The 50,579-nt window shown below is 38.0% G+C and overlaps 2 protein-coding genes across 2 annotated transcripts; both read left to right on the plus strand.

Moving 5' to 3' along the window:
* The first annotated feature begins 252 nt into the window (after positions 1-252).
* Positions 253-5,029, plus strand: btbd17a (BTB (POZ) domain containing 17a). The gene is made up of 4 exons (XM_032573498.1): positions 253-648; positions 1,011-1,013; positions 1,423-1,714; positions 3,538-5,029. The coding sequence occupies exons 1-4, from the start codon at positions 570-572 to the stop codon at positions 4,610-4,612; spliced, it is 1,449 nt and encodes a 482-aa protein (XP_032429389.1). The 5' UTR covers positions 253-569; the 3' UTR covers positions 4,613-5,029.
* A 1,494-nt stretch (positions 5,030-6,523) lies between these two features.
* map2k6 (mitogen-activated protein kinase kinase 6) lies at positions 6,524-38,491 on the plus strand. Its single transcript, XM_032574746.1, has 12 exons — positions 6,524-6,906; positions 24,568-24,631; positions 25,563-25,611; positions 26,054-26,167; positions 27,117-27,236; positions 28,035-28,151; positions 28,246-28,297; positions 29,329-29,456; positions 29,688-29,765; positions 30,136-30,275; positions 31,940-31,985; positions 34,407-38,491. Exons 1-12 carry the CDS (start codon positions 6,747-6,749, stop codon positions 34,482-34,484), a joined length of 1,146 nt encoding a protein of 381 aa, XP_032430637.1. The 5' UTR covers positions 6,524-6,746; the 3' UTR covers positions 34,485-38,491.
* Positions 38,492-50,579: the final 12,088 nt, after the last annotated feature.

Here is a 50,579-nt window from a genome sequence, read left to right on the forward strand (position 1 = left end):
TGTTTTGACCAAACTAGGTCATCAATGGGACAATGATTCCAAAACTAGCAGCAAATGTGCAACAAAATGGGTAAAAAACAAAAAGAATCACGGTTTCAATGACCCAGTCAAAGTCCAGACCTTAACTTCGCTTTGCAGGATCTTACGAGAACAGAATGGAAATGATTGTCTGCAAATATCAATGAACTGAAGCAACGTTGAAGCAACAAGATTGGGCCAAAATCTTTGTCTAATGTAAGACAGAAACTGACTTCCTCAGTCATTGCTGTTAAAGAGGATTTCTTCAAGCTGTTGAATTTTATTTAAAATTAGTTAAACTTTCCTGCTCTCCCTTTTAGAGAATTAAATCTCCTTGGGAGCCATCAACCTCATCAGATCAAACGATCAATGTCATTCAACCAGTATTGATGAGGAGTATTGAAAAGTTAGTCATAGTGGTGATCATAGCATCATTTCTAGCATGTTTCCACCCACTAATCAATTATTGTAGCAATGTCGGTGCAGTTCTTCACACAGCCAGGCTCCAGGAATCAGAAGTCCAACTGCGGTGAGGACAAGCAAGACAGAAGATGGCTCAACGGGCTGATCTCATCCGTGCTGGAATGTTGCTTCTGACCATGTGGCTGCAGGTGGAGGTGGCTGTCGCAGGTAAGCCACAACTAAAAAATACCATCAGCAGAGTTTGACTGGGAAAAAACTGGGTAATATTACAAGTGGGAATTTCATGGGATGTAAGAAATAAAATGAAAAGGCGATAGAGGTGGGGGGAAATGAGGAATTTTACCTGTTTCTTCGACTGAAAGTAGAGTAATTGGATTTTGGGTCTTTACAATCCAACACAAGAGATCCTATAATGGCAATCATATTAAATACATTTAGAAAAAGATGTTAGGGAAATCATCTACAAGGAGACCTGAAAAAGTAGGTCTGATTTCTGTGATTTTTTTTTTTTCACTCTATTTATAAAAGAATTTCTGCAGTCTGTGAGTTGACTCATCGGAACCTCACAGCCGGTGGGTGAGTTCGCAATACGTTGTGTTTGCATGACGCTTGGGGAAGGAAGTGTCAAACATGTATGAAAATCAGAAAGAGGAAACTGAGTTTTTCTTGACAAAAATCTATTCTGAAGTCCCAGCAGCTACAGAAAAAGCCCAGTCCAACAGAGGAAAGGCTGCAGGAGGTGGTGCACTGAGACAAAGATTTAATTAAACATGACCCACAATCCTTCATTATCCACACAGCAAGTGCAGCTGGGCTGATCAATGCCATGGATTTTCATGATACTGTCCCACTATCTGCCCCAGTAAATAGTCACAGACAACTTGTTGGCAAGCTCTGAATGTGAGCTGTATTCTGAGTGTGACATGCACTAACTTCTCCAGTTCCTCCATTTCTTTTTTGGTCTTCCCTCTCTGGAAACAGGTCTGCTGAAAGTTGACTTCGCCCAGGAAGGAGGCAGTGATGGCAACACCATCAGCCACTCCCAAACCCTGTTGCAGCGGCTGGAGGCCCTGCTGAATCAGGGGAACGGAAGTGATGTTTCTCTCCGTGTGGAGACGCCGAATGCTGACGAGGTGAAGGTGATCCAGGCTCACTCCCTGGTGCTCTCCCTGCAGAGCTCGGTGTTTGAGGAGATGCTGCTGAGCCGCAACAGCAGCACTATGGTGCTGAGAGAGAGTTCCGACTGTGCCGCTGTGTTTGACAAGTTCATCAGGTGAGGCTGGAGCTGTGAATCCCCACCACATCCCACCATTAAAATCAGACTGAGCTATCTTGCCACCTAGAGGGTTGTTCCATGCCCTACACCTAAGACAAATCAAAACCTGTGGTCAGTCAAGCAAAAAATTGACCGGTGAGGGAAACTGTTGAGCTCGCCATTGAAAACCTCTGTGTTGCAGGTAGAAGGAGACCGGACAAAGACACTCAATACAGAAAAACAACTCTCTATTTCATGAGCTAATGAGGTTCTTGAACACCTTAATCTTTGTTTTTTTCTGGACTGAAAAAGAAAACAACTTTAGAAAACCAAGCCCTTCTATTTGTGTTTGCGTCTCTTATCCACATGCAAACATCACTTAAGATGAACATAGCATATTTCTCTGACCTGCTGTTTTGGTATTTTAATGGAAACTGAGATTCTGGGAAACATTAGAATACCACTTCGCTCATACTCAGCATTACTTGGTGTATACCATACCAACAGAAATTGAGATGTTTTTGACAGTTCTTTTCATAAACCTGACAATATTTGTTCCTGGTATTGGTTAAGGTTGGATAAAGACATGATAATCACTGTCAAAAAACAAACAACAACAACAAAATAAAGGTTGTTAAACTTGCACATTTTCAGAACTTATAGTACATTTCACGTTACTATTTTTCAGATCTTACAGGTTACTATTAGTAACCAGGTTGTATAATAATGTGATCTTCAAGCTACTTTCCGAGAATTCACGGGTTACTTTCTGGAACCTACGTCTTGTCGTCTAGAATTTAAGGTGCATTATCCTGTTTAGCAAGTTACTGTCATGGAATGCAAAGGCCACAAAGGCTACTCCCAGGAACTAACAGTGTATTTGTATCCCATGATTTAAACTGCAATAACTTTTACTTTAAAAATATATATATTTTTACTTACTTGTTAGAACTGTTACTATATTGTGACAGCATAGTATGAGACAGATTGCCATCTGTAGAAATGTATCGCTTCCATCAAAAACAACCAATCAATGCCAGGAGGAAGTCTTAGTGCTGTCAATCAGGCTTTTTTACTTTTCTAAATGGTAAATTCCATTACAGGAAAACTGCTAACTAGCCTTAGCATTCATGTCAGACTCTGTTATTGGAAAGGACTTGTAGCATAGCAGAGAGCAAGGAGGAGGGTGTGAGCAGCACATACACAGTATTTTCAAAAACATATACATTACTTTCCTGGAATGTGCAAGCTACTTTCCAAAACCTCTTAAGTTGCTTTTTGGTACTTGATTGTTACACTGTGGTGATGTATTATGCATAATGTCCCATACATTAATAAAAGTTTCCAAGACAGAGCCAAATGTTTCTGTTACTCAGTCAAAAAAATAGCTCCAGACGTTTTAGGTATCCTCTACATTTTGTTCTCTGTAAAATCAGACAACAGTGTAAAGCTGCTAGATTTCTTTCCTATATTGAAAACTACATGATTACTGACAATTTTACACTGTAAGACACAATTCTAGCTTCTTAGATAGCTTTGGAGTTGACTTCCTATAATGATTAAGTAAGCAAACGTAAGCTGTTCAAAAGGTTCAAAGGGTTTAAATATGTACTAAGAAAATATTTTAATTAATAGAATTGGAATACCTTAAATAGAAATATCATTAGCAGGTCTTTGCATCTTCAGCTCACAGTTCTGTTGAATGTTTTTCTGAACAGACTATTCATTACCTGTCCTGCAATAAAGTTTGAAAAAAAACATTCAAATATGTGAGTAAGATTTGGTTGTTTTGTGGGTAACATTTGAAGATGTAAATCTGTTATCCCCTTTTCTTTGTGCAGATATCTGTATTGTGGAGAGATTTCTCTTCGTCTTGACCAGGCCACACCTCTGCACAAGTTGGCCACCAAGTACCAAGTGCAGAGCCTCCAGCAGGGTGTCACCAACTACATGACCCAAAATTTGGCCAGAGACTCACCTTCTGGTCATGTGGCAGGATGGTATGAATATGCCCTGCAGGCAGGGGATGTTGTTCTGAGGGATAGCTGTCTGCAGTACCTGGCTTGGAACCTGTCATCTGTGCTGCAGAGCGGGGAGTGGGTGTCTATCAGCAGTCAGCTGCTTATGACCCTGCTTCAGCGTTCTGATCTCATCCTGCAGAGTGAGATGGAGCTCTTTGCAGCTCTAGAGGCCTGGATTATCCAGAATGAGCCCGATGGTTTGACAGCAGAGAACACATTAAGAGCTGTGCGTTATGCTATGATGCCTCCTAGGGAGCTCTTCCGTCTGCAGACCCAGTCAACAGTCCTGGCTCGTTATCAGGAGTCAGTCCGTGACCTGCTGTACATGTCCTACCAGTTTCACTCTGCCTCACCACTGCAAATGGCAAAATACTTTGACGTAAATTGTAGCCTCTTTGTCCCAAGAAACTATTTGTCTGCAGTGTGGGGTTCACCTTGGATAATCAACAATCCGACCCGGGACGACCGCAGCACCAGCTTCCAAACTCAACTAGGGCCCAGCAGCCATGATGCCAGCAAACGAGTTACCTGGAATGCCCTGTTCTCACCACGCTGGTTACCTCTCAGCATGAGGCCCATGTACACGGAAAGCGGCGCCATGCAGCCGACACGTGTGGAAGGAGGGCGCCCTCGCATCATCATCACGCCAGCAACATCCAGTGCAGATTTTGCAGGAGTGAACTTCCAAAAGACGGTTCTTGTGATGGCTCAGCAGCACGGTAAGCTAGTCGTGAAGCATGTCTACAACTTCCACCAGAGCACCGAGGAAAACGGTGACTTCTTGGCCGAAGCCAATCTGTATAGGCGCACCTCTGAATACCTCATCGACAGCTCCCTCTTTCTCCATGTCGTGGTGAAACCACTTTACCAAACCCTCATAACCACCAAGAACTGAGTACAAACCCTCACTCATATCTGAATCCTAATAGCTTGGTCTCTTGTTTGTCTTTTCACATAAAATTACTGTTTTCACTTGGCAACTAAGATTCTCAGTGTTCCGTCTTGTGGCAAGGTTCATGAGGGAAATCATGAACACATGTCGTAGCTTGGTGCTATTCTCAGTTCTTGTACTGTCAAAACAAATCACATTGACAAATCCATCCAAACTGCTTGAAAGCCTTAAAAAACAACGTATGTGGATTAAAAACTAAAAAAACAAAATGCATTTTTTTATGATTTTGTTGTAAATTATTGACAGTGTATTTGACAATAAGAAGAACGAAGAACATTCAGCAGTTTTCTTTTCCTCTAAATATTATTTTTTCAGGTGCTATTTTCAGTAAATTTATGAGCCCAAAGGAAAAAGTATTTGCTTTTTTATGTTAATGGGTCATAACTAGGTTGTATCAGAAAATACATTTCTGATCAATAAATCATTAAATAATTGCTCTCTGGGTACCAAATCCCTATCCTAACAACTAGATTGTGACTTTTCAATCTTTATTTCTTTATTTCTTTCCTGTGGATGTCCCAACACTTGATCACTTAGTTTATTAAATTTATTGTTGCTTATATATGATTCATGTTACCTACTAATAAAGACTTTTACAGTTTTGTGTGTCTTTGTGATTCGCAAAAATACAGTGCTTTGCAAAAGTATTCGTACCTGACCAAATAAACTAGTGAATTACTGTGAAGTGGAAGAAAAATGAATCATAATTTGTACTAACAAATGAAAATCTAAAATATTAAGCAGTGTGTTTTTAAAAAAACAAAAAACATAACATCAGATTATAACAACATGATGAAGGAAATAAGGTTAAAGCAATATCTTGGTAGAATATTTTTTGTTCTGGTCGATAAAAACGAATGAGCAAAGCATTTTATTTGTTTTGATCTTTTTCATGTTAGGATAATGAAAATTCACCGGCAAACACCTTCATTGATAAATGCAAAACATTTGGCCTCCACAGCTCAACAGGCCCTTTTCACATGACGTCACACAACTTCCATTTGGATTCCATACCTTACTTCCGGAGGATGAAGTTTTTTTAGTCTCTAAAACATCTGTCACAAATATGATTTGCAAACAAATTTTCTTTGATCGAAACCGGACAAAGGCTACAAATTCTTCACGGAACGGCACCTGTTTGACTAGGAAGGTACGTATTTTTGTCTTGTCGTTAATTGCTATTATGTTAGCTAGCTAACAGTTTATTTTTTAGCTAACGAATACATTTGTTAAATAAATTTGTTAGCTAGCATTTCTGTTTTGAAAATAAAACGTTTTTAGGCTCTAATCTTGATTAGCTTCTATAGACCCGGGTTGTCACCAGTCACGTAAAATACACGCCAACAAAACAAGTGTTTCACCCATGACATCAATGCCCATGAATGGTAAGAGGGGAGACATGGAGCATTAATATTTATGAAAGAATTTCTTTCTTTCTAATACTTGTTCACGTCTAAGTTTGTCAAAAATATATGGTAATATTCTGATAATAATGATATAAGTTTAATACAGTGAATAATATCAATTTGCTAGTTTCAAAATGATTTATTTTATAAATAAACTATATTACTCTTTTTTTGTTTTACATGGGAACAGTCGTATGCGAACCTAAAAAAATATAAAACCACCTTTTTTTTTTTTGTCTTTTTAGGTGATTTTTTTTTTGCCCCCCACCCCCCGGCCCTCTTTTTTATTCAATCTGTTTAATTTAAAATTAAATAATCCGTTTTTGTTTTCCAAGCAGATTAGACGTGTAAAGTGAACTACAATTGAGAAAACGTGATTGTTGTGTGAAACGCAGCCAGTGAAAGCTTCGCGCCGTGTAAATCCCGCGACTCAGTTTCCCACAATCCTCTGCGGTCCAAGCAGGAAGAACGTTGTCTCGCAGGGGCTCACTCTGATCCAAGTTAGGAGCTTTCAGCTGCCAGCCTTGGCCCATCATGTAAGTGCTGCGGAGAATTCTTTGCAGCGCATTTGCAAAATTACCCGCTTTCCCGACGCCTGCGCGGGCTGTGCATCCGAACCCGCGCCCCGTGCACGGACACGCACTGCTCGGACCCAAGAAGGCTCCAGGTGCATGAAGATCGAGGCTTGTATTTTGCATCTTTGTTGCAAAGCAAGCCGCCGAAGCTCCAGTACGAGGGCGATGGAGGGAGGGAGCGAGAAAGAAGGCAAAGTCTTTTGTGCTTCCCCTCCCCCTCATCAAAGCAGAGGGGAAATGCCTCAGCCAAAGGGAGGTAAGAAAATGAAGCCGATCTGTGCAAAACTAGCCTCATGCAATCACAGCTGCAAGGTTTGCAACGTGCATGGCTGCAGCCCGAGCAGGGTCGGTGCATTTTAAAGTTACAAGGCTTAGGAGGGTCAGTTGCATTTCCTGTTTGAGATCTTCCCCTTTGCACAGTTCCTGGTAAGACGATGCTGTGTGTTCTCATACTGACGCTAATAGCAGCGCACAGGCTGGGGATGTTGGGCAGAGTCACGAGAAAAGACAAGGACACTTGAACTCTTTATAATCAACTCTGCACGAGTTGATGCACCCTGCTCCAGGTAATTCCTAAGTGCCATGTCACGTCCAGGGCCAAAAAGTGTGCAGCTTTGGTGCAGGAGAGCGGCAAACTCTGCAGCTGTCAGTGCTCAGATCTGTCTCTGCTTCTTAGAGACAAAATAATAATAATAATAATTTAAAAAAAAATCTATAAATAGAAATGAGCTTCAAGGAGGTGGAGAGCTGAAGAGCTGCATAGTCGTTTAAAAGTCTGCAGGGAAAGAGCGTCAGCTGCTGCTTTTGTCCAGAAACTGGATATGAGTGAAACACCTGGATGTCCACTGATGTGCAGCATGCTCAGCACACTTTGACCCCGAGCTCAGGCAGCATGCAGTAACGCCTGAGCCCTGCAGCCGCCCAGCTCCTCAGGATCTACGGTGCAGGCAGTTTGCATGTAGCTCTTGGGGGGTGAAGGGGGAGGAAGGACAGCTGCAGTAAATGCAGCTCAGGTCTTCTTTTTTTCCTCTTCCTCCCCTCTCTGTGTTTCCCAGAAGTCCAAAGTGAGGCTGGTTTATTGCACAACATGCAGAGCACACACAGATCACACACTCCAACTGCAACAGGCTGGGTGGGGGGGAGGAGGGGGTGGTTGTACAGGTAGAAGGGAGAAAGTCCCGGATGGTCAGGGCCTGTTTATAGGCTACAGTCAAGTGTCCACCCACCTACACAGGGGAACTGTCTTGTTGCATCCGGCTCATCCTGTGATGAATAATGCACACGTTTTATTTATGTTCTTTACATGAATGAGTCGGTCAGGGGCTTTCCTGAGAGCAGAAGTGGGTTTCAGTTGCCACTCGCTGACGTCGCTTGGTGCACGAGGCCGCTGTCATGCAGCCGCCTAATCTTTCACTTCAGATTTTTCTTTTATTTCAGATTTCGTTTGTAGGTTTCTGAAACAACAAAATGGTGCTTGCATTGAATGAAAATTGCTTCCACTGGTCACCTTTAGGCCAAACGGCTGCAGATGTGACATTAACTGTCCCCAGCGACGAACAGAGTTGGGCTGAGCAAAATACGCTGAAAGATCTGTTGTCTGCAGCTCCTCCAGTGTGAGGAATTTCTTCCTTTTCTCGGTTTGAGTAACTTTAAATGCTTCATACTCGACAAATGGTGGATTTTCTTGCAGCTTCATAGCTTTAATTTCAGTGGAAGCAGTTTGACTGAGCTATTACTGCTTTGCAGGTTGTCATCAGATTCTAATTCAAGCTAAATGTAAAGTCCTGATCAGACATTCAGAAAAAATATCAGAATTAGCTGGATTAAGAAAAAAAATATTTTTTATTTTTTGCTATGTTAAAGCAGCTGCTCATTATTTAATCAAGCTGGTAATCAGGAGGAGCAATATGGACATTAGTTTTGGAAATACAAATGTTTTGCCTCACAAAGATGATAGGTAAAACTACAAACTGTTGCACCACAAAAAATCCTTAGATAGCATTATTATTTTAGAGGCATTCATACCTTAGTTTGCTAGATCCTTTGTTCAGTGTTCTTTTAAAAAGCTGTGAACTATAAGATAAAGAGAATCCTGCATCAAAACAGAATTATTTTTGTTACTAGGATGCTAATTTAAAGATGCTTACATAAATAATAGTTAAGATTTTTACATTGATTTGTATTTAAAATAACATTTGACCAATAAGTAGTTTTTGACTTATTAAATATACCCTCATTGAAAAAAATAAATAAAAATGAACTATTTTGCTACTTTTCTTGACCCTTGACAAGCTTAAAATCAAGGTGAACTGGAGCTCTGGTTTGAATTAAAGCACCAAAATTAGTATTTTATAAAGGTACAAAAATCACTAACGGTGCTGTCATAACCGCTTGCGGTGCATTATCAAAGAATGCAAAAAAAATTACAACTGAGTGACATTATGGACCTATTCTAGTCCAGATCAGTATCCAAAACCAAAAAAAATCTTGGGTGTATTCCACCCATCCCACACACTACAGTTAAATCTTCTCCCTTTGTAGGAGTTTTTTTATTTTTATTATTATTTTATTTTTATTTTATTTTTATCTTTTATTTTGCTGTTGTGGGAATGTGTGATGACTGCCACTACTTGTTACAAATGAATTGCCCTTTGGGGAATTGATAAATTGGAGTAAAAAAATAAAATCTATATAGTGTTGGATATTTTGGTTGAAATAGAGCTGATTTATAGTCCTTATGCCAAAACAGCAGTAACATGTCTCCATACCACACTACAGAAGTCATCATTTTGCTTCATGATTTGTAGAACCTACAGGTAATAAAACCCAATGACTATTCATCCAGTTAAAGATTAATGTTTTGTAGCTGAAGGCCTTAACTGTTATAAAACGTGGGGAATTTGAGTGTGGAAAATGTGAAGAAAGCCTAAAGACTGAGCTGAATTAGAGATGCTAACAGTTGAGTCTCTCTGGGATAGTTTGTGGTATTCCTACAGTAGTTTTGCTCCACCTTTACATGCCGCCGTTCAGTTCTGCTTTCGTAATCTCCTATTTTTGAGACACTGAATTCTCAAGAATCAGGGGATTGTCTTTGTGCATTCAAGACTTTGTGAGCACAGAAAGCCTTGTTTTGTAGCCAACATGTGTTTTAGTACCTCATAAGAAAAAATTGCTCATCAAACTAAAGTCTCCCTGGCTGAATGGCTGATTTGTGCTCAGCAGATTCATGAGTCACCAGATGGCTCACCTGTGTGAGAAGCTCTATGGCTTTTTTCAGTCATTTTAGACTTAATGAAGGGGTAGTAGCATTTCTTTTAAACTTCCTCCTTATGCTTGTGCTCATCACTCATGGAGACTAATTTTAGGATTCAGTGGTATCATTTGACCGCTTCATCTCATCTGTCATAGAAGGCAAATAAAGCTACAGGTTTGTTAAGAAGATATTGATAAATTGTGCAGCTTGAGTACTATACTTAAAAATAATATCTCTGAAAGATGGAGGGCATATACCTGTAGGTTTCATACAATCTTTACCGGGGATTGCTGTGCCTTTGCACATCCCTTAATTTTTTTTTGCATGTTGTCACATTGCAACTACAGATTTCGATGTATTTTACTGGCACTTAATGTTTTGGAGCAGTATAAAATAATGCCTAATTGTAAAGTGGAAGGAAACTCATTCAGGGTTTTCAAAAGTTTTTATGATCTAAAACACAAAAATGTTTTAGCCATTCTGAAATGCTTTGTAAATTTACTTTTCTGCCCCAGTTACAGCTTCAGATCTCATTAAGAGACACATTTTTTTGTGTAAAGTATAAATTTTCTACTCCCAACAGAATCTTAGTTCATTTTGGGTCTCAACTTTTACTGAACCATTCAAACACATGAATATGCTTTGATCGAAACTAGGGTTCCGTAACCTGCTGCACCAGAGCCTCACTTAGCTCTTTAATCTCTCCAAAGAGCCTCTTAATGACTTTGTCCAACACTGATACAGAGCTGACTAGTGTTTTTAAATGGGCAAGTAATAAAAAGGCTGATTACCACAGGTCTTCTATGTATTTTTGCTGAAAGGTCTGCACAAAACAACATTAATAATACAAGAAATAGTTTTTCTCCATTTAGTATGCTTTTTCCCAATCAAGAAAATGTTTTTAACTCTTTCTTTGTAAGAGACTTGTAAAGTTATATCTTTAAAACCTAATCACAGAAACAAAATTACGGCTTGCTACCCACAGAACAGATTTATAAATGGCAGGTATAAAACTTGATAAATAATTTTACATACAGTTCAAAACTATTCACACCCCTGGTGGTTTCAGTTTCAGCATTTATTTTCATTCATTTTGAAAATAAAAGTCAGTTAGTAAAATGAAATAATTGTGCCAGCTCTATGAATAATTTTGACTTTATTTGTATGTTTTCCAGATTTCAGTTTCACTTCTTACCTGCCACTTCACAATTATGCATTGATTAGTGATGTTCTATTAAATGAAAGAAGTTTAAGTGTGTCCTTTTGGTGCATCTGTGATGTATTTCTCATGTCTTCACTTAAAAACGAGACTCATTCAAGCTTTGGGTGCCATCTGTTTTTGTTTTTAACTACAGAAATGTGGCTCTGAATCGGATTGGGTCTCATGTGGAATGAATGCACTGCAAAACCGAATATTCTCCCTGGCACAATTATGTTGTGTGATAACTTTCTTTCTGGACTGATTTAACAAAACTCATCAGGACATGAAACATCAAAACTCCGCTTGCATCACCTTTAGATCTACCTGTTAAATATCAGGTAAAAACTGCGTGTGCTGCATTGCCTCTTTACCAGTTTAGTTTTACCTCAAGCTCTGTGCATAACAGCTGCCTCCTCCTGCAGCCCCAGTCTTGCACAATCACTGTGTTTGTCTGGCTATTTCAGCTGTTTTCACCAAATTTGCTGTTTTGATGGCTGTTGACGATGACTGTTGTTTAGTTGAGTGTAGTTCAAATGATCAACCGCATCCAGACAAGAAATAATTGCTTCTTATTGTAACAGTGGATTGCAGGGAACAAAAAGGTATTCCTGTGACTGTGTGTACAAGGCTGAAAGGGAGAGAGAGGCATAAATTCAGGTGTTGTCGAGGTTGGCAGCAGGTTTCAGATTCTTGTTGCTGAGATGAGACAGAGAGTGAGGAGCAGGGGAGGTGGAGTGTTGCACCTTAGTAGGCCAAAAGACTGGAAGTTGCAAATTAAGTGACGAATGTAGCTGCTGCTTGTCTTTATCTGTGCTGCTAAATTGAGACCGGAATAAATGATGCTTCTTTGTGTTAGTTTTCTTTCTTCCAACTTAAAGCTGAACAATTTTTTTGAGCATAAGTTTTTCTGCTATATGATTCACACGTTTAAAAAAAACGAAAACAAACAAAAAAAGTAGTAATGCAGGTTCCTAACTTCCGTCCATCAAGCCATCCGCTTCCCCTCCCACTGCCCGATCTTCCCTGACCCTCTCCAACACCTAGACATCCTTATATGCAGAAACTCTCTCCAGCTCCTCCTGGTGGATCTTAATGTGTTGCCAGGCAAGAAGTGATGCATAGTTCCTCCAATAAGTTTGTGCAGCTGCCATGCGATCTCTTCCCAGTATGCACCTACCGATATACATGGAAAACCTCCACCTGGGTCGATCCAGGAAGTGTTCTGATGAGATCTTTGAATGATTTCAGCAGACTTTTGTTTCATGGGGAAAAGATGCTGTGCTATTCCAAACAAGATGACAGTTAGATATAAACGAGGCTCTATAGCAGGGGTGGGCAATCCTGGTCCTCGAGGGCCGGTGTCCTGCAACTCTTAGATGTCTCCCTGGTCCAACACACTTGAATCCAACAGCTGAATCACCTCAACGAGTGCAGTCAAGTTCTCCAGAGTCCTGCTAATGACCTCATTATTTGACTCAGGTGTGTGGAAGTAGAGATACATCTAAAAGTTGCAGGAGACCGGCCCTCGAGGCCTGGAGTTGCCCACCCCTGCTCTATAGCCTGGTTACTCTGTGAAAGAAGCTAATTTCAGCTGCTTTCATCCAGCTGAAATTTCATCTTTATTTTTAGATCTTTATCTCCTCTACATCTATTTTGTACATTGTGAATTAAGTACATCTAGAGTCTTTCTCTTTTGGCTAAGAACCTTCTTCTCCTTGACAGAATGATCATTTCTGCAGATACACCTTGATCCATCTAGTCCTCTCCTAATTAATTGTGCTGTCCTACATATGTGTGAGGAAAACACATACATTCTTGAGCTCCTCTGCCTTGGACTGAAATTTGCAATCAGCAGTTCTTCACTCTAAAGTATCTTTTTACCTCCAATTAGCACCTCAATAAAAGCCAAAAATCAGTTACACAATAAAAAAGAAACACTGTCTTGTTTTCCCAAGGAATCAGTAGCTGGTTTAGGAAGACAAACCTTCAAAAGCAGGCTATAAAAGAATGTTAGTATAAGTTTATAATGTGTTTTGTATGTTAAAAGTTAAAAACAGTAGAGATACGATTCAAAAAGCTGAGGACACACTATCCCAGTCTTGACATATTTAGAAAAGAGGCAAATTATTTTTATCTTACACATGGTATTATGTCAAATTGACTCTTTTAAGCTTTACATCTTGTTATAATCTTATTCTCTCATCAAAAACATATTTGGAGTGTTGTTTTGATTCTTTCATGCATGTTTAAGAAATCCTTGAATTTCTGTCAGAACTTTGGGGCGGTGCAAATAAACATTAGGATTATATGACAGGTGGTATTTTTCTATTTGGAAATGTTTTCATTGAGATATGTCAATTAAGTCCCAATACAGTTTATGGCTAGTATGGTTTACTTCATTAAGACCCTTCACTACATACTGTATTTCAGGCTTATATATTCGAGTATATGTATGTGTTTTATTTGTTATGTTTATAATTAGCTAGGTGATATTTTTGCATTATGCTCCATGCTTTTGTGGGTTTGTGAATACTTAAATATAAAGCTGTAAAAAAAAAAAAGTCTGCTCCCAGCTGATGTCATCTTCCACCCTCTCTTTTTTATTTATCTGTCAGCAGAAAGCATTTGCAGTTGGGTTGGAGATAAAATCCTACTTCCTGGCTGCGTCCAGATCTGCTTAAAAAAAAAAAAAAAATCAAACATGCTTATTTGACTGCAGCTGGGTTTGAGTCGGATCGTTTTTCCTTTCTGCACTTGCAGAATCAAGTCTTCTTCCAAACTCAGAATAACAGATTTTTGTGCTGACTCGTCCTTCCGACTGAGTATAGATTGGTGCAACCTTCCCCAAATGGGAATCTGGGGTAAATTCTGGAAAAAAGAAAAGTGTTGCATGGCCCCAGCTTAAGGTGTTAAATTATAATCAACTGTGAGACGTTTGTGTTTTCTCCATAAAGGAAAGACGGTGTTCTAGTGTTATGGAAAAAGATGTAACCTAAACCAGCCACAAACGTGAACCTCTGTTGATTTCAAAGCAGCCGTCTGAATGAGTGAGTAAACCATAATTTCAGGCTGCAGTGAAGTGACTCAGTCTGTAAAGTGTTTTTCATGCGAAGGCCGGACTGTTGATCATCATGGAAATGAAGACACTCTGTGTTCCTCACGCTTGCATAAAGTAATCAATGAAATGAGCTTTAGTATTTCTAATAAAATGTGAGTTGAATAAAAATAGTTGGTTTTTAAATGCACTCAGTTGTGACTTCAAAAAGCAATATCTGACTGACCTTTGGTCGGGTCAAGATTGTTCTTTTACCAGTAGTTTAGTTGTATTTAACTGAAACATACAACATCTGCAGGAAAATAAGTCATATTTCTAATTCAATGTATCACAACATTAGTTTCCAGCTACTACATCTGATAGGAAGCTAACCACATTAGTTTGCTTTTAACTTTATGGTGTTAAGTTCACATCTAAATGCATCTGAATGTGTGGTGCAGTACATGGTCTGTTTATGAAGCCACAGTACTTTTGGACAAAGAGGGCTTTCAAGTAAACACACTCTTATAAACTTTCACACACAGAAATGCAAATGTGGGGCTTGTGAAGATTCACTTTCTCAACTGATTCAATTTATCTTCCATCAAAAAACACTTTTGCATGGAGATTATTGGTGCTGATGCAGAATAAAGGGCTCATTTAGTTGAAAATGTATCTACGTTTTGATTCTAGCAGAGAACCGAAACATTTTAGGTTCCTTCTTGTTGTATTTTACTCACACATTTAGTCTTTCTAAAACAGCCAGTTTGGATTTGAAATCAAATCCCAGCAACTCCTTCAGATGTTCTTCCTGGTAATCAGCAGAACCTTCTGTGTTAGTCATTTTGATCTGACTGCAAAGGAACTGTAGCATGAGCCAATGACGACATGATTCCCAAAAGAGCATCCAGCAGCTGTAACCTAAAGGAGCTGCCATCTTTGGAAGTGTAGAGTATCTCACAAACTGCCAGAGTCGGAGGGGGCAAGCGGCCGAGGGCGCTGGCTGGAGTTATTTTCAAATCCTGCTCTGCCAATAGCCTCCCTCCCCTCTCTGTTCCTGTCTTTTTCCCCGTCCCTTCTTGAGTCCATGTTTGCGATTTACTGCCTCCCTCCCTCTGTGATTGATCCATCTTCCTCCTGCTCTGTGGAATTCCATTGAGAAGCTTTGGGATTGTTTGAATTCCAGCTGGGGTGCATGTGTGGGTTAGCAGCTGGCACTGTGCGTTCCCAGTCATCTGGGCTCATTATCCAGCCAGGACATTGTCTGCCCTCACAGTCCCAGGCTTTTTGCCTGCACTCTGCCTCTATTTCTGCAGCACAAAACCCAGTGCAAGCCTTCATTGTCAGTGCCAGCTTCCGTCTTCAGCAGGCCAAGAAGCCGACACACATGCATGACAAGGCCGATTGCATGCATGCATGCTTGACGGGCGTGGCAGAGACGAGGAGCATTGCCTCTCTTAGCTGTTACCCTCTCGCTGTCACTTCTTGAGAAACAATAGGTGCGTTCTTTGCAGGAAAGCCGGCTTCTCACCTTCCTCGTCTGTGCTGGTTTCGTTGGGAACAAGGAGTGTCCCAGCACAGACATCTCCTGTGGCCTCCCTCCGGCATTTCCCTGCATACTTGAGCTCATGTGCTGGAAATTACTTGGAATTATTTGTACTGCTGCTTTTAACTAACCCACACTCTCTGCCATGGTTTACTACTTTGATACCGAGTGCAGTAGAATGACCACGAACAAGGAAAGAATTGTGCATACCAACTATGCGTTACAATCTGAAGAAAGGATGAATGGGGACCTTTTTAATTTGAAATGTAAAAAATGGGAAATACTCTGTGTAAATGTTAAATATTCCTAACACTACCACATACCAGACATTTAATTTTTGTTTATACAAGGTAACCTTTGGGATTATTGAAATCAAACTTAATTCAATTTGATTTTAAGAAATCAAATTGAATTTATTTATTCAAGTGCGGTTAAATAAATCCTACTTTATTCAACCTGTAGAATACAAAATTTGACATATCCTTAACGATTCCTTTCTAAACATTGAACTTTAGCAAGTCTTTGATACCAACTCAGTCGGCTTTTACTTTCAGCTCTTTGATTGGTGCATGAATAATGTATGCACAATTTTATCCCAAATCAGTTTTTTTCAGTTATCCATTATATCTGTTGTTCTGTTATTTGCCTAACTCACGTAACTTTCACATTTGTATGCATTTTAACTTTCTTATTCTAAGATGATTCATTATCGGTAAGGGACTTTTAATTCTCTGCAAAGCCAAAGGTTGTACCTACTGAGCATTTAATCAGTTTGATTAATCAATTGCCTATTGAATGTCCTGCTCTGTGGGGTTTCCCTGTGCTGACTGCCTGATTGTTGAGATTGCTTTTTAAGGCTTGCTGTTTTTGTTCAGATGTTAAATTATTGGAATATGGCTAAAAAATTTGTATTTACAGTTACATACTGTAGAGTACATATGGTTTTCATCTAATTGACATATCCTTAAGGTGATTTGTGGCATATTGTATTGTGGTTTGTCACAGGAGTTTATTTCATGTTGTATAATTGTGATTTTGAATTTTGTTTTTTGAAGGGCTTATGATATTTTCTAAACACCCTCAACCCTCTTTTGTCAAGAAAAATAAAAACAAAATGTATATTTCTATATATCTAAGTGATACTTGTTTCCTGTAGCAACACTCTTCAGTGTGGGTGCTGTTACTGAGTGAAGAAGAATTGCTATTTTCAGGATCAGTGAAATATTTACAAAGAAAGACATACAGTAAAACTAAGAAGCTTAAATTAATTACACAGAATTATTCCAGCCTGTTCTTTTCACCTTTTAATGTTCTGTCCAGCACTGAGACATTGTGTATTTTGAAATTTTGCCTGTGATTTAGACACTTTAGAGTTCAGGATCTGTATTCTTCTGACAATGGACATAGATAATAATGATGGCAGATCTAACCTAGAAGTTGAACTGACGAATTTGAACTGACTAAGACAGTTTGTACTTATTTTGGTTTGGTTTTAATATAATACTGAAAGCAGGTAAAATCTTTTTTTTTGTTTTACATAATATTATAGATTATCATGTCTGTGAATAACATGTTCTATGTTCTCTAGCATAGCTATCTGCGTTGCTTCTGCTTAGACTTTGGTGGTGTGATCCTTTACTGCCATCATGCTAGCTTTACCCACTGTTACATTTTCTTTTTGGGGAATTTTGCTTTTCTAAACTTATTTTGGGAAGCTTAAGGTTTTGATGATGGTATGGTTTTGGCTTGAATCACTTACATTTTTGCATTTGGTAACAGTAGAAACCAAGATTGCAATTATTTTTGATTGATTTAGGAAAAATCTTCATTTAATATGATTACTCATGGAGAATGGAAAACATATACATTACACCTGTAAACAAGCATTGAATTATAATATTAAATGTATTGTTTATTATGAACATTTACACTGAAATACACATAAACTTGATTAAATCCTATCATAAACTGCACAATCCTATCATTACATAATTTTTACTAGATCGTAAATGAACATGGACTATACTGCAGTATAACGTTGTTGTGCAAAAGGGTGTGATGTTGACAGAGTGGAGCTGTCGTTTATCCGGGCACTAGAGAACTGGAACAGTCATTACATTAACCTTACTCAACAGTAGGCGTTACCACAAAGAAAACTACACAGAGCAGAAATTACTGCAAAAGAAGTCAAGCAGGAAGAATATATTTCCTAATGAAATAGAAACATGTACGAGAGAAGATTAGGACAAAAATTGTAATAGTGGCAATGCAGTTTCGTATGGCAAACTAATTAAGACACTTTACTTAATTTAAGTGTGCTATTCTTATGTAAAATCTCTAAAATCCCATATAGGCTTATCACATCAGATCTGTGAATTCTACCATGCATTAGAAGAAGCTTAAGGAAAATAAAGAAATTAAAGGTGAAGCAGAACTGTGCACTACAAAATGACAAGGACCTCAGATGTGGGAATTACAAAGGGAATCTAGTCAAAGCCCAGACCCTGACCTAATTGGTATCCCTTCTGCTTACCTGGGCTGTCTGTGCAAGAAACCCCTCAGTCGTTTCAGAGCTGGAAGGAAGGAGTGGAGTAAACGTACGTCAGAGTGGTACATGGCTATAAGTAGCATCTCCTTTAGAGTATGCTTACTTTTCCCTCAGCTAGAAAATACATTTGTATTTTAGTTCACAGGGAATTAGCAGAAATTATTGGTTTAAAAATGCAATTCTATTACTTTATTTTCCATTGATGGGGAAAATGGTACAAGTATTGAATATTTCTTGTCACCTTATTTTTTCACTTGATTATAGGACTGCATATCCTCAGTCTACTCTGAGCTGTTTGCAGCACAGATTTTGATCATACTAGAAATATTTAGGATTGTTTTCCTTTGTGTTTCAGTGTACGTTTCTCCTCACATGTAGCGAGTATGTAACAACAGTTTAAAAAGTCTACTGCTAGCTGAGTGTCTGATGCTGATGAATCAAGGCTCATTTGGTGACTCCAACGTTCAGTCAGTATTAGACAGGATAACACTGGTTGGTTGTCATTTGTGTGGAGTTTGTTTTAAACAGTTGTATTGAGATAGCTTAATGTCCACCATTTAAGCATTGTTGGACTTTTCCATTTATCAGGTTTCAGTTATTCTGACATCTTGTCTCTAACTGTAAGTTATGGCTGAATTTGTGTTCCATCATTGCTTCATGCATTCTGAAACACAACAGAGCTGCTGCTTATTCCTTCCAGCCACACACATTACATAATCCTCTGCCCCTCCGACCCCCACCACCTCTTCTCGCTTGCTTTTCTACACCTCGGCGCTCCTCCTGTCATTTCTGCTTCACATAGCTGCAGTCTTAACCGATACTCCGCAAGCCCTGCTTTTCTGTTGTTAGTTTAGACATGTCATTCCACACTTTGCATATGCATCTGCACTTACAGGGGTTGATGTTTGTTTTGGGAAACCTTTGCATTGTCAGTGTTTTTCATGGCTTTGCATGGTAATATGTCTGTAGAGGTTTGAAGTAGTCTTCTGTTCTTTAGCTGCGAGGAACATGCTGCTTCTTGCCTTATGAGCTGAGTTACAGCTGAAGCATTTTCCAGTCCATTTCATGAAGAAGGAAAAACTATGCTGTTGTGCTCTGTTGTGATCATACAGCTGGCCTTTGCTTAATGCATTGTTTTAGGTCAGTGATGTGAAGAAGTTCAGGTTGAAGCAGACATTGTCAATCCTTATTTCTCTAAATGTGGAAGTTGTCAGACTTCTGCTGGAATACTTTTCTTCATGCCTCAGGTGCTTGCACCTTTTTTAGACAGACTCAAATTGAATTTGGTGAGGAACGCATGTAGTCGTCATGACTCAGCTAATGTGCCAGTTAAAGCTCATATTTAGTTATTAATTTGCAGTATTGTGGGCATGATTTTTCACTTCACTTGTATTTGATGTTTGTTTAACAGTCTGAATCCTTATGTAAAAAAAAAAAGAATAAAAGAGCAACATGAGTCATGTTTTTTTTTGTCTTTTTGTTAATAAACGGCAAACAGAAGCTGCTCATGAACTGTAAATGGTCCGTGGCATGTCAATTTTCTATGTTTATTTTGCACTTGGTGTCAAGCTAACAGCAGGAACAAACTCAGAGGCTGAATGGGTATGTATGTGTTTGTGTCTATAAATATCTACAGTACAGTCTATTTTTATATGTGTGTATAACCAAATGGTGCCTTATGGAAGTATTCAAACCTCATGAACTTTATCACGTTTTGTAACTTTACAACCACAGAATTGCATGTATTTTCTGGGGGTAGATTTTTGGGACAGATTGTTACAAACTGGTGTATTCTTGTGAAGTGGAAGAAAAAGGATTTATAGTTTTCCAATTTTTTCTTACAGATAAAGCTCTAGAAACTCGGGTTTGTGATTTTAGTAAGAACCCGTCAGACTTTTCTTGCATTTTTCAAAAATCTGACATCTTTGCATCTTCAAACTGAAACTTTGCCCATACTTCTTAACTAACTGGTTTAATCTCAATCCCATTTAATGGAAAATATCTGCAAATATAATTGTCTAAGTCTTACCAGAGATTCACTGGATTTAGATGTGGACCTTGACTGGTCCATTCTAACTATGATATACTTTCATATCAACCATTCTTTTGAAGCTCTGGCCCCATCAGCTTCGACCAACTTCAATGTCCCTGTTGAAGAAAAGTTTACCAAATCATATAATGGCGATGGAGCGTTTTGAGTGATAGGGTTTTGTATGTAAGCCAGAAAGTTCAGTTTTGGTCCTCTTCTGTATTACTGTGTCCCCTATATAGCTTATAGCAATCTTTAAATTTAATTCTGTAGTTTTTTTTCTGGTCATGTCTTCATTTCCCCCAATCCTCTATAAAGGGCTGTTTTATGGCGTTCCTGACTAATAGTTGCTCCATCACCTAAACTATGGATCTCCTCAGCTCTTTGAGAGTTATCATGGACCTCTTGACTGCTTCTCTGATTAATGCTTTCCTCTCCCAGCTTGTCAGTTCGGTGGACCGTCATGTTTACAGTCTTCCCATCTTCAGATGATGGAATGAACAGTGCTCTGTGATTACATTTAGTGTTATTTATTTATGCTGAGATCAAGTCACACACAGGTTTGCTCTACTTGACTTATGAAAGCATTTGTTTGCAGTATTTTTTTTATTTTATTTAAAGCTATTATTATATTTAAGAGGTTGAATTGTACATTTCCAATGTTTTGTTTCCACAGTAAAAGTTTGGGTAAAAATGTATAACTGTTTCATAATTATACAGTACTTTGTGCTGGCTTGTTACATAAACTCGCACCAAAATATTCTGCAAATGTTGGCTGTAAAGTTACCAAATTTGGAAAAGTTGAAAAGCATTTGACCTTTTTGCCATCTGAAATGGGACTGGTTTTCTTTTACAACCTAAAATTCATAGTTAAATTGCTTTGATTTTTGTTATTTTTTTCTCCATCCATTTTGGAAGTTATAGAGTTTTGACCGGAAGGATGTATACCTTAGAACAATATTTCAGTGGGATTAGCGTAGAATTTGTGGATGGAGATTACTTTAATTCCCAGGTAATGTACAGATTTGATGCAGGTGTTGACTCTCTGCCTGTTTTCTGTTTTACAGTGCGAGTTGTCACAGCATTGCCTGTTTCCAGTTACTATTGTTGTCTGTGTAAATGGATGTAGGAGGGGCTCAAAGTGACATTTTGCAACAAAGCTGCTTTGGAAAGTGGAGACTAGGAGGCTCACAGCATGAGGCCACCAGTGGAGAACTGCATAGCACGGTAGCGTCACACCCTGCACAGTTGGATAAAAACCAGGACACGCAGTGCTGTGTGTGTGTGTGTGGGTGTGTGTTGGAAAGCTTCAGGAAAACTCTCTGAAGGACAGGTTCATCTGCAGATACTTGTGTTTGTATTTTCCCTCAAGACAACAATGTCAGATATTCCAGTTATTCTTTTGGCTCTTCTCCATGCTCTCTGAAGAGAGACGCCGTCAGCGTTGCTTTAAATAGTATCAAATGACATCAGTTACTTACAGAGATTTCCAAACACTTTCAGGATCAAAAAGCATATTGTTAAAGATCCATTACTATAAAGGCAAAATTTGATTATGTCTCAAACTGAATAAACAATCTCAAGAAAAATCTGAAATATTCTCTCTTCTTATTCATAGCCATTTATTTTAAGAAATCATCATTGCCTCCTGTTGGTTGGAGGATACAATGATATATATATATTTTTTTTTCTGTGGTGATTTCATAACCAGATATAATATAATCTCAAAGATATTAGAGATTCCTGTTAAATAGGAACTATCAGCGTGAATTTTACCTTCACCTGTTATCAGTGGTCGACTTTGTTCTTTTCTACATAATTTTGGATATCACAATTATTTTTAAAGCAAGATTACATAGTATAACTTGCACAGAAGGCTGTTTAGTGTTCTGGAAGTTAAAGCCTGAGCAAATATTTAGATTAAGTTGTAGCTGAAGATGCGTAATTGATAGCGCAAAATATAATTTAATTGAAAATGTGCATTTCATTCAACTCAATAAAATCTTGCACATTTAGTTTATTATTGAGCAGAAATAAAAAAAGACTCAATATTTTAATTAAAAAATCTGTTTTTCTGCTTGTCCTCAAGTGTTTTTTAACTTGACAATTTCGACTCTTGTTGCAAAAAGGTTCGACATCACTGATTTAAGCCATGTATTTAACTTACAATGTGATGTTAACTATGTTACTCTTTAATATATTTATTTAGTTTTTAAGTCTTAATGTGTGTTGCTACTATTTTTTTAGGAAATTATTTTTGCTTTGCTGATTGTTGCTATGCTAGGTGTGTTGTTGCTATTTTTCTTATGGTTTTAGCTTTACGGTTAACTTTTGGTGGAATAGCATTGAAAGTCTCCTTAGCTGTATTACTTTCTCTTTCTACAGAAAAATAACTGATTCGTGTATGTTTAGCTTTTGACGCAGCACCATTTGTGGTTTTGCCTCGTTCTTTTGAAATTAGTCATCCCCACTGTGTTTAGTGGGGATGACTTGATTTGTAATTTACTGTTTTATTCAGCGTGAACCCTCAAATGTAATATGTGAACATGTACTAAAGCAGTTTTTTAGTGCTTAGCTTAGGTCCAACTAGAGACTCCTCTTGAGACTTTAATCCAATCATATGTAAATACTGACTGGGTTGCTCTTCTGCAACCCGGTCTGAGGAGGTTTGAGCCAGACACAGTCTGCAACCCAACGACTCACAGAAAGCAGTTATGGTTAACAAAGCATGCTGCTATTAAACTGTTGGTACAGCAGCTTCATATGAGGCAAAAACACCTGGGCTGCCAGACGTCTACTTCCTCTTACCTCTAACATTTAGCTAGGATCTGGAGCCAGACACTGCATTTAACCGTGAGTACTAATGATGACAATGGTAAATTGTAGATTGACTCTAATCCAGCTGAATCGGTTCATAATTTAAGTGACTTCATCTATCCAGGCAGAAACACTCAGGCAGGGACAATGGTGTCATTTGTTTTTAACTGTATTTGTAGCTGTGAAAAAAATGTTCACAACATGTGGAGTTTTACAGCTGATGTTGAACAATTAGCTGCTTATTTTGCGCAAATATGCAGCTTTTGTTGTTTCTTTTGGAACTGCATGTCAGTTTGTTCATTTTAAAATTGTATATAATTAGCTCTCTTTATTGTGACTGCAAAAAAACCCAAACCAAAACAACAAAAAACCCAGAAAGTTGAGCAGGATGATCAACTGTTCTTTCATCCTGAGCCATGTTAAGAAGCTAAGTATGCTTTCATCTTGTGGTATGCTCTGCTGCCAGTGCAGCCATCCTCTGGAGTCTCATCGGTCTGCTTTCCTTTCTCACACAGACTCCAGAATTGCACAAGTTTGCACAAACTAGTGCACAGAAAGTTACAGACCGGTTACTAGACATGATTTAACATTTTAAGAAAAATATGCCAGTTTGTGGTTCCAAATATACTTATTGCTTGTATCTTAAGTACTGTAAGTACTGTTGGATAGCTGAGCTGAGCTTTATGCCACACAGTCACATAAAGATGTCATTGTGTATTCTAATGTAATGTGGCTGCATATCTATAATATTTAAGATAATTTGACCATCACGGTGCAAAGATTTGCTCGCTGATAATAAAAGCTATCGAAGGCAGTTGTAGCAGTCTAGATAAATACATTGATAGCCTGATTTCTATATGATGCCTTTATGCTTTGGTTAAATTCTAAAACAAATCTCTGTGTTACGTGTTTTTAGGTTTTATTTTAATGCAGAATAATGCAACAAAGTAATTTTTCAATATGCAAGCTATATTGAAAATTTTGCAAATGTGAACTTATTACATATTTAACAAATATAATTCTATCTCTGCAGGAAACTGTTACATTAACATGTTTTTATTAATAGAAAAGGTAGTGAGAGGCCTCTTGGCTTCTGAACACCAAATCCTCTGTATTCAGAATGTCGTTACACACACCAGAGTCAGTGATACATAGTTTTTGTTTAACTATTCTTAGTCTTAGTTGCAGACATTTTCTCTTTTTTTTGTCGTTTTTTTCCATAGCACTGCTGCTATTCATAAAAAAGGCATAAAAAAAAGGTACATTGTGCTATTAGAATGGAATTAGCTTAATGCAGAGTGTTAGGTGTCTGTGTGCAAATATCAAGGCTGAACTTTAAAGAAAAAAGATACTGAAAATTAAATATGTCAGTAAACGGCTGCAAAACTGCAGCCTTTTTGATCTTTGAAAGTCTTAAAATGTTCACATTTGAGAGAAACCAACATTGTGAAAGCAAATCTCTCTCTAACACTGTTTTGTTTGTTTGCAGGTAAGAAGAAGCCAGTGTTGAAGCTCTCTAAAGAGGTGTTTGAGCAGCCCACACCTGCTGCCGTGTAAGGCTCTTTACCTTCAACATACACCCGTAAATCCTGCACTTTATTGATCCTCACTTCCTGCTCAGCACATACCTGCTCTTATCTGAACCTCGTCAGACTCCTGAACATGGGAAATACACATCCACAGAACAACAGGAAGAATCTGTGTTCCCGCAAAATAAGCAAATTTTTGCTCTCGACTTGTTTTTGATCACAAATACTTGCAACCTCACATTTCAGTCCTGATTTTTTTCTTTTTAAATATCAAATAAGTCAATTGTTTTTAAGATGTAGACATCTGAAGAAAGATGGAGAGTGGCAGATCATGACACTTTAGTAACATTTCTGTGTGTTTTTTCAAGTAATACTGCTTTTAGTTTTAAGTCATTTATTGTTTTTCATGTATTTTCTTATTATATTAAAAAAATACCCTTTTTACATTCTTAAATTCCATGCAAAATGTATGATGTAATATACAATTTCTTCATTTTCATTTTCATTGCAGGTTTTGGCAATAATCTTCATACATTCTTTTTTTAAAGTGCTGGTTTTAAATAAATGGTTTTCTAAAAAAAAACCAATTTATTTCTTTTCTAGATTGTTAAATCTATATTTAACATTTCATTTTATTTTTATGAAAGTAATAATTATGTATTAAATTAAAATATATGTTTGATATAATCAAGAAATAAGAAAATATTGAACACGTTCTTAGCCTTTACCAGTCCTGATGTGTAAAGTAAATGGTGGAAGCGTGGAGGAAATAACATATCAACAGAACACTTGAAAATAATTATTTTTTTAGACTTACATGTTAAGTGTTGATTTCGGGTCTAGATTTGATTCATTAGGGGCTTTTTTTTCTGCTTGCCAGTTTTCATGTTTAATGTTTCTTGCCGTCCAATTTAACTGATTTATGTGTAATAATGCTACCTTTTGTGTTTTTTAGACCCCCCAGAGATCTGGATTCAAAGGCTTGTGTAACAATTGGAGAAAAGGTAATCATTTTTCAGTTGCTCCACCACTTCTGACCCCATTGAATTTTTATTTGTGCTGTAGCGTCTCACTGGGGACTTTTATTCCTTCCCTTAGTGCATTTACTGTTTATAAACCCTGGTGGGCTCAGAGTAGCATCTGCTAGCTGTAAAGAACGCTCCGTTGGACATTACAGCTGTCTCTAACTCTTCTGATTGTGGGGAGACAGGAATGCTCTTTAATGTTCATCATGCTGAAAAAATATTTATTTTAAACTATTCAAATAATAGAAATTTTCCGTTGGCAGAAGGGCTTAATTAATTTATTTTTTTCCTTGAAATTTTTTTTTCCTCCTTGTGCATCAATAAATGCTGGAAGCCAACTGGCAGCTTTGTAGACATGAAACGGATCCATTGTGAAAAATTTCACCCCTTTGACACTGTCCTCTTGCTGTGTTTGGAGTAGAAATGTGAGGTGAAAGCCGATGATCTGGAGCAGATCTGCGAACTGGGACGAGGAGCGTACGGTGTGGTGGACAAGATGAGGCATGTGCCCAGTGATCTTATCATGGCTGTTAAAGTGAGTAAATCAAAGCCTGTATTATTGTCACCCAAAAGATCAGATGCTCTCTGCTTTTATTAGTCTCTCTGATCACCTACTATTGCCAAACATCCACTTTAAACATATCAGTTTACCTTTTAAACTCATTGTTTATCATTGGTCAGTTAGCAATTATCACTGTGGTTGAAAACTCTGAACTCTGATGATCAGCTACGATCAGGCACAATCAGAAGACTGTAGTCTCTGTCAGTTTGGACAACTGTGGAGGAATTCTCATGAGAGTGAAACCAATAGCTAACTAGAACAGGACTTTGGCCCCTTGGCGAACACCACCTACCTGGTCGTAACTGGTGTGCCCACCTCTTGTAAATTCAAGAGATTTTAGAAGATAGGTGTGTGTGTTGACACAATGTCAGAGTGAGAAGATATTTGCAATGACCTTAGAGATGCAACTCTTACTGTGCATTCATTAGAAACTCATCATTCTACAGTGAGAAAGAATATACAAAACTGAAATTTAGACAACTTAGACTTGTAAAGTTGCATCTGAATGAGCCGCAAGAACCAGAACACTTTGCAATGAGGGAGTATGCCATGATCTCCTCTGCACACCAAAGTATTCTAGAGAGAAATGTGAGGCCATCTAATTGACTGCTGAAGTTTTTACCAATCAAAGTCATCAACAGGTTGAAGATGCTAAACACAACAGTAATTGGGCAACAGAATGGCAGAGTAAAAGCAGAATCAAGGTGCTGTGAGAGTTATGTACCATCAGATTTCTACAGACCTCAGTGAGCTGTAGAAAAGAGTAGACTAAAGTTTCTCCTCAACAACTGCTGCTACAGGTGGTTCCCACAGCATTGACTTTCCCCATGAGTTGACTTTGTTAGATTCTGGCTTTTCCTTGCATAATTAACACCAACTGTTAGTGTATTAATTAATTAGATTTTCTGTCGTTCCCTTCCAGCGGATTCGGGCCACTGTTAACACTCAGGAGCAGAAGAGGCTGCTGATGGATCTGGACATCTCCATGAGGACAGTGGACTGTTTTTACACCGTCACTTTTTATGGAGCGTTGTTCAGAGAGGTATGCTATTTTTATTAGGCGTCCTTTCTGTTTCAATGATTATTGTAAAGCCTGTATAAGGCAGAGATGAGAAAAAGGAAGATAATTCAAGAATTCTCTTGAATTTATTATTTTATTATATGAAAATAATATTCCTATAGTTTTTGCATAGAAAAAGCACTAAATTTTGGAAAAAGTACATTATAAAAAAGCATACTTGGAGCCACAGTTTCTGCATAACTCAATAGATCTGTATTTTGGGCATTCCTAACCTTTTTAACTTAGATTTTGTTCCGAAGTTAATCTTAATTCTGGTTAAAACCAATCTCAATATGAGTTGTGTTAGAGACTTTAAATGACTGCTGAGAAAATGTAATTTAAGAAAAGTGCATCATCAATGCAGAACATTGCTGTCTGTTTATATAAATAAAGAGTGAAGTGAAGCACGGAACCTGTTTGTTCAACCATATCATTAGACTGAAACTTACTGGATGTACATGGTTACAAGCAGGTCAAGATAATTTAAAATCACTTCCCAGCTTTTATTCTATGACAAATGATTCCCATATTACATGCAGTACATATAACATATATAATGTACAGCAGGACTAACCTTTTGTTTTATTCCTGGCTAACATTCTTGTGACTAAAACCTCTTCTGAGGATTTTATTGGATGGAGAAAACTTCCTGCACCAATGAATGAATGATCAGGATTTCCTCTTTTAGGTTTTTTTTTTTTAAAACTTCCTCTGATGAGAATCCGTCTGGCTGCTTTGTGTCTTGATCTCTTTCCAAATCCTACCCCCATCTGTTGCCAGGGTGACGTGTGGATCTGCATGGAGCTGATGGACACTTCCCTGGACAAATTCTACAAGCAGGTGATCGAGAAGGGACTGACCATTCCCGAGGACATCCTGGGAAAAATTGCTGTCTCTGTGGGTTACTTCACTAGCAGCATCACATGAATACATGCTTCAGATATTTGCTATGTAACTCTCAGTTGTTTATTAATGACTTCTGTTATTACAGATAGTAAAGGCTCTGGAGCATCTGCACAGCAATCTGCAAGTCATCCACAGAGGTAAGAGCCTGAGTGGAAACCCATTTAACTCTCAGAGATGCTTTCAATATCCATTCAGCTGCTTCCTTCCTTCCTTTAGACTATTTCCAGATCCTATTAAAGGATCATAACAGCATCTTTATTACTCGATACTCGAGAAAAGTTCTGAAATGTGAATCTGTCTCTGGTGAAGAGCACTCTACAGGTTAAAGGTCTTAGGTTTCCTGCCTTCTTAAACATCAATTGGGATCTTTTTGATGCAATTTCAGTCAGTCACTGAAAAGGGAAAATGTATAGATGTCTAACGTACTTTGATGCATGTATTAAAATATAAAATGCTAAAATATGGTCTACAAGAGGAGCCTGAGCATTCTTTCTGAGGAGGCTTTAACATTTGGTGGAAGATGCAGATAGATATTTATGCAGATGATGGAAAGGAAAATCAAGTGCAACTACTTTGTACCAGGTCTGAACTGGTGCAAAGTAGTATGGTGTGCAAACATACATTTCTAGTTCACTTTTAATTAAAAAAAAGTTGCCTGAATATCAACTTGAAATTTTATTTAATGTGTTCTAAAGTAATAAGTTAAATTGTTGCCTCAATATTAAAAACATGCAGTTTCAATAGATTGAATATTAAGATATATATTCTTATACTGTCAACTGTCTCGCAAAGCAGAGTAGTGACACTTTTAAATTATATAATTTTCTAAAAGAGGGCTAAAATGTCTTGTGTTTTTCAATAATTAAGGAATCTATAAGATCGTCATATTGTAACTAATCAGATTTTTCTCTTAACTAAACAAAATTGTGCTGCACCATCAAAAATAGTGTTGACAATTTTTCTTTGTATTGGTTTCAAATTTTAAGTTTTAGTAATATGAGAAATTGGTATGTCCAATTATAATATCTATTTTATATTATTTATTTTACAACCTTGCTACTTATTCTTTTAGCATGTGAAACGTAAGAAGACAGCTTCTCATTTTAAAACGAGCTACATTTTTTTCCTAATCAAACAAAAACCGCTGTTTGCTCTGTTGTCTCTCCAGATGTGAAGCCCTCCAATGTGCTCATCAACACTCAGGGTCAAGTGAAGATGTGCGACTTCGGCATCAGCGGCTACCTGGTGGACTCTGTGGCTAAAACTATGGACGCCGGCTGCAAACCCTACATGGCAGTAAGCAGCATCTTTTTCTATAAATGAAAGAAGTGTCTAGCTCTGTATTTTAGTAGAAATAGCAGAAATTTATGAGACCAATGTTATTATAGTGAAGTTGTCAGCATTTGAGGACCATTTTACATTAATAGTGTTTACATAGCTTCTCAGAGGCTAGTTGTTTTTTAAATTTGAAAGAACTATAGTCTTTCAAATGTAAAATTTGTGATTGTTTCATCTCTTTCACCTCAGCCCGAGAGGATCAACCCGGAGACGAACCAGAAAGGCTACAACGTCAAATCCGACATCTGGAGTTTAGGAATCACAATGGTAGGGCAATTAAGTAAAATAAGTAACACCTGAACTGTTGTGAGAATACAGCACCATCCACACTTATTGCCACACCAGCTAAAGTTGTTTAAAAAATCTTAAAATAAACGCATCTTGTATTTCAGTAAAAACTTTTGTTAGATCACTGGTCTCACACTTACTGGTAAGTAGGGTTACAGCATTTAAGTAATTCTTAAAACTGAAAACTTTCATTTTGCTTTCACTTTTTACTGAGATTAACAGGAATTTGTGGGAATCCACAGCTATTTATTGTCTGTGTTCACCCGTCATATCCATAGCTCTGCGTAGTTGTTTGTGTCACATTCGCCTTTATTTCAAGTGTTAGAAATGAGTTTGTGTGTGTTCTCAGATTGAGCTCGCCATCCTGCGCTTCCCGTACGACTCGTGGGGAACGCCCTTTCAGCAGCTGAAGCAGGTGGTGGAAGAACCTTCGCCCCAGCTTCCTGCTGACCAGTTCTCCCCTGACTTTGTGGATTTCACCTCTCAGTGGTATGTCTTTGTGTCGCTCTATGTTGATCCACTTCCCTAGAAGCAAATGAAAACAGGAAATCATTGTTACTGGTGTTGGTTCTGATAGAATTAGTATGTTAATGTTTCCTATATAAGTTACTTATTTACATCTAATAAAGTTGAACCATCTTTTTGGAAGATAACAAGTAAAAAATGTTAAGACATCTAAACAGGCAACCCAAAAAATCTTCAGTCACTGATTACATTTTAATTGTTTCATTGAATGAGGTATCACGTGTCTTGAAAATTGTCTCAAAACAACAATATTATTGTTTATCGCAATAAGTTCTGGGACAATTAATCGTCTGGTAAAATTTGTTATCCTGGCAGGCCTACATGTAACAGCTGTCAGAAAACGTTATTATTTTCTCCCTTCCGATAAGAGCAGAGCAAAGTTTTCACCTGACTGACCCAATCTGTTATCACTAGTAGCCATTCAATGACACTACAACACATTAATTCTGCGGTCTGATTTGGATCTGTCTCTGTATCCACCTGATGTTCATTTTTAAACTTGTTGCCTCTTATTTCCTGCCGCTGGTTTTGTTTCCTCCTTTCTCAGTTGCTTAGTTACAGATGCAAGTATTATGGTAACAGGAAGATGCAGCCAGTAACTGCGTGAGCTGCGGAGGGATGTCTTTAATATAAAGAAAGGTGTGAAAAGCCTAGCTTCTGCCTTTTCGTGAATCTAGTCCAATATGTAGACTAGATTCCTTGTGTTAAGCCACTCCTGAACAGAAACTATGAGGGAAAGATCTGGACCATTGCTCAGTGATCCAGAGTCCTTGTTTTAGATAAAAGTAATTTATTTAAATAAATTCCCTCAGAGATCACAGTAGACAGAATGTTTTCTCATCTGACTCCATCAGCTAAAGAGTATTTCTTATTTATTTGTCATTTTGTACATATCAAAACTACGTTGAGAATTTACAGGAAACTTGACTGCTCTAGTTTTGCTTGAAATAAGCTTTCAAGTGTCTTTTTTCTGTAACATCATTAGGTCAAACTGTCCTTTTGACAGTTTTCATTGATTTATGAAACATCTAAATCCTGCAGGTGTATTCTGAGGTGTTTTGTGTGATAATATTTAAACTCATTCAAACTCAGAGAAGTTTGCAATGTTACCATAATTGGATATTTAGATTAATAAAGAGCAGCAGGTATTCTAGACCTGTAAAGCAGGTTTGTACCCCGTAGATGAAGATTGTTTTATTTCCAGACTCCTGCCCTCTGTAGAATCCAGACCATCACAGTTCTGTCTGCATGTGTGGGCTCTTTGTTCTGCTGCAGGATGATCTTGTACCAATCTGTTGGTGTTCTGAGCCCAAAGTAGCATAAACTGTCTGTGATATTCTGCTGCAACTCCAGCTCTCCCTGCAGAATGGAGGTTTCTTCTCACTCTTCTGTCCTCAAATGATGGGCAAATGATTTCTCAGAAAATGGAGTCAGCTGATTTTTACCAGCAGAACCATGCAGCTGTTCATGTTCCATCCGCTGTCACACTAATTGACTCAAATCAATCTTGCTCGTTTCCTGTGAACTGCAAAACTGAATGTGAAAGTACAGAAACAACTTGTTGCAATTTGTTTTAGAGCAATTCTGTATTTTGGCCTTGTTTTATTTGGGGTTTTTTTTAACCACAGCTTAAAGAAAAACGCCAAAGAGCGGCCAACATACACAGAACTCATGGTGAGTTTTCTCTTTTATGTTCATCTTGTCCTTCTTTTGATGTCTAGTGTTCTTATTGTTGTCTACTTACCATGGCTTTAATTACACACTACGGAGCTGATAAAATCTATAACATATTTATAGAAAGATCTACTATTACACATGACTGCAAAATGATCCTAAATGACCCAATTTTGAAAAAAGGGATGTATGCACACAAGAAAATCAGTCAAACAAAGAACAGAGACTGAAGTAACAAAACACACACCCAACAAAACAAAGCCAAACCACTCTAGACCAAAGTGGTTATTTTGCACAGTGTAGTTGTCAATTACATTACAATGAATACATATAGATACCAAACCTCTGCAAAGAGACAAATCAGTCACAAAGAGTCACAAAATAACCAAAGAATATTTACAGTAATGACATGCATAAAGAAATCTTCTGAAAAAATAAACAGAGAGATTGCTGAAGCCTATAGACGTTAAGCTAGAATATAAGACGCGTGCAGTGAGAGCAAACATTCAAAATAGCCAAACCTGTAGAAATATAAATCCAATGAAGGAAGAAACAAATTCTACAAATGATCAGAAAGACAGATTGAACTACAGAGTATTAAATAAGACAACAAATCATGTAAATTAATCTAGTAAAATGTCAGACAGCCGTGGCAGAACGCACCACAACTAGGAAACTTGAGAAGAAATCTTAAACTTTGCCAAAATACCAAAATACATCAACCATCTTCTATTAGATGTGCTAGAAAAGAAAATAGCTGAGTAATGGAAGAACCAGACACTCACCAGAAATGCTCAATCACAGTTTGCTATAATAACTACCAGCATTTTTAGGGGCAGAGGGGAGCAGGAGTTCACAGAGGAACATGATTTTAACCATCATACACAGTCACTTTGTGTAGAGTATAGGACTTACTAGTCTGCAATTAGCACCACTACCATCTTATGCTGTCCTTGTATGCAACCATTTAGACCTTTAGAGTGTTTTATGTAAGTCACATATCAAATGTAATAAAATTAATTCCTATAAAATGTAATGGGAATGAATTGGAGGTTTGGGATGTCCACTCAGTGTCTTTATTTTGATGTAGAAATTGTGAACATTTCGCAGTTTAAAATATTTTTGAATATTTTACAGGTTAAAAAAAACCTACAATGTGTAACATGATCACACCATAACCTTGATATTATGCGGTCAAATCAAATCAAAGCTGTAGAAAACCTTTAAAAAGTAATATATTACATATTATATGGCATTTTCCCTCGATTTTTGACAATTTTGTAAAAGCTGTTCAATGTGTTAACAAATGCAACTTTCATTATTCATAATGGGAATTTATTTATTTTTGTTTAAAGGTCTTTCAAACAAACTGGCAATCATGTCAGTTTCATGTCACCAACCTATTAGAGGGCAACACATAGACAAACAGGACAAACAACCATGCACGGACACACACACCCACGCCCACAAACACACACAACTTAGTAAGACCCAATAACTAATCAGTCATTCATTTAGACTAGGAGAAAGATGGAGTCAAACAAGGACATGAACAATGTAAAAAATGAGAAAAATATACAGACCCTGTAAAGTTCTCCAAAGAACAATGTACTGTATATGCAGATAGATGTCAGTTTTTCTTTTTTTTTGTACACACAAATAGACTTAGCATTAGCATTTCTGCAAAGAATTTTCAGACAAGATGGCCACTAGAGGCCACCACGGCATTATAGAAAGATGCAAAATGATTTCCACAAGATGTAAAAAGATCCAAAAGCAGGGAGGGAAAAGACACAAGTTTAAAGAGTAGATTCACACAAGAAAGGTCCAAAACATCTGAGGGATAAAATAAAAATCCTCAAAAACAAATGAAGTTAAAGTCAAATACCAAACAAATGGACTAAATAAGCCAATGTTGGCACTTTAGATGTTGGCACATTTTACAACAGAAAAACAACTTTATGAAGTGAAATTTGACCTGAAAAGCCCCTAAATTTTTTGACTAAGTAAAAAGTGCATCAATAAATAAATCTTAACCTTAAGAGCACTTAAAATACTAAAGACAGAAAGTTACTTCAAAAGGCAAAAAATGAAGTGAAGGAAACGATTAGATGGAGCATCTTAAATAAGAAAAAAGGCTTAAAAATGCCCATCAAAACTGATCATCTTTATCCAAAATAAAAACAAGACAGTCATTTCAAAATGACAAAGCAACTAAGAAAGACAATAAGAAAAAAAATCACTTCAAATAGAAACACCGTAAGGATTATAAGGAACTACAAAGTACAGAAAGCTGTATAATAGACTAGAAATTGATGGTTAGCATCTTTATATTTTCAGTCTTGCTAGGGATGTAAGTCTGCCCTCATGAAAAGACTCCTGATTTCATTCAGACTAACCTGACCTCCGTCTCCTCCACAGCAACATCCCTTCTTCACCTCCCACGAGGCCAAAGAAACTGACGTGGCTAGCTTTGTGAAAGTCATCCTGGGGGATTGAGCTCTACATGCGCATAGCACGGAGGGAGGAAAACCTAAAAACCCATCCTAGAAAAAAGCAGGTCTCCCTCTCACCCCCCTCCACGCCTCCAGAGTCAGAACGAGGAAGACCAGCGGACGAAGTAGAACGAGGAGGCGGCCTCTGCGTCTCCCCTGTGAGGTGGCGGGAGGGGCGGGGGAGACCTCGAGTATAATGTGGAATAATTCAAGGTGTCTGTATGCAAAACCTCCCCCTGTGATCAGATTAGCTTCACCCACTACTCCCAATATTATTAACGAGCTGGCCACGCCATCCACCATCGTGGTCAAACTCTTTTTTTTCTCACTGAAAAGCAGTGGAAGATGTGCAGATCGTATATAAAAAAAAAAAGATGGATGATATAACGCTTTCTGTGTATAATCTAAATATTTGCCTACTCAAAGCAAAAGTCCCGCATCAGATTATTAACTGACTGCATGTACAGAATATATCTCTGGCAGCCACAGATGGCCAATGATGAGCAGCTGTAGAGCCTGATTGTAGACTTAAGAGCCTCCCCTAGTGGTCTTTAATAGGTACTGCAGTGCAACTGCTTTCTTTGCCAATGCCATCTACCTACGTGTTTTAGGCTCTTGGCTGCCTGCGAGTGTGTGAGATTGTGTGTGTGAGCTGAGGGATGTGTTCAAACGGCTGCAGGTGGAGGCAGAGCCAGAATGCTGTCCGGTTAGTTTGCAAACACGGCGAGAGGTCGGCTGATGCTCTGATACAGCTGCTGTTCAGCATTTCAGGCCGTCGAGCTGCAGCAAATTAATCAGAGCAAACTAATCAGATTTAGTCATCAGAAAAGCTGTGAATATAATGAAGTGTCTTTTACCAACATGTATGGGTGTTTTTTAGACCAGAAACATTTTGAGTGGCTATAAAAAGAGGATTGCCCCTGATTTAATGTGCAGTTTACTATAAGTTGAGCTCCAAATACCTATCATACACTCGCTTTATGTGAAAAGGGCTGGCATTGTTGAATGTGGTTGAAGAAATCTTGAAATTATTGTTAGATTTTTTTTTTCTAAGCTTCAAGCTGCCGATTCCACTTTTTATTTGAGTACAAGAACAGGAATCTATGGAAATCTGTAACTAACTCGGAGGGTAGGTGACTTCATGTTGTGTTTGAGTGAGATGATATTGTTTTAAAATAGGGTCTCTCTTGTTTTAAAAGACACAGCTTTAATGAAAAGCTAACAAGCCTCTCAGACATGCAGTTTACAGTCTTAATAGCTTCTTAACATCTTTTTCACTCCTCTGTTTTAATTGTTAAAAAATCTTGCTGATACTGAAAATGGCTAACTTTGCATCTTTGCGCTAACAGCATCCACTCTGAAGAGTGATAGCGCAATCTATTATGTGTGATGCCTTCCCTAGATCAAGAAAAAAAAGAAAAAGATTTTTAAGTTTCCAACTCCCTCATCACGGGTCATTCCTGATCAAGCTAATAATTGTCAAACTCAAGCCACCATTGGATTTCTTGACTCCAGCTCCTGATCTTTTGTAGAATCACTGAAATTAACTTTCCAATGATACTTCAAAAGCAACAATTTACCAATTTTTTCCCAAAGTTTGTGATTTACCTTATTCTTGCTTAAGTGTTGTCAGAAAATATAACTGTCTTGCACAAAACAATAATTATGCAACAGCTGCTTATTTCGTTTAGATGTTCCTGACGAAAATGTTAAATGTTGGTTTATATTGTAGAAAGGGGCTGACACTAAAGAATTAGAAGTCAGAGGAGCCTCTAGGACTTATTTTTAGCCGGAAACTGTAAATATTTGTCCAATATTTGTGTTTGCCTAGTTGGTTTTTGCACATATTTCTTTGAGTGTAAGGTAACCTTTCAATGAACCGATCTCCCCTCGTACAGGATAGTGCCCAATAATTTGTTACAATTCAGTTTAGTCCAGCTGTTTTGCACTTTTAATATAAATATATTACTGTATTTTCCTAGTTAATGGGTTTTTATTGCTCCACATCTTCAAGCTCAAAATAATTTGCCATGACAGTTTGAGCAAAGGGAAACCAAAGCATTGTCTTATGTTTGCACAAATAGTAAAACTGTATTAATTCTGGTACAGAATGGCCATACGAGTTATAAGTACTCATTTGAAGTAACAGTGCTTAGCTTGTATTTTCTGTCCCTTTGCAAAGCCTGAACCAGTGAGCAGTGAGTCTTGTTCTTCAGTTTGATTTGTTGCAACTCGCGGTCTTGGTAATGCTGGATGCAGCTGTGCAGACCTCCACATGCTTTATTTTCAGTGTGTGTTTGTGTGTTACATGGGGAACATTGTCCCATATCCTCCTTGTTTTCTGTACTGAGCCAATCACAACCCTCTCCACTCCATGCTCAACATAAAATGAACTGGACATTGTTGCTATTATTGTTGTTAGTACTATATTAATGTTATTATTTGGGTTTATCCCCACTCCCTAATCCATCTTACAGACATATTAACTGCAGTTATTCTTATTTATTACAACTGCTGTGTCCTTCTGAAGACTTGAGCGATCCATCAGAGACTCTTCTTCGCTTGCCTCTGCGGCTGTGTGTTTTTGTTGTGTTTTTCTTGGCTCAAACAGGTAAATGCTTTTACAATGTAACTTGTATGCCTTCTATGTGCCTCTATATTGAAAAGAAAAAAAAATGTCTAAGAAAATAAGGATGATGCAGGGTTGGGCTCCCTCCCTCTTCACAAGCTGCATGGCATCATATCCCCAGCAACCTGCCAGCTTTGAGGACTTCGTGTTTCTTTGTGATGTTACTCTTGCTGTAGCTTGAGGGTGTTTGTACTTGTGCCTGTTGTCGCCTCAGTGGCTTCTGAGGGCAGAAAGCTTGAAGATGGTGAGTGAAATTTTAACAATGCTCTCGCTTTGTCTTTAACCTTAAAACTCTCTTTATTTTAAGTCACTTTTTTTTGTTGATTTTGACTTGTTTTGGAGCTCCTTCTGGGATCTAATGATGTGAGTTTATGCACTGTACAAATGCAGATTATTTTTAGCCTTCAGAACCAACTTTCTGTCCTCAGTCTGCTTCCGTCTTTTTTTGTCTTGAGGTTTCCTGTTTTGTTGCAGGTTAATAATCCTCTCTCCTTCCACCCCATAACCCGGCCCTAGCTTGGCTCAGGCCTCGTGAGCATTAGCCCAGAGAACTTCTGGAGGTGTTAAAGTCTTCTAAACAAACCGTCACCCTCCTCTGTTTGTTCCGGCTACGAAGCGTTGGCTGCTGATGCTGCCAAGAGCCAGTTCGCTGATGAGCGGTGGATGTTTTTGTGTTTGTACAGCTGCCAATCAAGACGAATCAGTTTGTGGTGAGCACAGCAAGGGCTCCCTCATTACCACATTTCTATGACAAAATTAGCAAAATTCAAAGATTCTTTGTGTCAAATTATATATATATTTAAAAAAAAATCAAACATTTTCTAAATATGACCAAAGAGAAGCCTACCAGAATCCTTTTATTCATCACCATGTATATGTGGTGTTTGTGGGTGACTTAAGTGCCTAATGATGCTTTTTTGTCACAGATTTATACTTACATCCTTCTCTGTGTTCAGGCATGATAGCTAAACACCATCTTAGTCCTTTAGTTCCTCTGCTGAACCCACTGACACTGCATGTTGCTGGGACTTTTTGCACTTTACTGAGGACATACAATCTATATATATATACAGTATATATATACAGTATATATATATACATATAAAGACAAAATTCAGTTGTTAAAGTTGCTGTGTGTGGACAGTGGAATAGAGAGTTGGATATTTTAAAGTTTTGCAAATTTTTTAAAAGTTCTGCTAGTTAAATTCTACTGGAACATCTTCCCCTCACATCTTCAGTCGTATCTTTTGAAACTACTCAGATGCACCACTAGATGTCACAATCTTCACATGGTGACTTTACAATTAAAGTGAAAAAGAATGCAGCTTTTACTGTTACAGTTAAAACTAACTAAATTATTTACATACAAAAAACAAATCTTACAGAAAAAAAATATATATTTTTGTTCTTAAGGCTTCAAGTCTGCAAATATTAAAGTCTGTCAAAGGAATGTAATTGACTGTAAATCTCACTGAGATGCTAAATCCATCCATCCATCCATTTTCTTTACACCCTTGTCCCAAGTGGGGTCGGGAGGGGTGCTGGTGCCTATCTCCAGCGAACAGTTTGCCAGCCTGTCGCAAGGCAACACAGAGACAGACAGGACAAACAACCATGCACATACACACTCACTCACACCTAGGGAGAATTTAGAGAGACCAATTAACCTAACAGTCATGTTTTTGGACTGTGGGAGGAAACCGGACTACCCGGAGAGAACCCACACATGCACACAAAAACATGCAAACTCCATGCAGAAAGACCTCGGGCCGGAAATCGAACCCAGGACCTCCTTGCTGTACGGCAACAGTGCTACCAACTGCGGCACTGTTATGACTTTAAACAGCCTGTTCATGATCAAAAACTTTCCGATATGACTGAATTAAATCAGTTCTGCACAAAATTGTGGGCAAAGATTCTTCAGTTATCAAGTTTAGAGCCAAACCTGTGGGACAAAAAAAAAGCCAAAAAGAAATCATGAAGAGGGATTTCAGCTTAATGTCTTCAAAAGACATGAGCAGCGTAATTCTGTTATGGAGATTTTGGTACATAAAATTGGATAGAAAAAACAGTAATCTATCCAAATTAAAATGTATATGTTTTTATTCCAACTTTTGTTGCCCCAGGTTTACACACTGCAACTTCAACATTGTTTCATTCAAAACAAATGGAAACCTGATTATATTTAACTCATTTTGATTCTTCCCTGGAGCTTTTTGCTCTTACCTAAGTTTATTTAGAGTAATACTTAAGATTTTTCATATCTGACAGCAAACTACTTCATTCATTGGCTAAAAAAAGAAAAAAGCTTAAAATAGTGTTCGGATGAACACAGTTGTATTGATCAAAGTAATTCAGCTGAAACCTACAGACTGGAATTATTGACAGTCACATAATGCGCAGGAGGAGCTGCATGTTAGTATGCGCAGGAGGAGCTAATCCAAAATAAAATTGGCACAAAATTTAAAGAAATTTAGCAAGGTTTGTCATAAATAGAGACAATCCTATTGTGGAGAGAGGCTGTGTCCTTATCCCACACACCACTTAGGCCTCTGTTTAAGTGAATAAACTCTTAATTGCCAATTTGTCTACTTTCTTCTGACATTAATTATCCAATCCAATATGAAAAACCAAGAAAAACTCAGTGAGATTTGTTTTTTATGTCTGAAACCCACCTTTTCAACTCTGCCACTCAACCTACAAATACTATACTATAACATTTATTGCCAAGAAGCGCTAAAACAAAGAATTAATGGAACAAACACAAATTTTCTTACTTTTTTTTTTTTTGATAAGTAAATATTAATCTGTGCTGTTTGGGATCAATTATTTTTTAAATCTATACTCTCACTTCCAGCCAGGGTTAAGCTACTGAGAGATTTTGAAAGGCTAAGAGACAAATCTAGTCATACACCACATCACATCTTGTTGCTTTTAAGTCTGTCCCAGTCCAATAACTTGCTAAAGAGTAGAGCTTCCCGTTTTTGGAGAAAACAGCAAATCACCGTCCCTCTAAAAATCTGCAACGTCTTTCTTTCTGCGTCTTTCTTTCTCTGTGAGCGTTCATCTGTTCTACATGCATGTAGGAAGTCTATTTCCATCCTGCTGTCACCTGCCGGGTGACCTTTGCTCACCGGGGTCAGGACGTCCGCGTGGGAACATCCCATTATAATCTGACTTCAACCAGCAGCAGGCACGTATGTGTGGATGATGCAGCTTTTGCTGTAACAGTTTATTTATTTTGTCATTGAAGGTCATAAAGAGACGTGATGCTCGGAGAGAATTGGAGGAAATTTTTTAGTTTTGCTCACCTTCCACATATTCAAAGTCTATCTAAAGAATTATCAGAAAGCCTGCGGATGAGGGAAACTTTAAACCCTTTACAGACATTTTGTTAGGTTTATTTCAGGTGTAAATTTGTCGTCTGTGCGTCTGCACATTTCTCATGCTGCGACATGACTTGTGACACCGTGGAGCTTTCTGTTGGTAAACTGCTGGTACACACAGCTGTATGTGACTTCTGATGTTGCGGTGTTGTGTTCTTTAATCTGCGATCGGGAGGGAAGTGATCCAGGGATGCTACTGTACGTGGAAGAGGGTGTTTTTGTTGCTGTCGAGTGGGTTTTTGGGGAGGTTTACTTTGGGTTTTGCAGCTCCATGGGAAGTGAAGTTCTCAGTATATTTCCACGTCTCTTAAGCCTCCGCTAAAGACTGATGACTGTTCACTTAGAGCTCAATGAATTTCTATGAATAATTTAGATTGCTCAAAATGATTGTGTGCAATTGTAATGATGGAAATTCAATAAAAAAGAGGTATTTTTACACAATAAGTTCTGCATCCGTTTCTTGTGTTTTGCATCATGTTTCTGTAGTAGTTGACAAACAAAACTTGAACACCAGCTGGAATACTTATTTTGGGAACAAAGATTTAGAAAAATTAGGGGAGACATTCTAGGTCAAAACTGGGCTGCTTAAGATTTTATCCTCCAACATTTGAAGAAAAGTAACCCATAGCATGATGCTGCCTCTTCTATGTTTCAGAGAGGTTTTTTTTGGGGGGGGGGAGATGCTTAGTACTGTTTTTGTGTCAAACATACATTTTTGCATCTGTGGAAGAAAAGTTCCAGTTTGGTTACTACAGACATCTCTTCACAAAGTTTTGGGAGATTTTAGCTTGAGAACTGGTCGTTTTCTTTTGAAGAAAAAACCGTACCTTGCAACTCTATAGCTTAGAATATGGAGAAGATGGAAGATTGTTGTAATATGTGGAAAGTTCCACAGCTCCTTCACTTGCATCCTTCTGCTGGATGGAATGGAAATGAACAGATGTTAGGGAAATCCTATTACAAATCAAGAAAGCTACATTTTGAAAGGTATTGCACAAAAGTTTGAAATTCTGTCCACTCTAATGCAAACAGGCTACTTCTCTTTTTTTTTTTAATTATCACTGATATGTTTTGCAGTTAAAAGGGTTCAAATGTTTTCAAAGGGAATTATTGTGTTCTCAAAAACTGCAGCCTCGGGAACTTACAAATTAAACAGGGATTGGTTGACTTTTTTAGAGTGACGGTCCTTCACACTACATTACACTAATGATTTAACAATGGAGAAAAAAAACTTTAATCTGTATTTAGAGTCAAACCGTTGGAGCAAAAATTTTGTTTTTTTATGGTTAGTTAGTGGACAGTGATTGAAAGAAAGGAAAACGGTGAACTTTTCCCCCAGCTCCTCTGGCCTAAATTCACAAAAAAGAGTAAAGGATTTCCCTCCAACCTGATCAAAAGCGTCACAGGTTCTGACTTTCTATGAATGCCTGAGTTTTCTGAAGTCAGGGCTGAACTTTGCTCACAGATGTCTGAGAGATGATTGTTTTAGGAAGGAAGATGCAACAGGGAGCCAAAAATACCCACCTTCCCCCACATTGAAGTCCAGCAGGATGGATGTGCGTCAGATCAGACTGTAAGCAGGAGCAGGTAGTGTGTGAAAAACTAACAGTCGCAGGTAGTTTGCTTATGTTGTTCTGAACCTTTTCTGCCTTTGTTTTGCTTTGCTCCTCTCCCTCCTCGCTCAATGATTTCTAGGGTTTGCACCAGATTCTGTTATTTGCTTTTCTGTTCAGCACGTGTCAGCCTCGTACTGTACGAGTTCAACGGGTCCATTTCCCAGATCTGAAGCTTCCTTCGATCTGCGGCACTACGTGACTTTCTGCAGAGCAAAACGAGACGCCAAAAGGGCATTGAAGGAATGGCAGCTGGCAGAAAGCAGAATCTGATGTAGAGATAAGGTGTTCTGAAAATGTTCACGAACTTCTGCTCCCATTAATGCTTAAGTTAAATGATAAATCAGATTTTCTTTTTCACAGTGGAGAGAGAGGAAAGGAGCTAGAGTATGAGCAGATACAAAAAATAAATAGAAGAGAAACGTGAGAATTTTAAAATGAATTTTTAAAAATCAATGGAAATTAAGGTGGAAGAATGACGGCGACTGTATAGGACAATAAAATAAAGGCGAAAAGTAAACTTGGAAATATATATATACTGTGTATATATATATATATATATATATATATATATATAGGTATTAGAAAGAGAATGAAAAGAGTCAAGATGCTGTCGGTAGAGTTGATTAAGTATTTTTAAAAATATTTGTCAAAAATGCCAAGTAGAAAATGAGATGTATACCTTGTGAAAACAACAAGCTCCTCTGGAATTTCCTTGCAGTTTTACTTTCATTAGCAGAAATGCAACACCAGAGCCAAGAAGAATTTCTTAAAACTGTCAATTGTGCTCATATACATGCTGCTCACGCCCACACAGAGTATGTTGTTGTGCTACTCAACTAGTGGCGAAGAAACAGTCTAACGTAAATTCAAATTTTTCAAATTCTCAGCAGGTTCTGCTGTGATGGAGGAGCTGCAGAGGGAGGGCTGTAGCGCAGTAGAGAGCAAAGAGGAGAAACCAGAAAGCTGTGCTGCTTCAAATTTCCAGCCTTTGTCGTCGGTCTTCCCAGAACTCACTCCCTGCTGTAGCTTTAATGGAATGTTCAGAAAACAAAATAGTATGAGAAAGAAAAAAACAAGACTTAACATTAAAAGAAAAATTATTTTCCAACTATGATTTCAAGTGAGAGGAGAGAACGTGACAAGAAATATAAATGTTAGTAAAAACAACGCCAAGACAATGAGGAGAAACTGTGGAACATAAAGAGAAAACAAACAAATACAAGAAAGCTGAAAAAAAGAACGGATCATAATTAAAAAGTACTCACCCAAGAAGTCATTGTTTATATTTTCCAAGAAGAGCTGCCCGACTGGTTTGGTTAATGAAGATCCAAAATCATGGTGACAATTTAAATGCATCAAACAAACTTTATCTCTGTCTTGCAGAACAGCTCAAGCTCAGGCACATTGGATGAAGAGCAACTTTATACATTGATTTTCAACTCTTTCAACACATTCTCTATTAGAGTCAGACTTGGACTTTGACTAGGCCAATCCTCCTTCTCACTGATGGAGCCCTAAATAATGAAGCGTAGTCATATATTTGATCTCTGATTGCTCTAGGTATTCCATCAGAGACCGTGTTTGCTTAGTTTGTTTGTGTTTATGTTTTGTTGTGCTTTTACCGTGTTTTTGTCTTGTTAATTAATGATTGTTTATTGGTTAATAGATGAATTTTCCATCAACAATTAATAAAGTTACAGCAGGTTTTCTGAGTGCGCTTGAACTATCACAATAGTCAGGCTGCTGCGTTTAGACGCGTTTCTCGCCTTGATCTCATCTAGTTGAAAAGACATAATAACAATAATAATAATAATAATAAAAACACTTGGATACTTTTTTTGGTTTTCCAGAATTAGAATAAGTTTTATAAATCTCAGTGCCATTGAGCGTATGTGGTGTGCAGAAACAAAGATAACGTTTTGTTTTCTTATTGTGTTAAATTTGCAGCTTGTTTCACCTTCTCCAAACCTTTATCCCTGATGTGTCTGATAGGTACCCAGGTCTTCACGGTGCAGTTTGTTCTCTCTGCTGTCTAACAAACGTCTGAAACTTTCACACAAACAGCTGGATGATGCTAAGTTTAAACTTTACACAAATGACTCTATTAAATATAAATGCATCCCATACGACTGAAACTCTATATTTAAAAAAAAAAAAGTGATGTGTTGTTGCCCACATTTATAAAAGCTAAAAATCACTGACCCAGGGTTAACTTCTTTCAAAGCGCTTCGATGTTGGAGGATTTGGGAGTCTTATCAAACAAGAGCATGAGATTCCTCACTTGCAAGCCTGCCATCCTGTTGCTGTGCTGGTTTGAATTTCTTTCTATAAGCAACTGGCTTTTCCATACCGACAGCTGATGATGTAATGGAAACTCTTCTGAGCAGTGCACTTAAAAACTAGAGAATGATTTATAATGAAAGGCAGCTCCAGCACTCTTTAGTGCTTTCTTCTAAGGAGGGGATGTGAGTTTCAGGCTCATTGCTGGACGTGGGGGTAAAAAAGAATTATGCCTCTTTGTGACGATAAGCAGCCCTTCCATCTATTCAGGTCCGGCCTGCAGAAACGAGGGATTATTTTACCTCCGCAGGTTCCAGTGGCGACTGCAACGCCATAAAATCTCACCTGACCCTTTGTTTCACCCCTACAGAAAATAGCAGTCGGTTCAAGCCGCCAGCTCCACAGCCTGACATGCAGATGGATGGACTTTCTCTCCTGATAATGGGGGAAAATTTGTTATATAAGCCAAAAAACTCCTCAGGATAATCCCTGATCTGCCCTGTCTTTGTAAATCTCTTCAGGTGGCCAATAAATCGACCATGCCAAGAGGACCAAATGAAAGAAAGGCTTCATGAGGAGGAAGTCCTGCCCGTACACCTGTGACAGTCCAGATTATTGGGGGGGAAAGGGAAAAAAAACAGGATCTAAAACTTAGAGAAAACATCCTGTTTCCCCCTTCCTCATCTCATCCCAGAAGTGTTTATATAGCTTTTCCTGCTCCTGTATGTAGAAACAGGACAGATGAGTCAGGCTAAGATGGAAGACGAACCACTTCCTGCTCGTCCGCATTCAAACATCCCATTCAGTCGTCTCTCTGCTGAACAACAGCTCATCGGTTCTTGATGGACTTGAATGAACGAATGATGACTAATCACCTGCTTCCTTTCATCTTCAAATATGGCGACAGACGTGACACCTCTTCTTGTATTGAGAACCGGCTTCCTATCAGGAAGTTTGGAAATAGAGGGAAATCCCTGGAATAAATCCCAAAATATCATTGGGAATCACAAATGGCAGCTCATGTGCTCACGCTGCTCGTCATTGTTTTATTTAGCCATTTCAAAGAGCTTCCTTTTCCCACATTTGGCCTAAATCACGCTGATTTTTCTGTTGTGTTCCACTGTGAGCACCACTGAAAAGTTCAACAATTTCTTTTGTTCTTGAAATCTCACCATTCTGCACCAAATAACTCCAGAGAAGTGCACAGATTTACCAGATTACCGACATCTGAAAAAGGCCATAAAAAGGTCAACCTAAATATCATTTTATGTATTCACAAAAAGCAAACAGTACAATTTAAAATGTCTCTCATAGTCTAATGTGAAATATTCATATATGAAATAGAATATAAACAATATGATAGGATAACCCTGGGGTTCTTGCTCTAATTTTTAGACAGACTATTGTTCATACACTAAGCAACTCTATGTATACACTTTCATAGTTGTTGCTCTTACTGTGACACTTAAAAAAAACAACAAAAAAAGACATTTTTTTCTGCATTTTAATTAATAAGTATTATTTAGGTTTTTTGTCCCAGACCTCTTGATGATAGTTTCTGTTAAAGTAAACCTTGAACTCAGATTCGGGACTCTTTGCTGGCAGATCAACATAAAAATTTAGATTAAATAATTCTTTCTGTAATTATTTTTGACAATTTCAACAAAAGCTTGAGTGTAAAAGCCTCTGGTGAGCTGTAACTTGCAAAAGGTGGTGTTGCTTTACATGTTTAATCTTGCCACGTTATCAGAGGGCACGTTGTTCCCGCAGTCCACACAGGAAGTGACTACCAAAACGGAAGTGAGTGTGAGCGGAAGGCAAAGTGTTAAAGTTACGAGCCGAGTGGGAGGGTCGCATTCAGGAAGCATCCTGTGCACAACAAAATGCTTCCTGCTCCTGTTGTTGATGACCAGAAAGAGGGCGTTTGATGAAGCTTGGAGGGAAACAAAGAGGTGAAGCTTCCTAAATCTAACAACTAAATACAAGTGGGGAAAAAATGTGGTACTTGCAGAAAAACCCAGCTTCTTTATAAGCCAGCCTGCTACTATAAACCCTGTCAAACTCCTAAGTAGAAACATTTATTCCTTTCACTTTAGTCGCCACATTCCTTCACACACAAATACACCCACCACGGGTCCACTCCTGAAACACAGATTGGAAGGCGTTTTAAACTTAAAAGAACTGTAGATTATTATGAAATGACTAAAACAATGTGTGACGCAACAACAGCTGAGCCGACTAAAGCCGAATTCCTGGCTGATCGCCCACCGTAGGGATGAGCAACTCTGGACCTGAACTCGACAGTGATCTGATGAGGCTCATCGAAATCGGGATAATCAGTTAGAAGTTTTAATCCCTGGATTTGCACAAACACACCTCTCTCTTGCTGTTGGTTTTCTGGCTTATCACAATTTTAAAGTTGATATTGTTAACATGTATAACGGAAATAAATAGTTGCTCCGTATTCCAGTGCAATAGTAGTCTAAGCAATTACTTCTAGTAGTTGCTCAGACTAGTAAAAGTCTGAGCAACTTTCTGTTAAGGCTGCAGTTCAGTTTAGTCTCCTGTGAAACAAACCTCCAGGGTTTTGGAGACAACACTGGCAATTGAGCATCTTCAGATCCAACCTACGACAATGCAAACTTTAAATACTGTAATCATGGGCCTAATTCCTCCCAGTTTCTGTCTCTTTACCTCACCGTAGCTTTAGGTATTTAAGATCTATTGTTATTTCTCTCTCTCTCTCTGGAATAGGCTTGGTTAAGTTGGCTAAATGTTCAGTTACTTTTTCAGGTTTAATTTTTTTCTAATGTTACAGAGAGCTCTGGCACCACACACCTTCAAAAACCCTGCACTAGAAACTCTAACTTTGCATGCCCCAAACGTGTCCGGACTTGTTTGCTTGCTCCAAAGTTGTTGATGCTCCTGTTGTACCTACGTGATGTCCCCCATTGCCAAACAATTGCCCCACCCTGGCAAAAGGCTACAACCCCAATATGTCTGCTAGCTATTGTGTGGGTATCTGGCACCCGCAGGTTCAGCTGTTGTTTGCTGTCTTCTTTCCAGCACATGGCATGTCCAGCCTCTGCTACCCCGCCTCCTTCTATCCAGTCATTTCTTCACACTCGTGTGAATAATAGTCAGCTTGTAGCTGGATCCTGCAGCTACCTGAAATCACAGTTGCAGCAAGACGATTTCATGTCACTGAATGGTACACATGATTGAACTGATTTACAATTTATGGTAAATGTAAAATAAATGCATGGTACTTGCTCTTTTAAAAATGCATATGCATAATATCTTTAAAACACTTTGTAAATTTGTAAACTTTTAAAACTTGTAGCTCACTTAAGTTATATTAACTTGTGTGTCTGAGAAATACCTTAAAAAGAAAAAGCAACCAAGCAGAAAGCCTGAAAGTGACAAAAAGTGAGACCATTACATAAGGAAGATGTAAATCAGACATCAATGCACCACACAATGACCCATCTAGAAGAAAATGATTGCAATATGTCCTGTTATGCTTTTATTTTACATGGTAAAAAATATATAGAGAGTCCCTGGGCAGTAGCATACTACAAGTGCTCTGTGGATAACTTGGGCTACCTGTAAATTATCTTAGCTGCCGCAATACATTCTGACCCTCATTTGACTCAGACACTCAAAAAAAAAGGAAAATGTTGCTACAGCTAAATATTCTGGATAGGAGGAACATTTAGAGAACGAAGTTAATGATTTACATAATAACATAATATGCAGACATCAGTAGAAATTTCCACTGACATAGGAAACAAAGACAATACAAATAAAAATAAGTCATTTTTTATCTGAAACATTTGCACACAGACAACATTCCTCGTTGTGTTGGGATCAAATAATAGTTAAAAAAATAAAACCACAAAATGTCAACAAAATGAAAGAATGAAACATAAATGCTAAATTGATAAAGATGACAAAATAATATTCAGTTGACGCTGAGCATTAGGAAAATGGAGACATGTTTCTTAAAATATAACATTGCTAAGATAATGCAGGTATAGTTTTCTCTAAAATATATCAAAGAAATATTTGAAAAAGAATCTTGCACCCTAGTTACCATACTCTGGTTATCTTTAAGAAAATATTTGTACCTTAAATTGTGGGATTCCAATCCAAAATGCTGTGACACTGACACCAAAATGCAAAAACTAGACAAGTACACCTAGAATTTTGTTAGAAACCTTTTCACAGTCTTTAACGTTTTCAAGGTGCAGTCATATCTCTTCAACTTACATGTAAAGCTGAACAGTCGTGACAAAACTACATAGAAGTTTAAAATACACACAAACAGCTCAACTGGTTTTGGTTTTAGCACAGAAAGCCATTTTAACAACATTCGAATATCAATTTTATGTACAGCACAAAGAACTATCATCAGGCTCATTAAGCTTTTGATGCCTGTAGTCTTACAGCATCTGTTTGTTAAAAACAGATGCAACTGCTTGAGGAAGCTTTTTAATTATGAATTATGCTCCTTTTGAGGCCTTTCCCCCCCACTTTTGGATCTCAAAACATGCTTAATCAGCTCAGCTATTGCATAGATGTTAAACATTGTTGCTAATGTTTAATTTTCGCAATTATAGGACACCACTGCATTAGATAAATGTAGGATTTGTAAAAACAAGAGCTTGAATCTTCTAATTTGAGTGTTAAAATAATAATTTTATTTGTTTATTAGTGTAGGAATTGTTGTTCAAAGAATTAATTTATTAGAAGAGCAATCCAAATATCAAAACATTCAGGATGACTTATAAATGTGTCAACGTTTTAGTGTTGTTTTGCATTTCTTTAGCATAAAATGACCCATGTGACGTTGCATTTGGTAAACACCGGCTGTCCATGCTGACCTTCACACAGGCGACTCAATACGTGCTAAAAACCTGATCCACTACTCTGAGCTGGCTTAAAGGGGCTGCTTTGACGCTGTGGACTCTCAGGGTCATCAGTGTAGGAACTGAGGATTAGCTCCATTGTCCAACAATGCAGATGCACCAGAAACCCTACCCGGTAACAAGAGGTCATCTCAGTGCTTTAAGGGACAACATGAAAGTGTCTCTGAATGACCTACCGGACGCTACGTGTGCAGTGTCGCTGCAGGTCAATGGCCAGAACAACCCCTCATTAGCTTTGAAATGTAAACAACTTATAGATCTAGGCTGGCATCCCCTGAGGGGCGGGGAGTGACTGGGGGGAGTTTCCTATAGGCTGCATTTCATTATGGAAGCATAGAAATATAAGTAGACTTGCACGTGGGCTACACACACTGCTTTTCCTTTTTTTCAACTTGTTAAAGTAAGTGCAAGCAGGTTTCAAGGAAACACTGGTTTATCAACTCAGATGCCACAGGTAAAGCATAAATGTCTAAGATAAGGCTCTATTAAAATGAAACTAGCTGTTAGTTCACAATAACGTCAGTATTAGCAGGTCAATATATTTAGTTTCTCGTTGCCCTGCAGATGAACAGGGTGCAAACTGTTTAGCAGTTTGATATAGTCTGCAAAGGTGTGATGGATTGTTTGACATGTTTTTACTTCAAAATATCACAGAAAGGCAGAGCATCAGTTTCTCTTTTCTTGTCACAGCTCTGTCTTCTTTAGACTTGGTTTTCAGGAAGTGGAGTGTGCCAGTCAGTTTCACATTGAATAAATGGAGGAGTGAGTCTTTAGGAGCAATTGTCTGGTTTGTGTCATCATTATAGGACCACTTTACAATAAATTACTAAAGAAGAAAGTTCTTTAAGAATGAATACAATTTAAAATCGGCTAAAAGAGAGAAAGGAGAGAGGCACCTCTACTCAGAAGTGACAAAAATTGCATTCAGAGATGCAAACGTGGTGTGGGGGTGCTCATGTGCCACTCAAAAAAATAGAAAACAAAAATACATGAAAAAGGTACCAGATGAAATGTTACTTAATACCATACCTAAGATTTGAGGACAGATAGGCGCAGGACAAGCACAGGAGCCATTGTTTTAGAACTTCATCAAAATATCAACAAAGGAAGCTCCATTAAGCAATTAATTTGGTGTTCCTCCACCTCCAAAGAAAGGCTAGACGACTGAGCCTGAGCCACAAAAGAAGTCGGTGTTCTTAGAAAAGTGGTTGCTGGAGGTCAGCTGGTTTCAAATAACTGATGAACGTACAGAGATGT

The sequence above is a fragment of the Xiphophorus hellerii genome, chromosome 10 (assembly GCF_003331165.1).
Source record: "Xiphophorus hellerii strain 12219 chromosome 10, Xiphophorus_hellerii-4.1, whole genome shotgun sequence".
In the NCBI taxonomy this organism is placed as follows: domain Eukaryota; kingdom Metazoa; phylum Chordata; class Actinopteri; order Cyprinodontiformes; family Poeciliidae; genus Xiphophorus; species Xiphophorus hellerii.

Coding starts and splice junctions, on each gene's coding strand:
- btbd17a (XM_032573498.1), top strand. CDS start 570: ATGGCTCAACGGGCTGATCTCATCCGTGCTGGAATGTTGCTTCTGACC. Junction 1,715..3,537: donor GTGTTTGACAAGTTCATCAG/GTGAGGCTGGAG, acceptor TTCTTTGTGCAG/ATATCTGTATTGTGGAGAGA.
- map2k6 (XM_032574746.1), top strand. CDS start 6,747: ATGAAGATCGAGGCTTGTATTTTGCATCTTTGTTGCAAAGCAAGCCGC. Junction 6,907..24,567: donor AATGCCTCAGCCAAAGGGAG/GTAAGAAAATGA, acceptor GTTTGTTTGCAG/GTAAGAAGAAGCCAGTGTTG. Junction 27,237..28,034: donor ATGGAGCGTTGTTCAGAGAG/GTATGCTATTTT, acceptor ATCTGTTGCCAG/GGTGACGTGTGGATCTGCAT.